The 72,089-nt window shown below is 42.9% G+C and overlaps 1 long non-coding RNA gene across 1 annotated transcript; it reads right to left on the reverse strand.

Annotated features, from left to right (window-relative positions):
• Positions 1–36,508: 36,508 nt before the first annotated feature.
• Positions 36,509–37,362, reverse strand: LOC141630504 (uncharacterized). The gene is made up of 2 exons (XR_012537505.1): positions 37,172–37,362; positions 36,509–36,706 (listed from the first exon to the last, which is right to left on the reverse strand). It is a non-coding gene; the product is annotated as an uncharacterized LOC141630504 (long non-coding RNA).
• Between the last annotated feature and the right edge of the window lie 34,727 nt (positions 37,363–72,089).

Consider the following 72,089-nt stretch of genomic DNA (forward strand, 5'->3'; position numbering starts at 1 on the left):
TAAAAATGCTTTCGACCGGATCGTTTTAGATCGGTCGATTTCGTCTCAGTAAGGGTCTCGAAACGATTAGAGATGTTCGGAATCTCCACCAAGCATTTGTGGGATGCTTGGAACCCGTTCGAATCCACTTTATACCTCAGTCAAACGAAGCATAAAACAGTGTTTGACATAGGTACTAAAGATAAGGAATCGTCCCTCTTTAGCATCCTATCTCTAGAATGACTCTCGTACGCCCTGGATAAGGTCGTCCACTATCCAAAGTTTCTGAGTAAAAGATGATGGTGCGTATTGGGAAGCCCTTTAATCAGACATCTGATACGTGCATATTCTATACACTTTATCTGCGGTTTTGGCACGTATTTCCATGCATAATTGTTAGCTTAAGGCTACTATTTCTCCCGAAACGGTTTACTTTGCATTTTCTATGATTTATTGTAGGAACGAGTGGAAGTAAGCTAAATCAAGCCTAATTCGTCCTCCGGAGGCAAGTTTAAGGAAGCCAAGAAGAAGGAGAGTCGTATTCACTCACCTTGGGATGCGTGCAAAGGAGTGAAGAGTTGATTGGAAGGAACAAGAGAGCTACTGCACAGCATATTCAGTCGATCGACAATGCTGTTCAGTCGATCGACCACTGAAGCTCATCAGATGCTACTGTTCCGCATATTCAGTCGATCGACCACTCTAGCCTGTCGATCGACCAGTTTTCGGGCTGACACGTTTTTCTTCGTGTTAGACTTTTAAAAGCCCAACTTGTAATTAACTTTGATTATCTTTTTATCAGTAGAACGCATCAACTTTTAGGTTATGCCTGTTCATTCTGGAAAAACTCATTTTTTAGATCTAGCTTGAAGACGGAACCCTTTGATGTCGATACTTTGTTCTTGAATTTAATTAGTAAGCTTTTATTGCAATTCTTTCTCTTCCATATTTCTTTGCTATTTTGATTCTTGTTTTCATCAATTAATTTCAGCAATTGAATCTTTCTCTTTTGTTTTAGTTCGATTCCAATATGTCAAATTTGTTCTTTATTATTAATTTCGAAGTTAGAATAGTTATAATTATGCGTAGGTAATTTCTTTGATTGGGAACAAGGGGAGCCATGGTATTAAATTAGGATTGTTGTGTAGTATTAGTTCTTCCGTATTGGTTTAGTTATCTTTTGATAAATTTCTTTACTAGATTGAAAAATTGGTAATTTGAATTATCGCTAGATTTGGAATTTTTCTTGAGCGAAAGTGTTGATAAATTCTAGGGAATTGATAGACCGTGAGGTTATTTGAGCTTTGATCGAAAGGCTAGCTTATTTTCCCTGAGATCGTTTCGTAAGACTTTTGCTATCTTACTGACCTGATTTTTGCCATGGTGAACCGAAGTTCCCGATCCCTTTTTTTATCTTGTTGAGAATATTCATTTTTGCGATTAGCCAGTTAATCAACCAATTTCAAACCCCCCAATTAATTGTTACTTTTATAGACTGAAAAATAGCAAACAAAATCAACCTTGTCTCTCTGTGGTTCGACCCTTACTATCACTAGCTATAGTTTTAGTTTGGAATTATAAATTTAATTTTGGTACTAAACGACGGTATCAAATTTTGGCGCCGTTGCCGGGGAGACAGTGTAATTTTGTTTGCCTTATTTTAGTTTATTTTTCTTGTCTCGGGGAACTTTGGTTCCTTGAGGCCGTTGCTTACCTTTGCTTCTAGTTTTGCTTTTGCACAGTTAGAAGACAGGTTTTTTAGAGGAAGACTTGAGTACTCTCACTTTGGAAATTATGGCTACAATATATGATAATTTTCAGCCAAAGGAGCACCACCTTCCAAAGGGGCGCCAGTTACCTACCCCTACTACTGGTAATTTTGAGTTTCGTTCCTCTTATATTGATTTAGTGGAGCGAAATCAGTTCGCGGGTCTGCCAGATGAAGACCCCTTGAAGCATATGGAAACTTTCACAGACTATTGCTGTTCCATACCTATACCGGCTGGGTTAACTCAAGATGAAGTAAAGGGGTTTATGTTCTTGTACTCCTTGAAGGATTCGGCGCGAGATTGGTACCGCTACCTCGATAGGGTAGCAGCTGGAGTCACGGATTGGACATCTTTAGCATTAGCCTTCTACAAGAAGTACTTCCCACTTTCAAAGATTGATGCCTTGAAGGGTAAAACACGAGTTTTCAGCAAGGAGCCGACGAAGATTTTTGTGAACCATGGGGACGTTTCAAAAGTTTGGTCTGAGCTGTCCCTCATCATGGTTTCCAGCAATGGTATCTTTGCAACCTATTTTACAATGCTTTATATGATGATTACAAGGTCATCTTGGATGCAGCTGCTAATGGCAGGTTTCAAAACAATACCGGTCAAAGTAAAGGTTGGAACACTATCGAGGAGATGGCAATCCATAAAGCTGAGTTTGGAAGTTCACGTGGAAAGTCACGAAAGCAAAGTGAAGAAATGACTGCTGTTGTGACACTTATAACTTCCATTTCTACCCGTCTCGAGAAGCTCGAGATTTCTGAAGCTTCCAAGGAGAGAGTCGAAATTCCTGTTCAAAAATCAGATGAGATCGAGAAATTGAAAGAGGTGGTCCAACTCCTTTTGGTTTAAGTGGCGAATATGGAAGCAGTCGGGATTGAGTCCTCACGGAATTTTGTGAAACAATTGGAGAATATGGAGGCTAAGCAAGCTGCTAATTCTTCAAGCAAATGTGAAGGGCCGGTTGAGACGATCAATGCCATCAATCTCAGAAGTGGCCTTTCTTATGAAAGTCCCGACAAGCCAAAGGAAGACTCGGGAAATGACGAAGAAGCTCGTTTAAATTCTGGTGCAAAAACGAGTCCGAATGCGATGCCAGTCGATCGACCAACATTCCCGATCGATCGATCAAGTGTCGATAAAATAGTTTCTGGTCAGAAACTATTCCCACCCAGCACATCCAGTCGATCGACCAACATCCTCAGTCGATCGATTGAGACACCTGACGAAGTTAATTCTGGGCAGGAACTGTTCACGCCCAGCTTACTTGGTCGATCGACCACTCATACCCGTCGATCGACTGGAACTCCAGAGCAGGATGCAAATCAGTCAACTAGTCCGCATGATTCTTCACTCATTGATGATTTGACGGGGGTTTTAAACCTACGGAAGCCGAAGGTTACTGATCCTACGACCAGTGTTGCAGTCCCGTATCCGGAGCGTCTGAAGGCTACTAAGCTGGAGCGTAAGTTTGGTAAGTTTCTGGAGATGGTCCAGATTCTCGAGGTAACGGTTCCTTTCACTGATTTAATTACCCAGGTACCCTGTTACGCTAAATTTATGAAAGATATTTTGAATCGTAAGAGAAATTTTCGTGATGAATGTAATGTTGCGTTTGTGGAAGAATGTAATGCTCTTTCACAAGTTAATGTGCCACCTAAATTAAAGGACCCGGGTAGTTTTTCAATTCTTTGCACTATAGGTAACCACGTAATTGGAAAGGCCCTTTGTGACTTAGGGGCCAGTGTTAGTGTCATGCCGTATTCTGTTTGCGAAAGGTTAAACATTGGTAGACTCAAGCTGACCGATATTACCGTTCAAATGGCAAATAGATCGACTCAGAGACCTATAGGTGTTTTAGAGGATGTACCCGTTCGAGTGGGTAAGTTTTTTATTCCTGTCGATTTCGTTGTTTTGGACATTGCAGAGGATAGTCAGATACCTATTATTTTAGGCAGACCGTTCTTACATACATCTGGGGCTGTGATAGATGTCAAATGCGGAACCATCACCTTAGAGGTAGGGGATGACACCATTGAGTTCAGTCTTGCTCACAAGGCAACTGAACCTGCTGATGAGGATACGTGTCATTCCATTGATATTGTTGACAGGGTTGTTACATGTAATTGTAGGGAATCCTTAGCTAAGGATCCCTTAGCTGATCTAACCCATTTAGATGAGTGTGCAGGTAATACAGTGGAGAATTCTGAGGAGCCAGATGCTTTGGTTGCCTCAATGGAGACCTACGAGCTCAATGAAGAAGAAGATGAGATGCTTTTGAGCCTGGCCAACGATAACTTGGTGAAAACTTGCTACACCATTGAAGCTGATTCTGTCTATGCTGTAGAGGTAAAGGTGCCAGACCGTAAGCCACTTCCTCCTAATCTTAAGTATGTTTTTCTAGATGATACGGAGCAGTACCCAGCCATTGTTAGCTCTAAGCTTAACGATGACCAGCTGTCTGCTTTGATGTGTGTACTTAAGAAAAATAGGAAGGCTTTGGGTTATTCTTTGGATGACATTAAGGGCATAAGGCCTGATGTTTGTATGCATAGGATAGAGCTGGAAGAAGGCCACAAGCCTTACAGACAGGGTCAACGCAAGTTGAACCCAAAGATGCAGGAAGTTGTTATGGCTGAGGTGATGAAACTACTTGATGCAGGTATTATTTATACAGTTGGCAACTCCAAGTGGGTTAGCCCAGTTCAGGTAGTCCCGAAGAAAGGAGGGACTACCGTGGTTAAAAATGATAAAAATGAATTAATACCAACTCGAGTAGTGACAGGGTGGCGGATGTGCATTGATTATAGACAGTTGAATGCCGCCACCAAGAAAGACCATTTCCCCCTCCCTTTTGTTGACTAAATGACTGAAAGACTTGTTTCTAACAAATTTTTCTGTTTTCTAGACGGATATTCAGGGTTCTTTCAGATCCCTATTCATCCGGACGATCAGAGTTAGACTACTTTTACCTGTCCACAGGGTGTTTTTGCATATCGTAGAATGCCTTTCGGATTGTGTAACGCCCCTGCTACCTTTCAGAGGTGCATGATGGGGATTTTTTCTGATTATATAGAAAATATTATGGAGGTATTCATGGATGATTTCTCAGTTTATGGTGGTGACTTTGATCGTTGTTTAGCTAACCTTGATAAAGTCATGCAGCGTTGTATAGATGTTAATCTTGTTTTAAACTGGGAAAAGTGTCAGTTTATGGTCAATGAGGGAGTTGTGTTAGGGCATCTGATTTCTGATAAAGGTATACATGTTGACAAAGCAAAGGTGCAGGTGATTGAGCAATTACCTCCTCCCGTGAATGTTAAAGGAGTGAGGAGTTTCCTTGGTCACGCTGGTTTCTATAGGCGTTTCATTAAGGATTTTTCAAAAATTGCTAAACCACTTACACAATTGCTCCTTAAGGATGCTGTCTTTGAATTTACTGATGAGTGCCATGTCGCTATTAACAGGTTAAAAGGAGGCCCTAGTTTGCGCCAATCATTCAAATTACTGATTGGGACCTCCCATTTGAGATCATGTGTGATGCCGCGATTATGCGATCGGTGCGATCTGGGACAAATGAAAGAATAAAGCTTTGAATGCCATATACTATGCGAGCCGAACTCGGATGAGGCTCAAGTCAACTATTTTACCACCGGGAAAGAGTTTCTAGTCGTTGTTTTTTGCCTTAGACAAATTTCAGTCTTATTTGTTAGGTTCTAAGGTTATTGTTTACACTGACCATACAGCGTTGAAGACTCTCTTTATTAAGAAAGATGCGAAGCCGAGGATTTTGAGGTAGATACTCCTTTTGCAGGAGTTTGATTTGGAGATCAAAGATAAGAAAGGAGCCGAGAATGTGGTAGCTGACCACTTATCTCGTCTGGTGACCGAAAAAGGGAGGATTCGTTGCCTATTAATGATTCTTTTCCGATGAGAGTTTGTTAGCTATTACTACTTCAGGTCTTATCCACCTCCGTGGTTTGCTTGATTTTGCTAACTTTGCTTTGTGACAGGTAGGATACCACCCGAGCTTTCATGGCGGCGAAGAAGAAGCGGTTTGCCTATGATGCTAGACAATATTTTTGGGATGATCCTTATGTTTTCAAGGAATGCGCAGACGGTCTCATCTGGAGATGCGTACCTCAGTGGGAGGTGAAGGATATCCTAGAGGCTTGCCACTCTTACGCTTATGGTGGTCATCACGGTCCGTCCAGACCGTAGCTAAGGTACTCAATCTGGTTTCTATTGGCCAACTTTGCATGCATTGTCGCAACTTTGTTCTTTGAGTACGATGCTTGTCAAAGATCGGGAATATTTCCAAGAGACATGAGATGCCACGGTAGGCATTCTTGAGGTTGAGATTTTCGATGTCTGGGGCATTGATTATCAAGGACCTTTTCCGAGCAGTCAAGGTAATAAATATATCCTCGTAGCTGTCGATTATGTATCCAAATGGGTGGAAGCTATTGCTACCCCCCATTGCGATGCAAAGGCCGTGATTAAATTGTTTAAAAAGATCATTTTCCCTCGTTTTGGTGTCCCTCAGGTTGTCATTAGTGATGGGGGAATGCATTTTAAAGAGAAACAACTTAGTGCTTTATTGACTAAATTCGGTGTTCAACATCGTAGAGGTTTGGGGTATCATCCCCAAACTAGTGGTCAGGTTGAGGTTTCTAACAGAGAATGGAAGGAAGTCTTAGCTAAAGTTGTTTCTAAATCACGGAAAGATTGGAGTCTTAAGTTGGATGATGTCTTATGGGCTTATAGAACTGCGTTTAAAACGCCAATCGGGATGTCACCATACCGATTGATTTATGGTAAGACATGTCATTTACCTGTTGAGTTAGAGCGTAAGTCTTGGTGGGCTATTTGTGATTTGAATTTAGATCCTAACCTCTCTCGTGAGAAACGCATGACACAGCTGAATGAGCCAGAGGAATTTAGACTGCTAGCCTATGACAATACAAGGATCTACAAGGAGAAATCAAAGCGCTGGCACGACAAGAGAATCATCAAGCGCGAGTTCCATATTGGCGATAAGGTACTTCTTTTTAACGCTCGTATCCGTTTATTTCCTGGTAAGCTGAAATCCAGGTGGAACGGCCCTTATACGGTCACAAAATGTCACAAAGTTCGGATCGGTTGAATTGGAGACCTCTCTTTGGAGAAAGGTTCAAGGTTAATGGCCAATATGTGAAGCACTATCATGGATCAGATGCATATGTTGGGAAAGTCGAGGTATTGTACTTCGACCCGCTATCAGATGATGAAAAGTGAGGTAAAAAGGTCGTGCGAGACCTCTTAAACCAGCGCTAACTGGGAGGCAACCCAGGTTGTAAATTTTTGTAACTTAGGAATTTTATTTTGTCATTTCAATTAATTTGCATTTTGAGTTTTTGTTCTTTTTGTTTGTTGTTTTCTTTAATTCCCTTTAATTGGCAGTTTCTTGGTATGGGAATACGCGCACCTTTGATATTTTTTTGCAGGTATCTATTTTATGCAAAGTGCGTAGGAGGAGTGCTTGATTTTTGTGAGGAAAGGACGGGAAATTATGATGGCAAAGGAATTTCTGACGAATTAAAGCCTAAAAGCCAGCGTTTGCAGTCGATCGACCTGTCCATTTAGTCGATCGACTGACGAGAAGAGTCCAGAAGCTACTGTGCAGGTAATTTGGTCGATCGACCGAGTAAAGTGGTCGATCGACCACTCTGCGGGATCAGATTACAACTGAAAAAGGGGAGTTTTACTCATTCACTTATTCATTTTCACAAACACAAAGTTTTAAGCAAACCCTATTTCTCCCCCTCTTTTCGCGATTTCTCTGCCAATTCCACCTTAATCTCTTCCTTTCTTGCTTTAATCTTCAAGGAAATATTCAAGGTACGTCCCTAATCTCACTTCCATGCTCTATTCTCGAGTTTATTGTGGTTTTATGCGAAATTTTCGACTTATATGCTTGTGAGATGAGAAAAATCGATTTGGGAAATCGATTTTTGGGGCTGTTTTCTTGCCATCCTTATACTTTAATTGCTTATTCTACACTTTCCCCTTTAATTTTCAAGCAAATGAGCAGCTAGGATGAGTTTTAAGCCGTCTTCCCCAATTTTTTCGAAACCCTAATTTGCATTCCAGTTTTGATTTTGATTCGGGTTTCCAGAAATTGACATTGTTTGGGGATTTCTTGCTGCTAATATGTTGATTGCAGGTAACAAACAAAACAAAATGACAAAAGGAAAGGCGCCAATGCAAGAGGGACAATCGAGCCAAAGGCACATGGCGGTCACGCGGACCGCCCCTGTTGATAAAGCCACTAAGGATAGTCTACGACTATCCGCAGGTTATCTTTGCTAAACCCATTCAGCGCGCTAAATTTTCCTCCTTTGTTTCGAGTACGAAGGTCACAGCTACCCGGTTTCTCCATAAAGACACTTTGGAGAAGCTAGGCTGTTACGAGTCGGTCGTGTCCCTGCTAAATGGGACGGGTATGATGGGTCTTGTGGACATGGCTGAGTTCACATATTATATTTTGACCCTTGAATTCTTTTCGTCTTATGCTTTCGACACAAAAGTTTTCGAGGCTGATTCGACCAAACCTTGCATTTCTTTTCGTCTTTTCAATGTCAATTACTCTCTGACTCTTGCTGATTTTGCGGGTTTTCTGGGTCTTTACTTCGAGGGCAGAACCTCGGACACCTCGCATACCATCGGGCCATGTGGTCTTGTATCGGCGACACTTACGGGTCGAGGAGGACGGGCACTTCCGTCTACTTGCCCCCTCTTCGTTATTTTCTACGGCTAATGGGTAATACCATTTTTGGCCGTAAAGAGTCTAATAATGTGAATAATATTGAGCTTTCAATTTTGGCGGGCTATCTGAACGTTGAGCGTCGGACAGCCCGTATCTATAACATTGCCTACTTGACTGCCGCCCACTTTCAGACTGTAAGTGAGGGCACCTTGACCACCATTGCCTGTGGCGGATTGGTGACACGTATGTTCTACTTTTCCCTCGACAGGAGGACCCCATCGACCCTGACCTGCGTTTCATGGACCTCTCTTAAGCGAGGGGTGTCTATTGGATCGATAGACAGATGCGGTGGAAGATTGATTCTTTCATCTGTGACCGCATCCCTGTCACTGGCTACCCTCCTGTCCTGCCCCTTACCACTGTTGAGGGGGCAGCTCGGCCGCCCTTGCCTAGTTACAGGCTTCCTTTGGTGGCGGCCACTCCTACTGCTAGTACTTCGAGGAGAGCTCGTGCCTCCTCTTCACAGGCACCCTTTACCTCCACTACCACCCCTCCTGCTGGTACATCCACTTTTCTACCACCTACTCCTTTGGTTGTCCCTCCGGTCATGGACCAGAGGGCAATGTCACGTGTTTTGGGTGATTTGTGCAGGAGTTTCAACCAGCACAGGTTGGACACGGCCATAGCCCTGTATCCGGTCTACGAGGAGCTAGCTCCGGGGGGGATGCTTCCACAGGGTGACTGGGCTCACCCTTCTTACTTTGTCCCCCCTGCGAGCGGTTACCCTCAGCCTGCCAGGAGACCCCCTCCCACTACTACTGCTGGTTCCTCCGGTTCCAGGAGGGCCACTCCCGCTGCTGCTGCTGAGGAGGAGGAGAGTGACTCGGGGTCCGGAGAGGACAGTGACTCTGACTACGAGGGTGGAGATTAGATGCTGGTGACCTCCCCGTTTTTGGCTGGTTTGGGGAGGTCGTATTTTGTGAGTTATATTCCTTTCTCTTTTAGCTTCCTTTTCTTTTATTATACTTTTATTCTCCCATTTTTCTGATGGTGATTTGCTGATGAGCACAATGGGGACATTGTGCGTTTTGGTTTGGGGAGGGTATTTGCATATGCCTTTTGTTTAGCATCTGCATTTGTTTTTATTACATTTCAGTCACATGTTTAGTGCATTTCTGTTTGCATTTGTTTTTATTTTCATCCATTCAAAAAAAAAAAGAAAAAATTGAAGAATTCATAAAAAAACCAAAAATATCACGTTTACTTTTGCATATAGTTGAGTCGGATGGGAGTTATTAATGATGATTTTGCTCTATTAGTCAAATATGCCATTCCTTGCCTTTTCACAGTTGCTTAGCAAGAATTTAAAGTGATCTCTCAAATTTTGTTATGGATTCCATTTCGGGCAATTAGACTTGACTCATTACTTTTGGCAAGCTACTTATACTTTCTGAGATATAGAGCCTATAACTGGTGACATTCATGACCGGTTAATTTAGGATTTAGAGTAGTTACTCCCTTCATTTCATGTTTTGCACGTGTATGAGTTTTGATTGCTTATTGCCTATACCCATTGTGTTGTGGTCGGTATCGCATGTTTTGAGAACTATTGCATCCTCCCCTTTCTCGTTTTACCTCATTAGCTTCATATTAGCCAAAAATTGCTAGTTGCCCTTAACTACATCCCATACTTAGCCTACCATTGTGCCAAGCTAGGAAGTAGTAGAGGAATTTTTGTCAGTTTAGAAGCAGTTTTGGTTCGTTTGTAATGTTGGAGCGGGTACTTTTGAGAAGTGAAGGAGCTGTGTCATTTTGAAACAGGAAAAAAAAAATTCCAGAAAATGGAAAAAAAAAGGGAGCTGTCTTACCTGGGCAGAAGGCTCTGTTTTGTGTAAGGGTGGTCGATCGAATGCCATCACTGGTCGATCGACCACCAGTTCAGAGGTTGAAAAAAAAAAAGAAAATGAAAGAAAATAAATGGAAAAAAAAAGAAAACAAAAAAGAGTCTTGAAAATAATAAGGTCTTGGTTGAAATAAGAACACGCCTCATGTGCTTACCTCATGGTTTGGAGGCGTTTGTTTGGGTTTTTGTGTTGCCTAGTCAATAAAGGCATGGTCTTTTTGTTGAGTTGGAAGAACGGGATTCGGTTTCTAATGGTTCGTTAGGTACTAGCTTGGCTCTTACCTTCACTCTTCCATAATTGTTTTGCCCCTTCTTTCCCACTTAGCCTCACATACCCAAATCTTGCAATAGTTCGGCATGTGATAGTCCTTGACGGTGGTTATGCGTATGTACGGTGGCTAGAATCATTATTCATGCTAGTCAAGCATACATGTTTTGTCGGTCGAAGTCTAGGTGAGAGACTGTATTTTTCTTCTCTCTCTTTTACATAAAATCTTACCATTTGCTTTGCTGAGAGAAGAGTGATCCGGGAGAGTCCGATTGTATGAGTCTTGCAAGGTCGAACGCCCGACTTAATTCTATGACATGCATAAATTTGTTCACTTGATTTAAGCTTTGCAGTAGTTGACTTTGGGCATTAAACGGTTTGGCATTGACTTGTAGTTAGCTATGAAATGTACTCCTTTCCATTTAGTTTTTATACGGGTCATAGTGCTTGCTTGGGGACAAGCAAGGTTTGGTTTGGGGAGATTTGATACGTGCATATTCTATACACTTTATCTGCGGTTTTGGCACGTATTTCCATGCATAATTGTTAGCTTAAGGCTACTATTTCTCCCGAAACGGTTTACTATGCATTTTCTATGATTTATTGTAGGAACGAGTGGAAGTAAGCTAAATCAAGCCTAATTCGTCCTCCGGAGGCAAGTTTAAGGAAGCCAAGAAGAAGGAGAGTCGTATTCACTCAGCTTGGGATGCATGCAAAGGAGTGAAGAGTTGATTGGAAGGAACAAGAGAGCTACTGCACAACATATTCAGTCGATCGACAATGCTGTTCAGTCGATCGACCACTGAAGCTCATCAGATGCTACTGTTCCGCATATTCAGTTGATCGACCACTCTGGCCTGTCGATCGACCAGTTTTCGAGCTGACACGTTTTTCTTCGTGTTAGACTTTTAAAAGCCCAACTTGTAATTAACTTTGAGTATCTTTTTATCAGTAGAACGCAGCAACTTTTAGGTTATGCCTGTTCATTCTGGAAAAACTCAGTTTTTAGATCTAGCTTGAAGACGGAACCCTTTGATGTCGATACTTTGTTCTTGAATTTAATTAGTAAGCTTTTATTGCAATTCTTTCTCTTCCCTATTTCTTTGTTATTTTGATTCTTGTTTTCATCAATTAATTTCAGCAATTGAATCTTTCTCTTTTGTTTTAGTTCGATTCCAATATGTCAAATTTGTTCTTTATTATTAATTTCGAAGTTAGAATAGTTATAATTATGCGTAGGTAATTTCTTTGATTGGGAACAAGGGGAGCCATGGTATTAAATTAGGATTGTTGTGTAGTATGAGTTCTTCCGTATTGGTTTAGTTATCTTTTGATAAATTTCTTTACTAGATTGAAAAATTGGTAATTTGAATTATCGCTAGATTTGGAATTTTTCTTGAGCGAAAGTGTTGATAAATTCTAGGGAATTGATAGACCGTGAGGTTATTTGAGCTTTGATCGAAAGGCTAGCTTATTTTCCCTGAGACTGTTTCGTAAGACTTTTGCTATCTTACTGACCTGATTTTTGCCATGGTGAACCGAAGTTCCCGATCCCTTTTTTTATCTTGTTGAGAATATTCATTTTTGCAATTAGCCAGTTAATCAACCAATTTCAAACCCCCCAATTAATTGTTACTTTTATAGACTGAAAAATAGCAAACAAAATCAACCTTGTCTCTCTGTGGTTCGACCCTTACTATCACTAGCTATAGTTTTAGTTTGGAATTATAAATTTAATTTTGGTACTAAACGACGGTATCAACACCCAATCCCGCCCGCGGTAGCGGCCTCTACTGATTGATCTTGGTTGGTTGAATGCAGATGTTGATAAAACGGTTTAAATGCATGAATGCGCATCCAATAATTTAAACCTAACATGTGAGAGCTTTCTAAGTCGGTTGATTTAATCCAACTATCAAGTATAAGATGTCGAGTTGGATTAATGGTTGATTTGCATGCAAGATGGAAATTAAACATCCATTTACCGTATTAGTTTTATGGTGCATAACGTGATCCATTTGTCTTAATAAAGCATTTTGCAAACATGATTTTCGAATGAGCAAATAGTCATCTGATCCGTCCTATATCCACGCTAACCGGAGTCGGGATTGTCCTAGACTAATGCTGGAAAGGGAACATGCCGATGACAGGCGGCCATATGAGGCGCAAGCATGCCGGCGGTATAAGGGGGCCTCCCCTGGTTTTGGAAATAAGAAAGAAGGGTTCTGTTTTAGGCGCGTGTCAACTAACGGTTATATGCCGTGTTCTGACCATTTGGAAAACATTTATAAAACGTATTGAAAAATGGGTATTTGACCCGATTTGGTTTGAAAGGGTCGTTTAGACCGTATTTGTTGATTTGAAGAACGGGACTTGAATAATCGTCTTTATTTTGATGATATTCGGTGTCGGGTTCGACTTGACAAGCTTGACATGAATAATTTTGAAAATAATTATGAACTAATTGTTTTAAGTTCATTTGAATATAATTGGTCAATACTCATCATCGTACCCGAGTTAAAATCCGGCATGGTATGTGACCAAGGATGACTTTGTGTTGGTGACTACTATGTTTATTTTGGAAATGTAAAGAAATGATGAAAGGCTTTAAAATACCTCTCAAAATGTAAAGAAATGAAATAAAAGGCTTTAAAATACCTTTTAAATGTTATTAACCAAATATTATCACCGAAACACGGATTTAGCCGTCATGGTATGAGGAGCCAAGGGTGAAAAATGTTTTATGGTTAAAAACAAATAAAATAAAATAAAAAAGGTTTGAAAATATTTAAAATGGTAAAAACCGATTACAAATATGAAAATGGATTAAAGGGGAAAGACGAGAACAAACACGGTTGAGTTCTGACCTAGGCACCCCATTGAGGCGCGCGCCTATGTGCACAATAAGGGGCTTCTGCCTCAGGCTAAAACTCAGTTTTGGCTCGTGTATCCCATGTTTTGGATCGTGTTATGCATGTTTTAGCATGTTATTGTCATAAAACAAATGAAGACATGATAAAAGAAAGATTTTTGCACCCCCATACTTACATGTTTGGTTATGGCGAGAAACCGACGTAAGTGTAACAACTCGTTTGGTCGGAAAAAGACTCGGTTTAAAACCGTTTTGGTAAGTAAAAAGAGTGTTTTATTAAGATTAGTGACGGTGTAGTGGTCGAAGTGGTCGGTCAAGTGATTTAATGCACGATGACGGTACCAAACAATGTGTAAGCCTTGTATTTACGATCGGTAGGTCGTAAATACGCGTCGGATTGTGACTTAGGGAGTCGAGTCGAGAATTTTAAGGGAGAAAAGAGGGGGCGGACACTCGCGTAAGTTCTCAAATGGGGGCATTTGAGGGGTATTTATAGGAAAATGAGTGGTTGTGTGAGTTTTGAGCGACGTGGCCATCTGGGCTGCTCAAAGAGGTACGAGCCACGTCGTGGGTCTTCGAGTTGTCCTGTCACTTTCACACAAGTGCAATCATGATTTGTTCTATCCTAGGATTTGTAGTCACATGTTTCGTACTTGACCATTCATGAATCCGGGAAATCTTAGTATAGAAGGCTTTGAATGTTTTGTTTTTGGTGGTTGACTCGGTTTGACTCGTTGTTGGAGTCGGGTTTTGAATTTTTGAGTCGGTTTTCGGTCGGTGTCGGTTTTGACTCTAGTTAGTGTCATTGCGACCCCGTCGTCGTGCATTAAACACTCCAGGTACTTTTGAAAAGTTTTGAAATGTTTTATTTTCGAAATCGTTTTAAGTTTTCCGACATAAAGTTGTGCACAAACTGTCGATCAAACGCCGCGATTCCAAAACATGTTATAGTCCGATAATCATCGGGTGTTTGTTGGAGTCTCAGCAGATCATGGGTATCTACACTAAGGTCCCCAACATCCCCTTTGGGCTGGGCTATGAACCAACCGATGAAGATATCCAGGAGATGAACGTCCTACTTCGGAAGCGCAAGAAGCACGGAGTCATCCTCCGTCCCCATCATCCTTACCCTTAATGGATACTTTGTCCCCGAGGGAGAGTCTGAACTCTACCATGGCTTTCCTGAGCCGATCTATGACTCTGTGGCCAAGGCCAGGTACCCGGGTGTAGAAGTCTTCCAGGACTGCTACTTCATCCTCGACAACACCGAAGGTGCATCAACTGAGTCTAAGCCATCCTCATGCCTCGACGGACAAGCTGCCACTCTCCTCTTTGGGGAAGATAACATCAAGCACCTCGACTATGAGGACACCATCAACATCGCTCTGAAGGATAACCAATTTGACCCCACCGCCTTAATCTCTGATACTGACCCAGAGAAAGCTACACAGGGCTGGAGGAAGACCATCAAGTGGACCGATCGCCAAGGCCTCATTCTCAAGATCACAACTAGAGAAGGCCCTATGTTCAAAGGGGGAAGTGAAGAAGAATCTGAGTCTGAGCTGGAGTCAGAGTCTGTCATAGCTCCTAACACTGCTGATGGCCCAGTCAAGGTCCCCTTCCCACTGTTTTATCACAAGCATGTGGCTGATTCAAAGACTGAGTCTACTAGGGCCATCCCCACTCCCATGAAAAGTGACGACCCGGAGCCTGTTCCAGGGGCCACCTCCTCTACTGTGTCGCCTCTGACTGACCATGAGATGTCAGTCCTCTCCGAGCTTTTCGCTCGTTCAACTTAATGAACGCTAAGTTTGCTTATGACTCATCTCAATTTAACTGCAATGCAATTCTGAATGACTATAAGGAATTTGACTTGAGTGACTACCCACCTCACCTAGCCAAAGAACTTAAAAAACAGGAAACTAGAACCCCCATCATTGAGGAGACCGAACCTATTAAGGTAAGAACCGAAAACACACCTCAAGAACTTAGGATAGGGACAACCCTTGACCCCTCGGAAAGACAACAGTTCATTGACCTCCTCCATGAATACAACGACGTATTCACCTTGTCCTACAGAGATATGCCCGGGATTGACAGGGAAATTGCAGAGCACCGGATACCCATTAAGCCCGGAGCTAAACCCATAAAGAAAAAACTGCGCCGGATGCGTCCTGAATGGGCCTTGAAAATCAAAGAAGAAGTGGATAAACAGTTCAAGGCCGTTTTCATCAAAGTGTCTGAATACTCTGAATGGGTGGCCAACATCATTCCTGTACCGAAGAAAGATGGGAGAATTCGAGTTTGCGTTGACTTCGGGGATCTGAACAAGCCAAGTCCAAAGGACGACTTCCATTTTGCCACATGTTGACATTCTGGTGGACAATACTGCCGAACATGCTCTCCTATCATTCATGGACGGGTATGCTGGGTACAAACACATCAAAATGGCTGAGGAGGTATCATTCATGGACGGGTATACTGCATTCACTACATAGTGGGGTACATATTGCTACACGGTCATGCCCTTTGGCCTCATCAACGCCGGAGCTACGTATCAAAGAACCGCTACCACTCTCCTACATGATATGATGCAAAAGAAGGTAGAGGTATATGTTGATGACATGATTGTCAAGTTAAGGGAACGAGACGGCCACATCAGCGCCCTTCGGAAATTCTTCGCTCGTCTACGGAAATATAACATGAGACTAAATCCTCAGCAGTGTGCATTCGGGGTCATCTCCGGAAAACTCTTGAGACATGCCGTCAGCAAAAGAGGCATTGAGATTGATCCAACCAAAATCAAAGCCATTCAACAAATGCCACTGCCTAAGAACGAGAACGAGATTCGGGGATTTCTCGGTCAGGTTCAATACATCAGCCGCTTCATAGCCAAGCACACCATGATCTGTGAACCAATATTCAAGAAACTTCGCGCCTCCGATCACACCGATTGGGACGACGACTGTCAAAAGGCCTTCGACAGGATAAAGGAAATCCTATCCAAGGCTCCTGTCCTCATGCCACCTCAACTAGGGATTCCTTTATCCCTATGCCTGACTGTCACTGGCACAGCCATGGGAGCAATGCTAGCACAAACGGTCGACGGCGAAGAACGAGCCATCTACTACATCAGAAAAAAGTTCATTGAGTATGAGACAAGGTATAACCCAACTGGAAAAGACATGCCTTGCCCTAGTATGGTCAACAAAGAAGTTGCGGCATTACATGCTCAGCTACACGGTCCACATCTACTCCAAGATGGACCCGATCAAATACATCTTCGAAAAACCCGTACTAAACGGAAGGCTGTCTAGGTGGACACTCATGCTGTCCGAGTTTGATCTCAAGTTTGTACCCCTCAAGGTTATCAAGGGAAGGGCAGTCGCCGATTTCCTTGCAGAGAATCCCGTCAGCGAGGATCCAACGACCGACACATGATCACTTCCTGACGAAGACATCCTTTGTGCTGAGTCTGACGCATGGGACCTATACTTCGATGGTGCGTCTAATCTGAGAGGCTTCGGGGTAGTAATCCTTCTAATATTGCCGGAAGGAGAACATGTTCCGATCTCGGTCAAGCTAGACTTCGCCGTCGCCAACAATGCCACTAAATATGAAGCATGCCTCATCGGCCTACAATCAGCCATCTCACTTGGCATCAAGAAACTGAGGGTCCACGGCAACTCCTCGCTCATCATCAATCAGGTATCTGGATCATGTAAAATACGAAGTAACAGCTTAGCTCCCTACCGACAGAAAACCAATCAAGAGGCCGAGTTCTTCTGTAACACCCCCATACTCCAAGTGCCTTACCAGGACTACTCAGGTATGAAGACATCACCATCTCGGTCGCCCGAGGTATGATAATCAAATAGACAAAACGGAAACAACATTTATTATAAATAGTTTAATGATGAATACAATCCTCGAAACCAAACTGAAAGTACAATACATTATTCCAAACTATCTGTTCTCAACTGAAATATAAATAAATGCTAAACTACAAATGGAAGACTCTATCGTCATGTCGTGGCCATCCCAAATATCCCCGTACTCATCTCTATACCGCTCAATATCTGCTCACCATCCCCGAATGGATCACCGCAGTTTTACAAAACAACACCGGGTCGATACTAATCACACAATCAATATAGATAACAATAATAAGACAAACAGACAATGAATCACACACACACACACACACCACCAACTCCCATCATCTCAATCTTGATTGTCCACTGGGACCCGACACGCGATGGGGGACCGCAGCCGTTCCCACCTAAGCCCCGCTCATCGTACGAGCGATAACCCCGTCCATTAATGTGCACATCCCCTTTCGTGGCGGGTTCCACGAAGGGCGAAACTAGGGCGTGAGATCACTCCCGCAAGTGACCCCACTCAACCGAGAACGCATCTCGAGAGCCAAAGAAACCAATCACAATCACAATCACAATCACAATCACAATCATAATCGTCATGTTAAACAACTAACTACAAAGACATCACCAATATCCCATTATGGGACTAATACGAGTAGGAAATCCTACCGAAAGCACAACACGCAGACGGTATCTACAAATTGTATCAAAACGGCTCCTCTACGAATTCTCCTCCTATCATACATAACACATAAAGACTACCAATTACTTACTACTCATAAAACCCCCAAACCCTAAATTAGGGTTTGACCAAACCTAGCAAAACATTATAAAAATTATCTTTGGAAGCTTACCCTCGACGCAAGGAATCCAACGACGCGAACTACGATACAAACTGACCGTCTGAACTCCGGGAATTGTCAAGAACGCGATTAGGAAGAAGAAGTCGTTGCTTTCTCTCTTAAACAGGTTTTAGGTTTTGTAAAAAGTGATTTAGAATAAAGACGAATATGTTTAAATACCTTAATCGCGTAATTAACAAAACCCGAAAAACCCCGATAAACCTGACACTCGATCGAGTACCCAAGGTACTCGATCGAGTACCTTACTCGATCGAGTGCCCCACTACTCGATCGAGTGCCCAACAGGTCAGAAACTATTTATCTTCGCAACTTGCCCTTACTCGACAGAGTAAGGGCTACTCGATAGAGTACCCCCCAAGACATAAATACGGAGTATTACAGTCTTCCCTCCTTAAAAAGAACTTCGTCCCCGAAGTTCAACCCACTACTAAAACAAAGGTACTCCAAAACATTCCCGACTCATAGTCACAACAAAACAACATAAGACATGACACTAAACCCAACTTATCCCGACAAACATACCGACGCGACGTACAAAAAGGTGCATAGAACTCTTAAAAACTGCTCGCGATCATCTCCTACCCCCCTAAAAGAAACAAGGTTACGTCCCCGTAACCACACATACCTGATCAAAAAGAAAGGGGTAACGCTCCTTCATGATATCCTCTGCCTCCCATGTAGCTTCCTCGGTCTCGTGGTTAGACCAAAGGATCTTAAGCAAAACTGTCTCACCACTCCTGGTCTTTCTAACCTTTCGGTCTAGGATCTGCTTAGGTACCTCAAGATATGATAAAGACTCATCCATCTCTAAGGTCTCTGCCTCCAACACATGTGACGGGTCACTCACATACTTCCGCAGCTGCGATACATGAAACACATTATGTACTCTCTCCAACGCAGCCGGTAAAGCCAAACGATAAGCAACTTCCCCAACTCGCTCTAAGATCTCATAAGGCCCTATAAAATTCTGACTTAGCTTGCCTTTCTTCCCAAATCTCATAACTCCGCGCATAGGAGACACTTTCAGAAGAACCTTGTCCCCAACCTGAAACTCTATATCCCGACGATGTAGATCTGCATAACTCTTTTGTCGATCCTGGGCTGCTCTCATCCGTTCCCTGATCATCTTAATCTGTTCCACCATCTCATGTACCATCTCTGGTCCTATAACCACTGCCTCAGCACTATCGTCCCAACAGATTGGACTCCTACATCTCCTCCCATACAAAGCCTCAAACGGTGCCATACCTATACTTTGGTGTGATAGCATTGTTGTAAGAAAACTCTATCAAGTCCAACCTCTCGCTCCCGCCTACCACCAAAATCCATCACACAAGCTCGCAACATATCCTCAAGAGTCTTGATTGTTCTCTCGGTCTGCCCATCCGTCGCAGGATGAAATGCTTTACTCATCTTCAAAGTCAATTTCCCAACGATTCCCGCAACTCCTTCCAAAACCTCGATATAAACCTCGCATCTCTGTCGACACTATGTCCTTAGGGACTCCATGTAACTTCAAAGACGTTCTTTCGATAGGCCATAGCCGATTGTGCCTTAGTCCATGTATCTTTCATTGGAACAAAGTGAGTGACTTGGTCGACGATCTACTATCACCCAAATCATATTGTTACCTTGTTGACTCTTTGGCAAACCCACAATGAAATCCATGGAAATGGATTCCCACTTCCACTCCGGCACCTCCAAAGACTGAACCTTACCTTGTGGTCTTCTCTGTTCCCCTTTTACTCTCTGGCATGTCAAACAACGGGATACAAACTCATTTGTCTCTTTCTTCATCCCAGGCCACCAAAACGTTTTCTTCAAATCTTTGTAAAGCTTGTCTCCACCCGGATGAACTGAATATGGTGTGCAATGCGCTTCTATCATGATTGTCTTTTTCAACTCCTCGTCATTAGGAACACACCACCTACCATCAAACCTCAAACTACCATCTCGTATGAATGGAAAAGCGGGACACTTTGTCCCTTTCTCTACCCTGACTCTCCACTCCACTATCTTAGGATCCAAAGCCTCGCTTATCCCGAATGTCATCATAAAACTCCATATGTCTTTGTCATATCACCCATGGCATCTCCTTTCTGCATCATATGTATCCCAAAGCTCGCTACCTCATCTCTCAGCCTCATCAAAGATAGAGCTGTACACAAAGAATGTACACTCTTCCTACTCAAAGCATCAGCTACAACATTGGCCTTCCCTTCATGGTAGATTATTTCCATGTCATAGTCGCCAATCAACTCCATCCACCTCCTCTGTCTCATGTTCAACTCCTTCTGCGTGAAGATGTACTTGAGACTCTTGTGATCAGAAAATACCTTAAAGATTGCTCCATAAAGGTAATGTGTCCAAATCTTGAGAGCAAACACCACTTCACCCAACTCCAGATCATGAGTAGGGTAGTTCTCCTCATAAGGCTTCAACTGCCTAGAAGCATAGGCAATCACTTTACCATTCTGCATCAACACACACCCCAACCCATTCTTCGAGGCATCCGTATAAACCTCGAAATTCTCGCTCCCTTCAGGCAATGCGAGGACAGGGGCTGTGGTCAAATGCTCCTTTAATGTTTGGAACGCCGTCTCACAACTCTCATCCCAACGAAACCTGTTCTCTTTCCTCATCAACGCTGTCATCGGTCTAGCTATCTTGGAGAAATCTTTCATGAACCGTCTGTAGTATCCAGCTAAACCCAAGAAACTTCTCACCTCAGCAACATTCTTTGGTGCTTCCCACTTTGTCACTGCCTCAATCTTTGCCGGATCCACGGCTACCCCATCTTTAGAGATTACATGCCCCAGAAAGGCAACTTTCTCCAACCAGAACTCACACTTGGACAGCTTAGCATACAACTCATGATCCCTCAAAGTTTGCAACACGATCCTCAGATGCTCCTCATGCTCCTCCTTAGTCTTAGAGTAGACTAAGATATCATCGATAAACACCACCACGAACTGGTCCAAGAACTGTCTGAAGATCCTATTCATCAGATCCATAAACACTGCCGGCGCATTAGACAACCCAAACGGCATCACCACATACTCATAATGGCCATACCTCGACGTGAAAGCTGTCTTCGGTATGTCCACATCTCTAATCTTCACCTGATGGTACCCCGACCTCAAATCAATCTTAGAGAAGACTGTTGCACCACTCAACTGATCAAACAGGTCATCTATCCTTGGCAAAGGATACTTTTTCTTTATCGTCACACGGTTCAACTCTCTGTAATCTATTCACAGCCTCAAACTCCCATCTTTCTTCTTCACGAAAAGAACTGGTGCTCCCCAAGGCGATACACTTGGTCTAATGTATCCCTTCTCTATCAAATCATCCAACTGCTTCCTAAGCTCCTCCATCTCCTTAGGACCCATACGATACGGTGCCTTAGAGATTGGCCCCGTCCCTGGCTTCAACTCAACGGTGAAATCTATCTCCCTCTTCGGTGGCAACCCGGAATCTCCTCGGAAAAACATCTCGCAAACTCTCCCACCACTGGTATCTCGTCAATCTATAGGGCTCTCTATCCGGTCATCTCTCACATGGCACAAAATCGGAGGACATCCCTTCCTCGGATACGACTTCAAGGTGACAGCTGCAATCAACTTAACTTTGGGTTTGACTAGAAACCCACGGTAAGACACACTAACACCCTTAGGGCCTCTTAGGGACACTTTCTTTTGATGACAATCTATCTTAGCTTTATACTTTCCTAACCAATCCATCCCAACTATCATCTCAAAACCATTAAAAGGAAACTCTAGCAAGTCTACAGGGAAATCGACTTGCCCAACTATCAAGGATACATCTCTAAACAACCTCGCACACGATACAGACTCTCCCGAAGGTATGAAAACTTGTTCCCTAACGCACTCATATACTCTCAAACCCAACTGTTTTACATGACTCGAAGACACAAACGATTGAGAAGCCCCCGAATCAAACAGAACAAACGTAGGAACACCATTAACAAGAAATGTACGGTGATAACGTGCGCATCTTCCTCACCGCCTTCTTGTCCATCATGAACAACTTGCCATCGGTCTTCGCCCGCCTCCCGGACAAGATCTTGGGCGATGCGGTCGGCTTAGCACCCGACCCTTGATTGTTGTTGTTGTTGTTCGCCGGTGTCTTCGATAAGAATTACCGCCGTTGCGGTTGCCTCCACTCTGTAGCTCGACCTCCCGGTTTGGCCATGATCCCGCCGGTCTCATTTGCTCGCGAAGCTCGCGCAGTCTCCGGAAAGATCCCGGTGCACTTGTGCACTCATGTCTCTTGTGGCCTACGCCACCACAACCAAAGCAGTCACTCCCCAGCTATTGCTCACACTCCCACGGCCTCTCCCAAAGGAAGTTCCAAAGACTAAACCCGACCCGGAAGAAAACCCCTTAGATTGATTGTGGTTGCCTTTCTTGAAATTAGATTGGCCACCACCCTCGCTCTCGACTTCCTCTTCTCTCCACCCCTCCTCTCCCGAGCCATCTCCACTAGCCTCTCGGCTCTCCCGGCCTCTCATATGCTTCCTTTACATCGCAAGGACTCCCACGGGTAACTTATCCATAATTTTCGTGGTTAGCCCTCTCTCAAACCTCAAAGCCGATTCTCCTCACTCAAACCCATATCCTCAAATATCTAGATTTCTCATTGAACTCGCTGTAGTACTCGGCCACGTACATCTCAAAGCGGTCATCTTAAACTTGTCGAACTCCTCTCTCAACTTACTCCTCACATGTTCTGGCACGAACTCCTTCCTCACCGCCCTACGAAACTCCTCCCAAGGTATAGCAGGTAACCCCTGGTTGGTATATATCTCCTTGGCACTCACTTTCACTAAGTCCCACCACTTGCCAGCTGCCTCCCTCAGATAAAATGCAGCCTGATCCACTCTCATCTCAACAGGACAACGAACTAAATCTAGTATGTTCTCCATCTCCCTCAGCCAACTATCTAGAAGATTAGGCTCCTCAACCCCCTTATACTCCTTCGGATTAAACCTCGCAATATAGAGGCTGACTTTAGCATGGTCAACCTCCTTCTCCTTACTCTTATCCTTGTCCTCATTCACTCTCTTCGGGGTCTCGGTAAGAGTGTCCCGGTGCTCTAACATCTTGACGATGTCGTCCGTAGTCATAAGCTCAGCTCTCGCATACAAGGCATTTCTCTTGGGCGGCATCTTGAAGCTATACAAGAAAGGGATAAACATAAACACACGTACTAGACCTCAAAACACGAACACGCGTTGCCCAGCACCTACTCGATCGAGTATCCAAACCCACTCGATCGAGTAACGGGCTACTCGATCGAGTGCCCCCATGTACTCGATCGAGTACCCAAACTCCAGAACCAAACAGACCTTCTGATCTCTAACCCACTCGATCGAGTATCTAGGCTACTCGATCGAGTGACCCCCTACTCGATCGAGTACCCCTAGTTACTCGATCGAGTGCCCCAAAACGCGATTCTGGACTCAAAATCGTCAAAAACCTACCCGATCGAGTCAGCCTCACTCGCTCAAGTACCACCCATACGTAATAGGTACCCGCATATTACGTCATATACTAACATGCTAACCTTATAAATCACATTATATCATATCAATCATGCTATTAATTGCCACGTTGTAAACATTCCATCATGCTATCATTTCATTAACAATATCTATATATATATAACATCACTTTTCTTTCATCTCATCAACTTCCAATTCGAACATACGACCATCAACACATTCCATCTGTGGACAAGGCCCTCGGGAACTGCGTCCGAGGGATCCACACCCGGCATAATCGACTCGAGGTTCTTTCGAATCGAATTAAGACAAATTAGAGTCGCCACCAAGTTTTTTGGGAACTTGGAACCGTTCAAGTCAACTTTACACCTTTCATCGAAAAGCATAAAGCCAATCGACTACGAGTGATTAAAGATAAAGACTTGTACCCTATATCACTCGATTTGAATGACTCTCGTAATCCAATGGTATTTAGACGGATCCACAAACCATAGATCTTGAGTAAGGGGTGAGGGTACGTGTTGGGAAGCCCATAAGGACACCCAACCCCGCCCGTCAATAACGGCCTCTACTAAGTCAAGTGTCGGATTTCAAACAAGGTCATAGCTACTGCGATGTATGATATGCAAACGTTGTTTTAACCCTATCATGTGACAACAATTTCTATGTCGTTTTAGATGCAACTAAACTAACTTTGTCAAAGTTGTAATTTAGCATGTGGGTTGATTAATCTAACAACATACAAACAAAGCAAACAAGGCTTAAGGGGGAATGGGGGAGCCGTTGGGATCTACCTATTACAAACCAGGCATTTTATGCCGACACAACAACAAATTAAAGATACAACTCGATCTAAATACAATTTCTACATACAAAACAATACACGACAACACACACGGCCGTTTGGCCTTAAAAACCGTGCACATGAGGGGTGGCCCACGGCTCACATGACCCACGGCCTTGGGTCACTCCTCGTAATGCGTGCTCGCGCTTAATCTCATCGAATTAGACATAGGGTTACGCACCAAAGCATGCATTAGCATAAACCAGGCCATGTTGCTTTAGACAACACGCGGTTTACTACGCTCCTACAAGCATTGGGAACAACCGTCTAACCAAACAAGACCAAAGTTTTTAGAAAAGGTTTTGACTCAATAAAAGTAAAACAAACTTGAAAGATTACAACTCGATAAACAAACTGTAAATTACAAGCTACGAAACAACAAAGAACAAATGATAAACAAAGAAAGAGAAACGAAATAAGAAAGCCAAAACACACGGCCAAATCACGGCCCAAGACGAGGCCAACCTAGTTCCTAAGTTAGATTCATTGGTTAGATCGAATGATTGCGAAAAGGGATAGGAAACAAGTTAGAAAACGAGTTAAAAACGATGTTGATTGATGGTCGCATGAGGGTGCATTCTACACGGCCTAAAGGGTCTAATTAGGTCAAATTCGCTAATTAATTTAACTCATCGAGTGTCAATAAGAAGGTGCTAATCACGCACTCTTATACTAGCGAGAAATTAGGTGAAAGAGAGAGATGCATTCAATTATTTACAGAATCGTCGATTGATTTTATAACTTACGTCGAAGCCACCTATCGTGTCTAATTAGATTATTAAATTAATTTAATGTTATCTAAATACGTCATAGGTTAACAATCAGAGGTTAAACTAACATGCAACGGGTCCTAGGGTCCATCGATTTGGCGAAAACAAAAGGGGGTCGAAAACGAAGAACAAAGTTAGATAATTGCTTTATTTATGCCCTACTTTGAACACGAGGATATGTAAATGAGACGGGGGTGTACGACCGACAGATGTAGCGGTTTCTTTTCCCATCTCAAGTCAACGCGGGTGTTCATAGTGGTACTTTAACTCATACTCGGACTAACTAGTTTCATCGTTAATTTAAAACAATCGATAAACAAGCGAAAAAACAAACAAAAAACAAGCTATAAAAAAGCATAAAAAAACGAAATAAAAAAGGAAAGAGAAGGGGATTTGATGCACCCTCAACCTACATGTATCGTTGACACCGTCTTGGGTCGTAATCGAAGGTAGATTTTATCTCGAGAGGCCGTCGTCGACGAAGAACAAAGCACACGCGCGTTTTGGAAAGTTTCTGGACAGCGATTTTAAAACAGTGATATCTCCCTCGTTTCACGACGAAAATTCGATTTAAAAGATGTTTTGGAAACTAGAAAGAGAGGAGAACAGGAATCTTAAAGCAACCCCTGCTCGTTTTGGGTTATTGGGCACGAAAAACGAGCACAAACAGAACTGGACAGACAAGAAGAAACCGCGAAAACAGTGTTATTTCACTCTGTTTTTTCGAGGGATTTCGTGTACTCTCAAGGGCAATTTGGCTCGTAACTCTTTGTCTAATGTGTAGATGGATGTTATGTGGTTAATTAGGAACAAGAAACTCGAATTTTTATGGTGATTTGATGGAGGAACGAAAGGGTTTTCGAAGGAGACACACAAACAGTTTCAGTTTGTGTGTCGGTTTTGTTTAGGGTTTTTGGAGGATGTTTAGGGTTTGTTTATGAGGTTTAAAGCTTCTATGTGATGGTAGGATGTATGGAGAACTTAGAGGAATGAATGTATGGTGAAGGGGTGGTATTTATAAGGGTTTAAAATAGGTTAAAAGAGAGGAGAAGGCAGTCGGGCTCAATCCCGTATGGCTGCTGTCCATGGGTTTTTGTGAGGGTTTGAGGGGGGTTTTCTTGGTGATTAAGCTAGGATAATATGGGTAGGATACTAGGGTATGGGTTAAGGTTAATGGGTACGGGTTTTGGTAGTGTTTGGAGCGGGTTTGGGCTCGCGAATTGGTCGCCCAATGTGGGGCCGCATTGGTTGCGGGCTGCTTGTGAGGGGTTTGGGACGAGAATTTGGGCCATGGTATGGGGGTTCGAACAAGGGTGGATGGGTATTGGTCTAGGTGGGTTAGCATACTCGAGATTCGTGCCAATTCGTAAAAGAAACGGGCTCAAAAATCGAGCTAAAATCGAGCTCAAAAACAAGTGTTCAAAACGAGTTTTCTTCGTTTTTCAAATCGATTTTTCAAATCAAATAAACCATTAAAATAAATGACTTTTCAAATCAAAATACTCATAAAATGATTTTTCAAATCAATTATTTATTTTATTTTCAATAAAATAAACTTGGAAAAATAAATTCAAAATAAGATAAATTAAATTGAAATTACTTTAAAAAACAAACTTTAATTTAAATATCATTTAAATTAATAGAATGAACTCACTAAAAAAAACATTAATTTAAATATCATTTAAATTAATAAAATACTTCATCGACGACGCCCATTCTACATCGTAAAACGAGCTCCAAATAATGACAGTGACAACTAAAGAATACATGTGTCCTATCATCATCGGGTGTTTGTCGGGTTCTCTATAAATTCCAATATCGACGGATACGGGTATCTACAGAGCCCCCACTTTGACTGAGGCTTGGACAAGGCGAAAGTCAAAGTACACCCCAGGTCCCTCTCGACCTGAGGATTCTTCGGGTCGTTTATAGTCCATTAGACTTGCGTGTATAAGCTCGCTTGACCATAAGAAGAGATCATACCCGAAACCTCGTTGAGGATTGACTCTTGCTTCATTGTGTCGAATTATCATCGTCGGTCATCGACCCATAAATTGCATAAATGGTGGGTTGAGCCTTATCCTTAGGCGCCTACGTATCCGTTTCGACGGAATCAAACCAGCGTCGTAGTTTGGCCACTCGACACATGCCCAAAGTTTATCATCGGTGGCATTTGTCCAAAATTCATCATCTCACGACATTTGCCCAAAATTTATCATCTGCTGGCACTTGTCCGAATGGGACGGGACTTTCCAAGGAGGTTGCCGCCGCTTTCATCATTAGCTTTCAGCTACGGAATTCTTCCATTTCATACTCTTGTATTGAATTGAATTCTGAGTGGATGTCATCCATTTCGTCTTGATAATGGTCTCTGAAGCCAACGGCTTCAGAGCCCCCAGTTTGCAATGGCTCTAAAGTCGAAGACTTTAGAGCCCCCAGTTGAAGCATATCCTGCTATATTTGAAACATAGAAAATGTACAAGCAATAATTATCACATAAGCACATTTGGATCATCGATCTTAAAATTGGATCATTTAAAAGATTGGGTCATCGACCTGAAAATTGAATTTGAAAATTTTGAATAATTGGGTCATCGACCCGAATTTTGAATTTGACATCACTTGGAATGTTGGGTCATCGACCCGAAATTTGAGTTTGAAAGACTGGGTCATCGACCCGAAATTTGAACATGTTGAAAATTTTGAATAATTGGGCTATCGACCCAAATTTTGAATTTGAAATGAATTACTTGGATGTTGGGTCGTCGACCCAAAATTTGATTTTGAACTTTGAGATTTGAACCTTGACTTGAAATGTACCACTACATGGATCATCTATCCCATAATTCGCAAAAAGTTTTTGAAATTTCGGAATTCTGAAATCTTTGGCATTTTGAAATCGAACCTTGACGGGTGAGCAGGAAATACGACTCAGACACTCTGTATGACCCGTAAACAGACGTGGGCGTAGCCCGCTACCGTAAAACAAAAAAGGAAAATAAAACCGTAAGTGTGCACGGGTTTTAATTCGATTATTGACTTGTTAGGGGTAGAAATGTAAATTGGCCGTTCTGGCGCCAAAAGATGGCAAATGGGAATCACAAGGTCATCGAACTTGGGACGGAGGTATCGTATGGCATGGGCGTGCTCCCGAGGGCACATGGGAATCAAGATCACTTGACATTGACAAGGTGGATTAAACTCACGGAGCAACAACGTTGGCTTCGCCCAGACACTAAACACGGACTCATTTTATGAAAGCACTTAGACATCACACATCACTCTTGTTGGGAACATCCTGTCACTCTTCTCCTCGCCTTCTTTCTTTTCAGCGGGTTTTCATCATTTCTTGCCACCGCCTTCTTTCTTTTCAGCGGGCTTTTATTATTTTTCTTCCACGCCTTCTTTCTTTTCAGCGGGTTTTCATATTTTCTGTTCCCAACACAAACCCACATCTATGTGACTCAGCATCTTTGCCTAAACCGTTAGATAAAGCTCATTCTGAGACTTGATACTATTCATCCGAACCTATATCCTTATCCTAGCCTACATCGAGTGCTAAGACCGACTCAAACAAAGGTGGCTTCATTTGGACTTGGTTAGGACCTGTAAGAAACCGACAAGATGACAACTTGGATGATGGGTGGATTGAATCCCTTATTCTGAAGGACTGCCTACGTATTCGCGTGGAGCGAAATCAAATCCGACGTAGTTCGATCCTGGTGCATAAACATGGCATTTTGATTGTGTGTACACACTCGAAGGTTTCACCTAAGGTATCACGTCGTATCCCATTCTAGCTTGTAAGGTACTGTTAAATCCCGTGTTTGGGGTTAGGTGTAAAAGGCTTGGATCTTTTGGGATGTGGAGCTTGGTAATAACAAGTTTGAATGGTTAACCATCATTCTGAAGGTTTGTTTTGTGGTGCTAAGGCCAAGGGCTATGGCTGCTGATGTGGTTGGAATGGGTGTCTCTGGTTTGATGAACCACGAGTACAAATGGGTTGGAAAATGATGTGGGTTCAAATTTCCATGTCTGGACCCTAAAGGCTAGGTATAACAACACAAACGGAATGATTCTCAAAATTCCCGACTATCCCCTTGTAACTGTCTCAGGAAGGACTTAGGGGTAAAGAGGTTACTACTTAAGCTTTTGGGCTTCGCCCATTGAACTTCAACAATGGGTACTTGACTTGACTTCTGACTTCCGTAACTTCGACATTCAACCAAAAAGCATTCCGCAATAACTTCAACATCTTTTTTCCTTTTTTTCTTTTTCTTTCATCTTTTTTCATTTTTCTTTTTTTTCATTTTTTTTCATTTTTCCAATTTTTCTCTTTTTCTCATTTTTTTTTATTCTTTTTCATCTTTTTTCTCTTTGAAAATGATCTTCTATTCATTCTCTTAGTCATAAATGGATACACCTTGAAAACTGGGCTTCGCCAACTAATTTGGGTAAGAACTAACAATTCTTTGTTAGAACGGGTTGATATCTTCTCTCTTCGAGATGGGATGATTTTGTTGGGGAAAGGCTTGTCTTCCGTCATCGATAGGGGAAACAAGGAGCTAGTTCGGGTTCGTCATAGAATCATCTAAAAGTTTGTCATAAGCACTGGTTCTGATGGAGGTTTTCTACCGCCAGACATGGAATAGGTAAAGGAATCAAACACGGGATCCTAGTGTACCTTACATTTTGAAACAGGATATATTTCTACCCCAGGGATTCCTTTGAGTGTGTTGTGCATTTTATCATGTTTCGGAATGATTGAGGATTGGAAACAAGACATATTTGGAAACGAAACTGCAACTTTTTTATTGGAAAGGCAAATGCTTAACAGACTCGAAGGAACGATTCCTAGGACACACCCTAGGTCATCGTGGAATAAACGACTCAACTTCAAGAAAAGAAAGTCCTAGACTCGACTCGACTAAGATAAGAAAACAGATCCCGACTCATAATTTTCAAATCTGGTCATGAGCTTTCCCTTGTTGAGCTGTCAACTTAGATGCTTGGCTCTGGTCCTTGATCCCTTTGATGGTCTGCCTCCATCCCGAGGTAATCCTCTGAGGATCTACGCCAGTGATGAAGGTTGGTGAATCGAATTATCTTTTATTAACTTCGTTAATGAGAGGAGTACATTCTAGAGCAAGATTCCCGACTTGAATTTCATTCTTCGGGTTTGGCAAGAATTCAAAGCAATCCACAAATATCTTCCCGATAAACACCCCTTTCAAGTGACATGGGCGTATAAGATGGGAATAATCGACATTGTCTTCGACAGAAACAAAGTTGGAGTGATCGCCAAATGGATTGGTGATGTTATTGGGTTTAACAGTTGGGATTGGGAGTGTTCCATTCTCAATCATGTCTTGGATTTCATGCTTCAGTCGATAGCACCTTTCGAATCATGGCCTTTCCCTTGATGAAAGGCACGGTAGGCATTTGGTTTATACCATTTACCTTGTTGATCAGCGGGAGGGTCCGGAATTGGACCAATAGGCTTCAGCTTTCCTTGGGCTATGAGCCTTTGGAGAGCGTATGTATAAGTGCATCCGATATCGGTGAATGCCCTTGGTGTTTGGCGCTGCGGATTCTTCGATTTCCCTTCTAAGAGATTGATGGCTTCATCAATATGGGCCGTTGCTGGGGCTTTGCCCTTAGACGATGAGGCCCCTTGGTACCCTTTCGGCTTTTCAACTCCTGCCATTCGGACGTCATCTTCTACCTTTATCCCAATTCTTATCAATTCTTTGAAAGAACCGAAATTCTGGTATTTCAGAGCATTGCGGTAAACAGGTCGTAGATTCTTTACGAACTTATCTACCATTTCGACTTCATCACGCTTCTTGGCTAGTTTCACGCTTTCAGCGCGCCATCTCGCGAGGAATTCAGTAAAGCCCTCTTTCTCCTTTTGTGTCATAACCTCCAAAGTTCTTATGTTGGTTTGAATCTCAACATTATCAGCATAGTGCTTACAGAACTCCACCGTAATATCTTTGAAAGTGGGGAAGTTCTTGAGGTCAAGATTGTAGAACCACGCCTTCGGGTGTTCTCCCAGAGATTGGGCGAAAATTTCAGAGAGCATATCAGCAGGTACTCCCTTTAGTGCTAAGTACCCTTTATAGGCCTTAACATGGTGAACTGGATCTTCGGTGCCCTTGAACTTTGGGATGTCCGTGAGTACCATGTTCGTGGGCAACTTATCCTGAACTGGGGCATAGGCCCTAGCATTCTCATAGTGAATGTTCTTCCCCTGGGAGAGTTTCAAACGGTCTTCGATGAACTTGAACTGCTTCTCCAGATCAGTCAGAGGTGAGGGGGAATCTTCACCCAACTTAGATTCGATTGCATCCATTCGGGTCATCATGAGGTTCACGGCCTCAGTAAGCTTGTTAACAGCATCTTCCATTGCTTGACGTCGGGTTTTTGGCGGCCTTTCTACAAGAAAACCCCGTACTGAGTCAATATTTAAAGTAAGAGCCCCTGCACACTTAAGGACACGACCCCAACTTGACTCAAACAGAGACTCGACGTGAGATTGATTAACCAAAAGGTTCGACTCACGGTTTGATTTAGACATTGGTTCATTTTAGACTCGACAAAACGACATGACTCAAACTGTCATAACTCGATTCTAAACTGGACTTGGTGTGACTAAACCCGTGATTGGGCTAACATAGCCCATGGGTTCGAGTGAAACGTCCTAAAGGGCCTAGCTTGGACGTTTTTTGTGGACTATTCTAGACCAAAAGGTCGACCAACATGACTCGAAGCCCAAGAGGTGAGCTTGGGTGACCCAACTAGGTCGTGTTCTAGACTCTTAGAACAAAACAAACCCGGCCTAACACGGCCATGACCCGGACACGACTCGACGCATTTCATGCTTGGTTGAGGTTCGGGAAACATTTTGGATTGATTTTGAAAAATGAAGGATTGATTTGAAAATGAGATTTGAAATGGGCAAGATGCCGGCTATATAAAAGCTCATTTTGGGCCGAAATTTCTAGTCCTATTTGGGCAGCGTTCCGCGTTTTTAAAACCATGCTATTTTGAAAATAAGTTGTTCAAAAGTTCGGTTTTGAAAAGGACATGGGAATTTTCGGAAAAAAGACTTGGGAAAACAAATTGCACATTGTCATTCTCATGTTATAAGGATGTATGCTCCTAGACATCTCTAAGTCTCGGCAAGTCTTCTACAAGAAGGTCTATGCCCTCCATCCTTTTGCGGTCTTATAGAGCAAGGTGTCTTAAGGTAAAGTACCTAGAAGATCGTACCCACTCCCAAGAACCACGCGAGGCGAAGTGGAAGCGAGCAATGTGCAGCTTCCTGGCATAGTGGGACGTCGCCCCCCACGCATCACGAAGAAACGCTGGGACGGCCCGGCAAGTCCTTAAGGGTTTATGCATGAATCGTAGCACTATGAGTAATGTTTTACTTTCCAACACTTTCTTTTCAAGTTTCACCTCGGAGGAAAAGACCCTAGAAACACAAAGTGTAACTAGTCCTCTTTTCCCCCAGTAGTCGCCAAATCGTGGACAAGGCCCTCGGGAACTGCGTCCGAGGGATCCACACCCGCATAATCGACTCGAGGTTCTTTCGAATCGAATTAAGACAAATTAGAGTCGCCACCAAGTTTTTGGGAACTTGGAACCGTTCAAGTCAACTTTACACCTTTCATCGAAAAGCATAAAGCCAATCGACTACGAGTGATTAAAGATAAAGACTTGTACCCTATATCACTCGATTTGAATGACTCTCGTAATCCAATGGTATTTAGACGGATCCACAAACCATAGATCTTGAGTAAGGGGTGAGGGTACGTGTTGGGAAGCCCATAAGGACACCCAACCCCGCCCGTCAATAACGGCCTCTACTAAGTCAAGTGTCGGATTTCAAACAAGGTCATAGCTACTGCGATGTATGATATGCAAACGTTGTTTTAACCCTATCATGTGACAACAATTTCTATGTCGTTTTAGATGCAACTAAACTAACTTTGTCAAAGTTGTAATTTAGCATGTGGGTTGATTAATCTAACAACATACAAACAAAGCAAACAAGGCTTAAGGGGGAATGGGGGAGCCGTTGGGATCTACCTATTACAAACCAGGCATTTTATGCCGACACAACAACAAATTAAAGATACAACTCGATCTAAATACAATTTCTACATACAAAACAATACACGACAACACACACGGCCGTTTGGCCTTAAAAACCGTGCACATGAGGGGTGGCCCACGGCTCACATGACCCACGGCCTTGGGTCACTCCTCGTAATGCGTGCTCGCGCTTAATCTCATCGAATTAGACATAGGGTTACGCACCAAAGCATGCATTAGCATAAACCGGGCCATGTTGCTTTAGACAACACGCGGTTTACTACGCTCCTACAAGCATTGGGAACAACCGTCTAACCAAACAAGACCAAAGTTTTTAGAAAAGGTTTTGACTCAATAAAAGTAAAACAAACTTGAAAGATTACAACTCGATAAACAAACTGTAAATTACAAGCTACGAAACAACAAAGAACAAATGATAAACAAAGAAAGAGAAACGAAATAAGAAAGCCAAAACACACGGCCAAATCACGGCCCAAGACGAGGCCAACCTAGTTCCTAAGTTAGATTCATTGGTTAGATCGAATGATTGCGAAAAGGGATAGGAAACAAGTTAGAAAACGAGTTAAAAACGATGTTGATTGATGGTCGCATGAGGGTGCATTCTACACGGCCTAAAGGGTCTAATTAGGTCAAATTCGCTAATTAATTTAACTCATCGAGTGTCAATAAGAAGGTGCTAATCACGCACTCTTATACTAGCGAGAAATTAGGTGAAAGAGAGAGATGCATTCAATTATTTACAGAATCGTCGATTGATTTTATAACTTACGTCGAAGCCACCTATCGTGTCTAATTAGATTATTAAATTAATTTAATGTTATCTAAATACGTCATAGGTTAACAATCAGAGGTTAAACTAACATGCAACGGGTCCTAGGGTCCATCGATTTGGCCGAAACAAAAGGGGGTCGAAAACGAAGAACAAAGTTAGATAATTGCTTTATTTATGCCCTACTTTGAACACGAGGATATGTAAATGAGACGGGGGTGTACGACCGACAGATGTAGCGGTTTCTTTTCCCATCTCAAGTCAACGCGGGTGTTCATAGTGGTACTTTAACTCATACTCGGACTAACTAGTTTCATCGTTAATTTAAAACAATCGATAAACAAGCGAAAAAACAAACAAAAAACAAGCTATAAAAAAGCATAAAAAAACGAAATAAAAAAGGAAAGAGAAGGGGATTTGATGCACCCTCAACCTACATGTATCGTTGACACCGTCTTGGGTCGTAATCGAAGGTAGATTTTATCTCGAGAGGCCGTCGTCGACGAAGAACAAAGCACACGCGCGTTTTGGAAAGTTTCTGGACAGCGATTTTAAAACAGTGATATCTCCCTCGTTTCACGACGAAAATTCGATTTAAAAGATGTTTTGGAAACTAGAAAGAGAGGAGAACAGGAATCTTAAAGCAACCCCTGCTCGTTTTGGGTTATTGGGCACGAAAAACGAGCACAAACAGAACTGGACAGACAAGAAGAAACCGCGAAAACAGAGTGTTATTTCACTCTGTTTTTCGAGGGATTTCGTGTACTCTCAAGGGCAATTTGGCTCGTAACTCTTTGTCTAATGTGTAGATGGATGTTATGTGGTTAAATAGGAACAAGAAACTCGAATTTTTATGGTGATTTGATGGAGGAACGAAAGGGTTTTCGAAGGAGACACACAAACAGTTTCAGTTTGTGTGTCGGTTTTGTTTAGGGTTTTTGGAGGATGTTTAGGGTTTGTTTCTGAGGTTTAAAGCTTCTATGTGATGGTAGGATGTATGGAGAACTTAGAGGAATGAATGTATGGTGAAGGGGTGGTATTTATAAGGGTTTAAAATAGGTTAAAAGAGAGGAGAAGGCAGTCGGGCTCAATCCCGTATGGCTGCTGTCCATGGGTTTTTGTGAGGGTTTGAGGGGGGTTTTCTTGGTGATTAAGCTAGGATAATATGGGTAGGATACTAGGGTATGGGTTAAGGTTAATGGGTACGGGTTTTGGTAGTGTTTGGAGCGGGTTTGGGCTCGCGAATTGGCTGCTAGAACAGGGGGGGCTGCATTGGTTGCGGGCTGTTTGTGAGGGGTTTGGGACGAGAATTTGGGCCGTGGTATGGGGGGTTCGAACAAGGGTGGATAGGTATTGGTCTAGGTGGGTTAGCATACTCGAGATTCGTGCCAATTCGTAAAAGAAACGGGCTCAAAAATCGAGCTAAAATCGAGCTCAAAAACAAGTGTTCAAAACGAGTTTTCTTCGTTTTTCAAATCGATTTTTCAAATCAAATAAACCATTAAAATAAATGACTTTTCAAATCAAAATACTCATAAAATGATTTTTCAAATCAATTATTTATTTTATTTTCAATAAAATAAACTTGGAAAAATAAATTCAAAATAAGATAAATTAAATTGAAATTACTTTAAAAAACAAACTTTAATTTAAATATCATTTAAATTAATAGAATGAACTCACTAAAAAAAACATTAATTTAAATATCATTTAAATTAATAAAATACTTCATCGACGACGCCCATTCTACATCGTAAAACGAGCTCCAAATAATGACAGTGACAACTAAAGAATACATGTGTCCTATCATCATCGGGTGTTTGTCGGGTTCTCTATAAATTCCAATATCGACGGATACGGGTATCTACACCATCACATTGTTACGCAAGTTACTAAGCACACACATGACTCAACACACACAATCCCCCATGTGACCGGTTCAAAGTTGTAGGGCGACCCCTTGCGACTTTAGGACGTCTCCCAAGCCTTTGCACTAGCTCCTACGACTTTTACCCCGGGTTCATTTTAATTGACTCCCTGTGTTCATTAAGTTCATTGGTTACAGGTTTCAGGATCGTCGCTCTGATACCATTTGTAACACCCCCATACTCCAAGTGCCTTACCAGGACCACTCAGGTATGAAGACATCACCATCTCGGTCGCCCGAGGTATGATAATCAAATAGACAAAACGGAAACAACATTTATTATAAATAGTTTAATGATGAATACAATCCTCGAAACCAAACTGAAAGTACAATACATTATTCCAAACTATCTGTTCTCAACTGAAATATAAATAAATGCTAAACTACAGCGGAAGACTCTATCGTCATGTCGTGGCCATCCCAGCTATCCCCGTACTCATCTCTATACCTGCTCAATATCTGCTCACCATCCCCGAATGGATCACCGCAGGTTTTACAAAACAACACCGGGTCGATTACTAATCACACAATCAATATAGATAACAATAATAAGACAAACAGACAAATGAACCGTCACACACACACACACACCACCAACTCCCATCATCTCAATCTTGACCGTCCACCGGACCCACCGCCAGGGGGACCGCAGCCGTTCCCACCTAAGCCCCGCTCATCGTACGAGCGATAACCCTGTCCATTAATGTGCACATCCCCTTTCGTGGCGGGTTCCACGAAGGGCGAAACTAGGGCGTGAGATCACTCCCGCAAGTGACCCCACTCAGCCGAGAACGCATCTCGAGAGCCAAAGAAACCAATCACAATCACAATCACAATCACAATCATAATCATCATGTTAAACAACTAACTACAGCACATCACCAATATCCCATTATGGGACTAATACTGAGTAGGAAATCCTACCTGGAAAGCACAACACGCAGACGGTATCTACAGCTGTATCAAAACGGCTCCTCTACGAATTCTCCTCCTATCATACATAACACATAAAGACTACCAATTACTTACTACTCATAAAACCCCCAAACCCTAAATTAGGGTTTGACCAAACCTAGCAAAACATTATAAAAATTATGCTAGAAGCTTACCCTCGACGCAAGGAATCCAACGACGCGAACTACGATGCAAACCGACCGTCCGAACTCCGGGAATTGTCAAGAACGCGATTAGGAAGAAGAACTCGTTGCTTTCTCTCTTAAACAGGTTTTAGGTTTTGTAAAAAGTGATTTAGAATAAAGACGAATATGTTTAAATACCTTAATCGCGTAATTAACAAAACCCGAGAAAAACCCCGATAAACCTGGACACTCGATCGAGTACCCAAGGTACTCGATCGAGTATTTCTCTACTCGATCGAGTGCCCCAGCTACTCGATCGAGTGCCCAACAGGTCAGAAACTATTTATCTTCGCAACTTGCCCTTACTCGACAGAGTAAGGGCTACTCGATAGAGTACCCCCCAAGACATAAATACGGAGTATTACATCTTCGACCAAGTCGACAACTTCCACTTGCCACGAGAGGAAAATCAATTTTCTGACGCCCTAGCCAAACTTGTCGCGCTCGTCAACATACCCGACGACATGACATCAATGCCCTTATGTGTCGAGAGAATGAGCAAGCCAGCTCACATCTGTGCCATCAACAACGACGAGGAAAGCCATGCCGAACCTTGGTACCAAGCCATCCTCAACTACAAAACCAAAAACGAATTCCCTCCTAACTCTGATCAAAGAGGACAAAGAGTCATCCGTTTACTTGCATGACAATTCATGATGAACCAACATCAACTATACAAAAGAACACCTCAAGGAATCCTCCTCCTTTGCATTGACCATCACAAAGACAAAAAGTCATGGGAGAGGTCCACGACGGAGAATGTGGCCCTCTCATGAGCGCAATGATGCTTACCCATAAAATCATGCGGCTAGGCTACTATTGGACCACCATGGAAGCCGATTGTCGTAACTACGTTAAACATTGCCACATTTGCCAAATCTTCACCAACATACAACACATACCACCATCCCTTTTATACACCATGACATCACCCTGGCCTTTCTCCACCTGGGGCATCGACATCAACAGGAAAGTCAACCCGATAGGCACTTAGGGGCATTGCTTCGTCCTCGTCGCCATCAACTACTTCACCAAATGGGTGGAAGCACAGTCATATGCAGTCTTAACCACTAAAAAAGCGGCCAAGTTCATCCAAAAAAACATCATCTGCCGATATGGGGTACCCCATGAAATCATCAGCGATCTAGGTTCTCACTTCCGGGCCGAAACTCAGGCCTTGCTGGACAAATACAAGATCAAACGACATCGATTATCCCCCTACCGTCCCCAAACCAACGGAGCGGTAGAGGTAGCTAACAAAACTCTTGTCACCATTATCAAGAAAATGCAAGACAACTACCGCGATTGGCCGAGCAAACTCCCATTCGCACTCTGGGGATACCGAACCTCCATTCGAACACCGACAGGCGCCACACCCTTCTACTTAGCATACGGTTTGGAGGCAGTTCAACCGGTAGAGTTAGAGGTCCCTTCTCTACGCATCCTACAAGAGAGTCAAGTCCCTGAGGCAAAATGGACCCATCGAAGGTACGAACAACTCACTCTTCTAGACGAACGGCGGCTCAACGCCTTGCACAACGTCCAGCTATACCAATGACGTATTCAACGACCATTCAACAAGAAGGTTAAACCCAGGAATATCCAGGAAGGCGACTTGGTCCTCAAGTCGGTTCGAGCACCGTTAGCCGTCGATCCGAGGGGGAAATTTAAACCCAACTGGGTCGGTCCATACCTGGTCAAGAAAATACTTTCCGGGGGCGCAGTGAGAATAAGTGACCTAGACGGGGAGGATTTTACAAATCCGACCAACCTAGACCAACTCAAGAAATACTACCCTTGAACCATAGCAACCGACAACCTAACCCTAGTTTTACAACTAGCGAGCACCTTAACCCTTTTCAAGTCAAGTTCCTCAACGCGTTCTGATTTGAAATTGCATGTTTTATCGAGTCTAAGTTGCGGCACCTTGCCCGTTTCGAATGTCCTTTGATCTGTCAAAGGCAACATCCATTTGCACTTGAAAAAAATCCATGAACTACGACCATGGTTTGATTTCACCTCTTCATGTGGATACGTAGACAGTCTCTCTTATACATGAGGGATACAACAACAAAACCCAAACAAATTTACAAAATATTTCGAACTACGATCACGGTTTGATTTCGCCTCTTTAGGTGGATACGTAGGCAGTCCTTTCTTACACAAGAAGGATACAACCATCCCCATAATAAAAAAAAAACATCCGCATCAAAAAAAAAGAAAAGGAAAAAGATTCCCTTTTCCACAAAAAAACGAAAGAAGCCTTTCTCCCTTCCTACAAAAATCCCACCTCCTAAGTGCAAATGTTTAGGACAATTCAAACCGAATTGCCTTTACAAAATGGATGGAAGAAACGAGCGTTTACAATTTTTTGACACAAGCAATCCTCTTATTTAATTAATAATGGGAGGGATTACAATTTTAACAGCAAATAAAGCTCGACGAGTCTACAACTTGTCAAAGCTAAGGTGTCGACTAAAACACCTCACATAATAAAACTAGCACAAAACACACAAAACATAGCTAGTACAACATAATAAAAACCTCACAACACTAATAAAACATAATAATAAAGTGGGTAATTGAGGTCTTCACTCTTCCATTCTACCCTTGCCTTTTCCCTCGGGGTACATCTTTCCCTTGTTCTTCTTGTTAGCCCGCCTAGCATGGATTTCCTCCTCGGAACGGATCCTCAATGGACCTACAACGGCAACGGCCTCCAGTCTATTGCAAGACCTCATGTTCGGCCCAAAATGAGCCCATGCATGGCCCACTACATTTTTGGGACCCGAGCTTCTCTTCTTTGGTGGTCTCATCACATCCGGGCTAGCTCCATCAACAAAATCCTCAAAGAAGGCACGGTTGGCCTTGCCGACCCCTCTATACTTCAAGTCAACAACCTCGTCCTCACGAGATTTGGACATTTCCTTGTTTTCGTGTTTTACAAAATCCGACACGGTTTCCATGACGCAGCTTTAAACATACGAATTTTTCTCTCTTTTTTAAAAAGGGGGAAGGGCTAGTCGCCCCGATCCGTGACGGATCGTTTCCATATCAGTCGAAATTCCGAAAAAAGTTTCGCTTTTTCGCAATTTTCCAGCAAAAATAAAAATTGAAAATTGATAACACATCAGTTTTCCTCAAAAATTCAAGCACTCACAAATCCGAATCTCGATCTCAAAAAATCAAATCAAATACACTCGCAAAAATCTTTTCTAAAATTCACCCCTGGCGGTTTGAGTTTGAATTTTTCGAGTCACAAATCAATTTCAACAATTTCAATGCAATTTAATTCAAGACACGAGTTAATTGCTCAATTTTCAAATCAATTCCTTTTGGAGTCCAAACGTGACGACTTATCGCGGAATTTTCAAAATATCTTTTCAAATATCAAAATTCAATTTTTAACTTCGTGTCATCACGGTTAAATTTTGCTGCCAATCAAAGTGCTTTTTACGTGTTTGCGTTTATACATATATGCTACCTGTTGCCTATTTTCTACACTAACGATGCAAGAACTAGTGCAAAGCAAAAAGGGGAATTGACAGCCGACAGCGCTCCTCCGAAACACAACACAAAAAAGCCAAAAATCACAAAATGAACCACAATACAAAAACACATATATACAAACCGCCTCACGCAAAATGTAAATATGTACAAACAAGAGTCCAAGACACGGACAAGCTACTACGACTACTCAGCGCCTCCCGTCGGACCAGTCCCGGTCTCATGAGGAGTCGCGGGCAAGGCAGACACCACCATCTTCTCAGACTCCTTCTCCGGAGAACTCTCCAGCGTCTCGTGCTCCATCTCGACATGAAGCTCCTCCGCAGCAGCCAACTGAGCCTTGAGAGAGGCAATCTCCGCATCTCGGCTCCGCAGCACATTCTCACGACGCCTCGACTCCTGGTCTCGACAGGTGATCCTCAACCCTTAGGCCTCGATCGTCAACCTGCCTGTGTCCAACTCAGCACGGACCTGAGCAAGCTCCGCCGGATCCACAGTACCCTACAAGACACAATACAGGTCGTCAAGATTTAAAAACGTGACATGCAACACAAAATACACAAAAACAACACAAAAAAAGTACCTGAGAATGTCGAGCCTCCCTCGCAGCCAGGTCACCGGCAAGTGCCCTCCAGCGGTTAGCCATCCGCCACAAAGCCTGGTGACTAGCGGTCGTCACCTACAGCCAAGAAGGTCCTTCAGTAAAATGCAAGGCAAAACGTAAATGAGCAAAAATGTTCAGGTCAAGAACTCACCCTTAGAACGACAAACCTCCACTCCATGCCAACGCCGGTCACCTCAGTAACCGCAGGCTCTGGTATGTGCAGCTGTAGCTCCTCGCCACCCGACCCTTGAAAGGTGGTCTCCGCTTGGAAAACTGGGGGCTGAGTCCTCATTAGCATGTCGACTCCCTGCAATTTGGGCCCACATCAAAGGTAACAAACCCTCCTATCAAAGAGGCAATGAAAACGAAAGAATAGAGGAAAACATACCTTGATCGGGTACCAAGCAAGCCTCGACAACCGGAAGGTGTCGTAGTCGACCTCCCGCAGCAACAACTCCTCACCTCCCTGACCATGAAGGTGCTCCTCAACCTCATCGGGAGTCGACTCCTGGAACAACACCCTAGGCAGGTCGACAGGTACCACGAAAGTCTCAGTAAAGCACTGACGAGCTAAACGCTCACCCAGGTACCAAACTGGCTCGATCGCCGTCTCCAGGTACAAACGCTGGGAACTGTGAGGCCGCAAACGCTCCTTGACAGCGATCGACACCTCTGTGTAGTGCTCCCAAGGCCACCCGACAAACTGGATTCAAGACAAACCTACTCAACCGACTGGGGACTTCCTAAGCTACCTAGTCATCCTATCTCTATCTACTTCTATAAAGAAGGAGTAAGGAATAGCAACTTACGTCATCAACTCGAAGGGCGTTCACACAATGCCTACAGTCCTCGTAAGTCGGCTTGGTCGACTTCTTCCGAGCCACCGTCCAAGCCCCCACAGCAGGGTAAGTCGAAGAGACACCACCCGTAGTCCCCGGACGCAGAGGGACGAAGTAAGCGTACAACCAAGCCTGTAACCAAACACAGCAGACATAAATCAGCCAGTCTTTCCAAAGAATTGCCAAAATCAAAATCAAACTCAAAACTACAAAAAACGCTCGTACCTTCAAGATGAGGCCGGGACCAACCAAAGCAGGGGCACTACCATCCCCCATTGCCTCCAGACGCACCGCTGCCTGCATATACCGGGTAAAACTCGCCAAGGCCGACGTAAAAGTGTCAAGGTCAGTGAGGAGAGGAAGTACCTTGGTCGACAAGCGCTCACCCTTATCACCAAAGTACGTGGCACCCAAGAAGTACCACAACCACAACCGCGTGTCCTACGCGTCAACTCTAGCCTCAGCCTCCGGACTCACCAACGGCGCCGGAGCGTAGCCCACTACTCTCCCTCTCAAGTGGTCTCTCACATACGGGCTAAGGCAAAACATTACCGATCAGATGAGTAACCGCAGGAGAAGACACCCTCTCCGGTGTCTCTGTGAACTCGACAGGCGTCTCGCCACAAGGGAGGCCGGATATCATAGCAAAATCCTATAAGGTCACGTCGACCTCCCCGAACTCCATGTGGAACGACGATGTCATATCCCAGTACCGATCCAACATGGCACATATCTGACACAGTTTTGACCTAATCGAAGACCTGTGAATGTCTCGCCAAGCAGCCACCAATGGCCCAAAAGTCGACCTCTCTATCAACGCCCTCGTTCCGGCTCGGATAATGATAAGTGCATATTTTATACATTTTAACCCCTTATATTAGTTTGATTTTACATATCATTTAGCACTTATCAAAGTGTTTTTAAGCTAATATTGTGTTTCTAGTGCAATTGTGTGTTCAAGTGTGTTTTGTAGGAAAATGAGCTAAATGAGCTAAAATACTATAAAATGTGTCAACACTAGAAGCAAGGCTATAAAAGGGGTCGTAACATTTCCGTTTTTCAAAAAAAAAAATATTAAAAAACAAAGTCAACGGTCAACCCCGAACGGGGTTGACCACCCCGATCGGGGTCGTGACTTTCTTCCTTATTACGCGTTTTAATAAAAGACGGGATATGCTAATCTTTTCCTTATGCTTCAAAAGCGAAGGTCGGTACTCCTTCTCTCTATTTTTCTTCATTTCTCAACCAAATCACCTCCAAAAACCTCTATTAGCATCAAGGACCTCGTACCAACCGAATTTTGACCCATTTTTTGAAGAGATGCTAAGTGGAGGAATCCCCCAATGTTTATGCTAGCTTGGGGGAGGTTCGCTAGTCTAGTAAGTTTTCTTTGTTTTGCATTTTAGTTTATTTCTCGCAACCCATTAAATATGACCTCTTGTGTTTCTTGTTTATGTACTTTGCACCATTTTTATGATTTAGTTGGGTAATTTGATTGTTGGCTCAATGTTGTGTTTAGCTTGGGGGGATATTGCATTTGCATATTAGTTAGTTTGCATTTAGTTAGTATAGATTTAGTGAGAATTTTTTGAAAAATTTGTGTTGTTTTTGCTCTAATTCTTTTGCGTGTCCTACTTATGCCTCTTTGTTTATCCCATGTTTAGCTTGATAGCTTTTGATTCACTATGTTTGACGGGATATTGCATGCATGGGGATGTCTTGACATAGTAGGTGGAAGATGGATTTTAGACCAAGTAAGCTTGATCTTGACTTTTGGCGAGCCACAAGATGGTAAGGTAGAGCTTCCTTAGGCCGGTGCATCCATACCCGGTCTCACTTAGATGAGTGGTAGGTCTCCTTATGGTGTGTGTTGCATCAAAACGCACAAGTATGGTCTTTAATTCATCTCTTTAAGCATTACTTTCATTTTACTGTGCATTTTTGAAGCCAAATTCACATTGGTAAATTTGCCAATTTTCTAGCCCCCTTTCACATATTCTTATTCCCTAGCTACATTAAAAATAGCCTACCCTTGTTAAAGCTAGTAGCTATGTCTTTTGGTGATGGGATGCTCAAAATTGGGACGTTCTTTAAAATTTATGTCATTGTGAACTTGTTTGTCGGATGTCATTATTTTCCGGTTGTGCTATGAACGAAAGAATTGGAGTTGAAGAAAAAGAAAAAGAAAAAGAAAAAAGAGGATGAGAAAAAAATGAAAAAAAAAGAGGATGAGAAAAAAAAGAAAAGAAAAAAAAAAGAAAAGAAAAGATTTGTTTGATGAAGTTGATGTTAATAATAAGTGGTAGAAGAAGAAGAAGAAGTTAAGATTTCTCATATGGTTAATTATATATTTTGGAGAAATTCTTAAGGTTTGTAACGTAAGAAATCATTTGTCTTCTAGTTGGGTTATTTAGGGTTGGAATGAGCATTTTCACGTGGTTTTGTTGCTAGCTTAACATTAGCTCTACATATCCATAATCATTTGTCCCCCTTATGTCCCCATATCACAATAAAGTCTTCTTCTAACCCTTTGGCTTCATTATTTGCTTGCATTTGATTGTTTTGGCTTATGATTTGACTGATTACCATATTAGATTGCGGACACTCTCATGAGTCGAGGATAGTTGAGTGATTATTCAAGAGTTATGAGTGGATCGTGAGAGTCCGAAAGTCAAAAGATCATGCAAGAGCCGAAAAGTTTACTTAAAGTCATTCATACTATGCCGCCATGTAAATCTCATCCATGATTTTGCTTATCCTTATGCCCATGTTGTTTCGGGATTTGAATCAATTACTTGTTAGCTACTTGGGATTTGCTATGTTTGGATGATCTTGCTTGGGGACAAGCAAGAGTTTAGCTTGGGGGAGTTTGATAAGTGCATATTTTATACATTTTAACCCCTTATATTAGTTTGATTTTACATATCATTTAGCACTTATCAAAGTGTTTTTAAGCTAATATTGTGTTTCTAGTGCAATTGTGTGTTCAAGTGTGTTTTGTAGAAAAATGAGCTAAATGAGCTAAAGTACTATAAAATGTGTTAACACTAGAAGCAAGGCTAAGTATGAGAGCAAGATTGGACTAAGTGTTTGAATGGCATGGACTTGCATGAGCAAATGTGGTGGATTAATTTGAGAAATGCACAACACAAGTCAAGAAATGAGCCCAAGTATAAAATCAAGTGTTAAAGCCCAAGTAGAAGAAGATGGGAGAATGCCTTGGATGCTCATCTTAAGATGCTCTTTGGATGCTAATTTTGCAATTAAGAAGGTGTTGATGGCCAGAATGAGATTCTCTAGGCAATTACTCAAGTAATTAAGAGAGAATATTTGGGGTTGACCCCTTGTATTTGCTCTAAGTTTCACCCCTTATTTCCTATATAAAGGGTGTAGACTTCAACATCTAGACACCACCTTTCTTACACATATTTTTCCATCTAAATTCTCTCTAAATTTTAGTAGTTAGTTTAGGTTAGCTCTTAGTTTAGTTTAGTTTAGATTTATTTTATGTTATAAACATTTCCATTCAAGTTATATTCTCAAGTTACATTTCAAGATTATTTCTATTAAGCATTGTTCTTCAATTCCTAGTTTCATTTCCATTTCCATTTCAAGGTAATTCTTTCCTATTTTCATTATGTTTATCATTTCAATTATCATTAGTTTAATTTACATTTACATTATGTTAGAGTAGTTTCTTTTGTCTAGGGAATGAAGGGAGCCATGCATAAAAAGTATTTGTAAAATGTTAAATTAGGAAGATATAATATTGTCTAATTGTTTCTATCATATGTTTGCACCTTATGTTTAATCTTTGTTTAAAGGCCTTATTCATTGATTAAGTTTGTTTATTTGTTCTAAAGTCGAGAGGCACGAAATTGAATTAGACTAAGCATGTGTAGTAGGATGACCTAGTCATGGACGAGAGTTTCTCTAGGACCCGGCCTATGGTTGACACTAATATCGTAAGGTGGGTGTCTCTAAGCCTAAACAATTAACATTTTATCAACTCCTATGTTTAATTTGAGCATTTACATAATTTGCATGTGTGATCCGACCTCCCTAGACATTTTATTTATTATTGTTTTATCACTTCAACCCAATCAATGAATCGATAATCTACCAAGGTAAAATTCAATCTATGACAATTAATTAATAACTCCCGTCTCCTTTGGGTTCGACCCCTAAGTACTACTTCATTTGTTGTCTAGGGTATAAATATTATCTTTGCATAGGTGTGTGATAGCCTATCATAGAACGTCCTAGAAACCCAGACAGGTAGTGAAACCTGAGAAAGTTCTCATGGTGCCAATCTCCTGAAATCAAAAACAAACAACGTCAGAACACCTATTCAGGTCTGACACTTCAAAAACAACGAAGATTCCATGAAATAGTATAACTTACCAAGCCCTCGTGCGCGCGGTAGGAGATGTGCCTGTCCAGTCGAAGCAACAACTGGCTACCATCGAAACCCTCGGCCCAAGCAGGTGCCACCCGCAGGTTCAACCCCCGCGGGGCTGTAACCCGTCTAACGTCCCAACCTGCGACATGGGCGTCGTCCTCAACCGTCTCCACCCTCCGTCTCTTCTGAACCCGAGACTCAACATGACGGATAGGAGGCATCTCGACGACCCTAACGACGTTCTATCGTCCGTCTGGTCGGCCGAGGAGCCTTCCTCCTCCTAGTAACCCTCCTCCTAGAGGTACCAGCCTCAGACCCTGTTTGAGCTCTCTAAACGTGAGCAGCCTCAACAACAGGCTCCTCCCGAGCCCCAACGGCTCCCTCAGCACCAGCTGCCCCAACAACAGGCCCCTCACGGACCTCAGCGGCCCCCTCGGCCCTAACAGTCTCCTCGGGGGGTCCCTCCTCCTCAGAGGCATCCTGCACTGTCACGACAGGTGCACTGGCCGGAGTACTAACAGGCCATGTCCCAAACAGCTCCTCAAAAGTCGCAGCAAGGGACCCAGCAGGTCCCGAACACTCTCTTGCAATCAAAGAACGTCAGCCGAAATTTCAGCATTACGACGGCGTAAAATGGACAAATCCAAAAAAAACCTGCAAAGCAGAACAAGGGCAATCCTGCCCAAACCCAACCAAACAAAAACAATTTACATAAAAACGCACCAAAAGAACGACTCGCCCTTCTTTTCAAGCAAAAGACGAGTCAAATCAACAACATACAAAAATGGCATCTCAAGACGCGCACAAGGTCCACCAACAAACCAAAATATATTCCCAATACAATGGGGTATTTTTATACGGCTCAAAAAGGCAATTCCTACGCCAATTTGCGCACAAACAGGTCAAAATTTCAAAATACGACCACAACAAGGCAACGTGATTTTATCACGCCTCAAAGCGACCCAAACTACCAATGAGGTCCATTTCAAGGCAAACTGACTCAATTAAAGCCCGAACAGGCGCTTATTTTGTCAGACATAAGACCACAAACGGCAAAAATTCCAATTTTGCCCACAATACCCTACAAAGGTCCACAATGGCAAATACGGTGTTTCCCCACTACAATGCAACTTAGTGGGACCCACTACCCAAGCAAATAAACTTGGCGTTGTGAAATGAGACGGTTTCTTCGCCTCACTCACGTTTTTCGAGCATAGGGAACGCAAACGGGGACCAAAATGCAAACTAAAAGCACACTTATACTCCTAAATAGGTTTATAACCTAATGCAATCATCAATTTCACTCGAAATGGGCTCAATCAAAAATGCCCAAATCGATTCTCAAGGGTAAACATTTCGCCCTAATTTAATCTATCAAAAAGATCAACAAATTCAAATGGATTCAAAAGGAAATACGTACCTTGAGATGACATGTTGATAATGGCATGAATGGGAGCAAGCAAGAAGACCAACAATGGCGATTTTCAACGGGTTTTCGAGTTTGTGTGAGGAAGACGAAGAATGAATGACGAGCAAGCCATTCTCGCGTCTTTTACAGGAAAATAGGGAAGCCCCCTTACCTCGCCAAGTTGCTCGCGCCTCAATGGGATGCTCCCTGCTCTATTGTAGCGGAATTTTGGGCTTTGGTCCAATTTCCCATCAAACTTCAAATTTTCAATGACAACATTAAGGACCGTCATTTTTCAAATACAAAAACAAATAGTGAAATCAAAATTCCCTATTTTCCTTCAAAATTTCAAACAAACGGCGATTAAAACCGCCATTTTGCAAATACAAAAATAATAGTGAAAATTCAAATTCACTATTTCTTCAAATTTCAAACGACGGCAATTAAAACCATCATTTTCAAAAATGATAGTGAAAAATTCAAATTCACTATTTCTCCAAATTTCAAATGACGGCAATTAAAACCGTCATTTTCAAAATAATAGTGAAAATTCAAAATTCACTATTTCTTTTACATGTCAACGGCGGCAACATAAACCGTCACTTCAAACGTGATAGCGAAAATTCAAAATTCGCTATTTCCTCCAAAATTCAAACAAACGGCGAATTAAACCGCCACTTCAAAAAAGAGTAGTGAAGATTCAAAATTCACTATTTCTTCAAATGTCAACAGGGGGCTTCCTCGCGGAACCCGCTTATTTCAAAAACAATAATAGTGAAAGTCAAAATTCACTATTTCCACGGCGGCATCAAGAGTTTGCTATCTCTAAAACAAGCCCATCCAACGCGGCTATTCTCACGGTCTATCAACCAATCGCTCCATGGCTGGCGAGCCTTACAACGCATCACGGCTGGCGAGCCCTCCTCATATACGCCCCATGGCTGGCGAGCCTTACAACGCATCGCGGCTGGCGAGCCCCCTCCTCATATACGCACCATGGCTGCGAGCCTTACAACGCACCGCTGCTTGCGAGCCCTCCTCATATACGCACCATGGTTGGCGAGCCTTACAACGCACCGCGGCTGGCGAGCCCTCCTCATTTACGCACCATGGCTGGCGAGCCTTACTACGCATCGCGGCTGGCGAGCCCTCCTCATATACGCACCATGGCCGGCGAGCCTTACCACGCACCGCGGCTGGCGAGCCCTCCTCATATCCGCAGCACGGCTGGTGAGCCTTTGTCCCCAAGCAAGATAAAACCCAAGGACGTATCCCGAAGATGCCTCGAGTGCGACTTCTTATCAACCTGGCGAGCCTTTATCCGCAAACACGCAAGGACATATCCGAAGATGCCTCAGGTATGACTCCTTCCTATGGCTGGCGAGCCTTTGTACGTAGTCTAACAGACTTTAAATGACCCGCGCGGATAGTCGACAGACTCTAAATTGTTCCCGACGACAGGTCCTTGGCTCGTACCATCGAGTCGCCTTGGCGTCGCCCTTCCCGACAGCAGGTCCTTGGCCTGAATCCTTTCGAGCCGCCTAAACGTCGCTTGGTTCTCCAGGTTATAAACTTTGATTGACCAGGGGGCTCTACTTTGAATTTTGCCATGTCCAAGCCTCAGTCAAAGTGAGGGCTCTGTAGATACCCAGTATCTGCTGAGACTCTAACAAACACCCGATGATTATCGGACTACAACATGCTTTGGAATCGCAGCGTTTGATCGACAGTTCGTGTACAACTTTACATCGGAAAAATTAAAACGATTTTAAAAATAAAACTTTTTAAAAGTACCTGGAGTGTTTAATGCATGATGACGGGGTCTCAATGACACTAACTAGAGTCAAAACCGACACCGGACCAAAAACCGACTCAAAATTCAAATCTCGACTCCAACAACGAGTCAAACCGAGTCAAACACAAAAAACAAACCATTCAAATGCTTCCATGTTAAGATTTCCCGGATTCATGTATGGTCAAGTACCAAACATGTGCATACAAATCCTAGGATAGAACAAATCATGATTGCATTTGTGTGATAGTGACAAGACACCTCGAAGACGTGCTACATTGCTCGCGCCTCTTTGAGCAGCCCAGGTGGCCACGTCGCTCAAAACTCACAAAACCACTCATTTTCCTATAAATACCCCTCAAATGCCTCCATTTGAGAACTTACGCGAGTGTCCGCCCCCTCTTTCCTCCCTTAAAATTCTCGACTCGACTTCCTACGTCACAATCCGACGCATATTTGCGACCTACCGATCGTAAATACAAGCCTTACATATTGTTTGGTACCGTCATCATGCATTAAATAACTTGACCGACCACTACACCATCACTAAACTTAACAAAACACTCTTTTTACTTACTAAAACAGTTTTAAATCGAGTCTTTTCCGACCAAACGAGTTGATACACTTACGTCGGTTTCTCGCCATAAACCAGGCATGTAAGTATGAGGGTGTAAAAATCCTTCTTTTATCATGTCTTTACTGGTTTCATGACTACAATATGCTAAATCATGCATAACACGATCCAAATATAGGTTAGACGAGCCAAATTAAAACTGTGTTTTGGCCTGAGACAGAAGCCCCTTGTTATGCACAGAGGCTCGCGCCTCAATGGGGTGCCCAGGTCAGACTCAACCGTGTTTGTTCTCGTCTTTCCTCTATTTTTCATTTTCATATTTGTAATCGGTTTTTACCATTTCAAGTATTTCCAAACCCATTTTATTTTCTTTTACAAGTTTTAACCATAAAGCATTTTTCACCCTTGATTCTTAATACCATGACGGTTTAATCCGTGTTTCGGTCATAATATTTGGTTAATTACATTTAAGAGGTATTTTAAAGCCTTTTATTTCATTTCTTTACATTTTGGAAGGTATTTTAAAGCCTTTCATCATTTCTTTACATTTCCAAAATAAATGTATTAGTCACCAACACAAAGTCATCCTTGGTTCTACATACCATGTCGGATTTTAACCCGAGTACGATGATGAGTATCGAACAATTATATTCAAATGAACTTAAAACAATTAGTTCATAATTACTTTCAAAACTATTCATGCCAAGCTTATAAAGTCGAACCCGACATCGAATATCATCAAAACAATGATGATTATTCAAGTCTCGTTCCTCAAATCGACACAAATACGACCTAAACGGTCCTTTCAAACCAAAACGGGTCCAAATACCCATTTTTAATACGTTTTATATACGTTTTTCAATGGTCAGAATGCGTCTTATACCGTTGACTGACCCGCACCTAAACAGGCCATTTTGTTTTCCTATTTTCAAACAAGGGGAGACCCCCTTACATCGCCAATAGGCTCGCACCTCATCTGGCTGCCTGGTGCAGGGTCTGTTCCCTTTCCAGCATTAGTCTAGGACGATCCCGACTCTGGCTAACCTGGATATAGGACGGACCAGACGACTAACTTGCTCATTTAAAAACCGTATTTGCAAAACGTCTTATTAAGACAAATGGATCACGTTATGCACCATAAACCTAATTTGGTAAATGGATGTTTAATTTCCGTTTTGAATGCAAATCAACCATAAATCCAACTCGACATCTTATACTTGATACTTGGATTAAATCAACCGACTTAGAAAGCTCTCACATGTTAGGTTTAAATTATTGGATGCGCAATCATGCATTTAAACCGTTTTATCAACTTTTGCATTCAACCAACCAAGATCGATCAGTAGAGGCCGCTACCATGGGCGGGATTGGGTGTCTGATTAAAGGGCTTCCCAATACGTACCTTTACCTCTTACTCAGAAAATTTGGATTGTGGACGACCTTATGCAGGGCGTACGAGAGTCATTCTAGAGATAGGATGCTAAAGAGGGACGATTCCTTATCTTTAGTACCAACGTCAAACACTGCTTTGGGTTTCGTTTGACCGAGGTATAAAGTGGATTCGAACGGGTTCCAAGCATCCCAAAAATGCTTGGTGGTGACTCCGAACATCTCTAATCATTTCGAGACCCTTACCGAGACGAAACCGACCGATCTAAAACGATCCGGTCGAAGGCATTTTTACGCCGCAGAGCGTGGCTTTCAAAAGACCGCTATACGTCCGACAGATCGGCTCAGATTGTAGGTGGACCCATGTCCATAACCCGATTGTCACCCCTACCTAGCACTACTAATTTGGCCGATATTGTTAATATTGCTCTTGTTTGAGACTCTTGTGTGTTTTAGCATTTTTAGACTCATCCTAAGAAGGATCCTCTATATAGTTTAACACAAGAATTTCAGAGAGACGATCTCTCAATAGCATTATTGAGAGTCCTCTCACATGATGAGTGTGAGGAAGTTATTAATTTTCTTTTTTTTTCAGTTATGTCTCCCACTAATTTAGTGGGAAACGGTCTTTTATGAGACCTACTGATAGTTTAGTTGGTCGTCATCTTATGAATAGATGTATTAGATAAATAGTGAAGGCGAAATAAAAAGGTTCATACTTAATCGTTAGTTGGTTACTTTGGATATAATGCACCAAACTTTTCCTAATATTGTTATCTTGCCTAGAAAGTTTTTCATTATTTACCTTAGTGAACAAGATTGCATTTTTATTACTATTGTGTCATCAATCTTATCAAAATCTCTCCTTTTATGTCAACCTATTTGTTTTCATATATATATATATATATATATATATATATATATATATATATATATATATATATATATATATATATGGACAAATGAGGGCCAGGGGGGGGCGCTTGGGAGGAAAAGAGAAACAAGCGTTTGCATTTTTGTATGGACTCGCCACCAATTTTTATGGGAAATTGGAACCGTTCGAATACCTCGTGCCATGTCAAGACACAAAGTAGAGACATGAACACTAAGCAATCGTTACCCTTAGCATTTTATGTCTAGAATGACTCTCGTGGATGCCAATGAACACGGGTGTTCACAGATAGCTGGAGTAAGGGGTGAGGGTACGTATTAGGAAGCTCTTTTGATCGAACACCTAATCCCGCCCGCCTCGATAGCGGCCTCTACTAATGATTAGGGAAGTTATTCATACTCGATATATCGTCGATTGTATGCATGCAATGCAACATCCAAGTTTTAATCCTAGCATGTGAAGATTTAACTAGGTCGATAGACAATTAATTTAACATGCAATTTGGTCGAAGTAGGATTTAATGTTCAATTACATGTGAAGACATACAAGTGATAAAAGAAATACAATAATTATAAATTACAATAATGAAAATTACATTAATTACAACGGAATAGGCGATTTATGTCGAAAATACCTTTAAAACGGATAATTTGATAAAAAGGATAAAAGAAAGAAATAAATTAACGAACAGGAATTAGCGTGATATTACGGTTAATAGTCGGTTAATATGTAAACTAATTAAACTAGGTCAAGGCAACAATGGAGTTCAGGGACAGAACTCAGCCAAGAACAGGCGCAGCAGAGCTGCGTCCTTTGGAATAGGCGCAGCAGACGCTGCGTCTGTTCCTTGGCTCAGTTCTGGCTGTGAAGCCGTAATTGCAAGCCGTTAATGCTAATTGATGATTTTAAAGATCGATTGAATTATTTACTCGGATGAAAGTGATTAGCAGGTTATTTAACATATGAATGGGTCATAAAATCAATAAAATATGAGTGAGACGGAATTGAACGAATTAACACAAGATGGAATAATGACAGAAGTGAAAAATATTAACAAACTAAACAAATTAATTCGATTGATTAAGTTAGATATGATGTTTTAATGACGAATATGCGATGAACATGTGAATAAACAGATGTAAACTATATCAAAGACGAATTCCAGAAACTCAATATTGATGAATTGAATCTCTATAACCTGGAATTGAATTTAATGACGAAAACCCGCAAATATGAGATTATAAGGGATTTAAGTCAGATTTGAATAATAAAAACATATTAATGATGATGATTAATATAATACATGTGAATTATATGCTATCATGACGAAGGATAAACGAAACAAACAAAAGGATTTTGACGAATAACAGAGGACGAACGAAGAAGAAAGGAAGCAGGAACTGCGGTAGCCTCACGAAGAGGCGCAGCAGGAGCTGCGCTCCTTCGAAGAGGCGCAGCAGTTGCTGCGTGCTTTCTCGAAGGTTATCTACTGGAAATCCGTAAAAAGAGATTTTAAAGCATGGTTTTAGAAATCGGGTTTAATGGTATTTTCGACATAAATCTTACAATTGATGGTACAAAAAGGTAAATAAAATAAATAAAAGAGAGATTTACACCCTCAGACTTACATGTTGACGAAACGAGAAGGACTAAGATATCGATTAGTGATGCTCGACGCGAATGCAAAGAAAGTGCCCTCGTAAGAGGAAAACGATTAAGTTAATTAAGTTGATTGATTGTGTAGTTGGTCAAATTGGTCGGTCATGCAAACGGGGAGGCTGGTACTCAGAAGGATCCGAGCTTACGTGGTCGAAAGTTCAAGCACGTAGACGCCGAAAAGTAAGAACAAAGTCTAGAATGCAAAGGGAGAAGAGAAGGGCGGACACTCGCGTGAGAAATATGAGGAGCGAAGGCTCCTATTTATACTAATCACGTGAAGGAACTAGGGTTTCGGAGAGTCTTTGGAAGTGAATCTCGGAAAGATATGAAAAAGATACGAGAAATATGCAGAAAAGGGCCTGGGAAGAGGCGCAGCGTACTTGTGTCTCTTGGAAGAGGCGCAAAGACTGGCTGCGTCTGTTCCCAAGTGGTTTCCTCCTGCAGAAGAAAGATCTTCGTGTTTGAGTTATGGTAGGACGGAAATAATTCGGTTTTCCTTAATATCTTATGCGAATATTACGGAAAATTGCTTACTAAAAGATAAAATTTATGAAATATGGAATAGAAATATCCGGAACATTCCAGAACATTCTGACTCGGGATTTAGCGGTTATCAGAAAATGGAGACGGTTTTAGGCCCGGACTCCGAATGTACTCTAATTACTGTCAAAACGACCGTATCGGGGCGTAGATGACAACTAAGAGGTAGACATTAATATTTGAGCAATCACTTGACGATAATCTTACGAATTGTCAGAAATCGTTTCGCGTATCAAACGTGCGGCCCAATCATCACCGGGTGTTTTGCGGGAGGTGCAGAAATGAGGTATCTACAGAGCCCCCACTTTGACTGAGGCTTGGACAAGGCGAAAGTCAAAGTATAGCCATCAGGTCAATCGAAGATTACAACCTGACGACTATGGCGACGCGAGGCGGCTCAAGGGGTCTGAACCAAGGACCTGTCGTCGGGAACATTTTAGAGTCTGTCGACTATCGGGGAGAGTCGTTTAAATTCCATTAGACTACGTAAGGAGGCTCGCTAGCCATAAGAAGAGACCATACCTGAGACTTCTTCTCGAGATGCTTCCGGGGGTGCGTAGGAGCTAAGGTTAAGCGTAGGAGCTAAGGGTGAGACATAAAGGATATATTGGTGCTAGGGTGTGGGACCCTAAAGGAAAGCATCGGCGGGAATGAGGCCTAAAGTAAGTTCAAGTTAAGGGTAACTAAAGCTTGGGTATAGGAACTCTATTGGTTTGGGAATTTGAAGGCTTATGAACCTAAAAGGATTGGGATCCTATAGTTAAAAAATCCTAATTTCGAGTTTACGAACCTAAGAAAGAAGGCTTTGGTTTGGGAAATTCTGGAGAACGACACCTTTGTCGCACCCCGCGGGGAAACAAGAAATATTGCGATTAGCAGGACACAGGCGGGAACTACTGAGGGAAAACTGCTTTGGGTAGTCTTTGGGAAATAATTGCGAGTAGCAGGACACATGCGGGAACTGCTGAGAGGAAATCTGCTTAGGTAGATCGTCAATCCTTACGTCTTGAGAGAGACAGTACGTTCGCTTACTCTCGCTAGAGACACGATTGGGAATTTATTCTTCTTGTCATGAGAGGGAAAGTATATCCGCTTACTCTCACTGGAGAGATAATGAAGGTGTGTCGAATTCTGTGAAGGAATGAATGCTCGTTGCGACAAGCAAAAGGTCTTGGACGGGATAAATAATACGCAACAGTCTGCTGCGGGCTTGGAAATGCGGGCCGGAATGAAAGAAAATCGTCAAACGGACCAAAAGAATGAAAATAGCATCGGGGAAGAGGCGCACCAAAGATTGGCCCACGAATAACGAATTCATAACGAATTTTTGAAAATCCGTATGGAGGGAACAAAAGGAAGAGGCGCAGCAAGAGCTGCGTCTCTTGGAAGAGGCGCAGCGCCTGCTGCGTCTATTCCCCAAATTGATTTTTCTGCGTAAAAACGCGAAAATCAGGAGGCTTTGTATTCATTTGCTCGAAACGTAAATCACACATTTCTCTCTCAAATCTTCACCATTTCCGCCAAGGTTTATTCAAAAGCTTGAATTAATCATGACTAATCGAGGTATGTGTCTCAATCTTGCGTAAATCATCCACATTCGTCCGATTTTGAGCCGAAAAATCTAGGGTTTACGACCCATTTGATCGAAAATTTGGGGCTTTTCCCCCAAATGAATTTGCCTTGTCAAATTGACACTAGAAATGGATAGTATGTAATATTAGGAACATAACCATGTATTTGTTTCGAATTTTCATCAAGTTTTGAGCCTTCGAGTGAAATTTGAGACGGTTTTACAGCTGAACCGTAAATCGCTTCGAAAGTACACTTAGGAATGCCCATTTGCGGTGGAACTTGATATTTGGGATCCTTGAATGATGGGTAAACTTTCTACCATCTCGGAATTTTGGTTCGTAACGGCTTTTTCAGGATACTTTTCTAGGGCATAATCGCCACTATAACGAAATGCTGCCGAAATTTCGACTCGAACCCGGAACTAGGCTTCGAATTAGGTTTGACTTGACCCAATTTATCACATGAGTGATCGGGTAAGTGGGAATATGGCCAAGCATGGCGAAAAAGGAGCGGTTTCAAGGCTTCCGAAGGCTCGAAAATCCCTTAACCAAGGCTTGTCGTCATGTGACGCGGCCTAAATTTTCTTTAATGTTGCAGGTGATGAGGCTTCTACTTCTGGGAGAGCTCCCATGGAGATTGACACTGCTACTGTCGAGGAGGCTTTAGAGCAGGCCTTCACTGCTGCGGTGATGGCTGCTGGGGACGAGGCTCACGAGGAGGAGGCCGTCGAGGAGGAGGAGGCCCCGAGACGGGCCAACGTTGGACGAGGAGGTCGTCAGCTGAGAAGAGCTCCTGCGTGGGCTGAGACTTGGGAGAGCAGGCACCTGGTGTGGGCTGCAGAGGGTCACCTGTCCTACAGGACGGTGAAGAGTTTGGTAAATAGGAATTCACTGCTCATTACTCATCCCCTTTCATTCTTTTGTCCAAATTTCTTTCAAATTTCATTCAAAACTAAAGATAGCTTTGTTTCAAATCACAATAGGAGGCCGGGAACATCAGGTCGTTCTCGGGTTACACGACAGCGATGGAGCACTACGAGCGGCTTTCGGCGGAGGAGAGGGCCATGATCGAGCGTGGAGCGTTCGGTCCTTTGGTGCAGATCTGGAGGGATATCGCGAAGAGGAAGTTGCGGGCAAACCTTAGCCTGGTCCGTGCTTTCTTGGACCGATTCTGGGATACGACTTCCATATTTCACATGCCTTTTGGTGAGGTGGGAGTCACTTTGGAGGATTACGGCATGATTTCTGGTCTGCCGTGCGGGACCGAGGAGGTGGTGTGGCCGGAGACTGCCATGATGGCGGACTCGGCCGAGGCGAGGAGATTGATCGGCTGGAACTTGTCGCCGAAGGTCATTCTGATGCCGGTTTGATACCCGCCCTCCTACGTTCGAGACTACTTTGCGGGGAAGACCCCGGCGCCGGTGACGATTGACGGGAGGGAGACGGCTCCTCCTCCATGTACAGGTGAGCGAGGGCCTGTCGTGGCTCGTGGTTTCTGTCTTCGATTTACCTCGGAGACAAGGGCGAGAGGTCACGACGAAGCTTCTTCCCTTCCTTTCGACCCGAGTTCCCTAGGACGTTGGGACTGGTCACTTTCTGGTTTTGCGGTCCTCATCTGCTTCATGATGGCCATGGTTCATCCGGAGTTGATGGAGAAGGGGACTTCTCCTGGTGCTGTCGGACCTGGACTACTGTTGGAGGTATGAATCTGCCTTTAGACCAAAGTAAATTCCTTTTCTTTATCAAATCACGAAATATCGTCATTGATTATTTTGCTTTGCAGGCGTGGGTGTACTCCTACTTCCCGAGCCTCGCGCCCAAGAAGACGGAGCCGCTGGAGAGGGCCTATCCCGTGGTGAGGGATTGGGTGATGTGCCGGACGAAGAGCAAGCGTTCTTCTCACAACGTCTACCGGCGGGACGTGAACGCTCTTCAGCTGAGTAGCTTGAGTATCCCACCTATATTTGCTCGTGCTTCTTATATTTTCTTTTAATTGATCGTAGGAATGATCCTTTTTTCTTGTCTCAGTGAGTGCCCCGACCTTGGGCGGAGTACGCTGGAGCGCCTCCTTTTGTGGCTGAGGTCCTTCGACCTAGGAGCTCGGGCCGACTGCTGTTGAGGACGTCGATGGGTCCTGTGTGGTACTTGGCGCGCGCTGGCTCGTCGGTGCTCGCGGGACGTGTTGACGGTTCCTATCGATCCTCCCAGACGATGTTTAGGAGCCTTCGAGGCCGAGAGGGAGGCGGACTTGACGGTGCCAGTGGCGACGCCCTTCTTCTTCCTGGCGAGGACTACTCGGCGTTCCTTTACGGGAAGTTGGCGTACTGGCCGGTAGTGGTGAGTATCTTTTATTTTTCCTTTTGATTTGATTTTTGAGAATCATGATGAAAGATCATCGATTGATGAGAACCATTTGTCTTTGTAGGAGGTCGAGGCAGCGGGCATCGAGCCCCCAGAGTACCCCGAGACCCTCGAGTACACTGACGCGACCGGGAGGACGACGATCTCCGATCTGCGTGACTTTGACGTAGCTGTGACGGATGCTGGCCTGGATGACTGGCAACATTTGATTCGGAGGGTGAGCCTCTAACTTGTATAACTTTTGTGTAAGAACACATTTGATTGAGTTTGTTCAAGTGTTGAGAATTTCTTTTTGAAAATGCAGGTTGCGCCGTCTCAGTTTGTGGCGTTGTGGAGGGTGGCCAACCGGCTGCGAGCTACTGCCGTCGAGGCACTTGTCGGTGGTCGAGGTCGTCAGGTATGAACCTTACGCCTATCCTTTATGATTTTTTTTTTACTTTCTGATTTTGATTGAAACGATTGACATGAGCCAAATTTTTTATTTACAGGGTGACCGCGAGCTGGAGCGAGAGTTGGCCCAGTCCCAGGAGGAGACGGCTCGCTTGTTGAGGGAGCTCGACGTTCGGGAAGCCGAGAATGCCGCTCTTGCGGCAAGAGTTGCAGAGTTGGAGGGCGCCCAACAGTAGTTTTGTGTAGCTTTCGTCGTATTTTGCACATTTGTACATTGATTTTGAACATTTTTTGGACTTTGTTTGGGGCTCGAACCTCCAGTTTGTTGTACATTTCCTTCGTTTGGTATATATACGATGGCCTGATTGCCTTTGCTGCTGGATTGTGTTGCTTGTACCTGCAGGTTAATTTCGAACAGGTTTGGTAGATGCTGGTTTGCGCCGTCATGCAAAGCATACATTTGTATATACATATGGCCTTAATTAGCGCAAAATGAGAGACTCGAAAGAATGCAAAAAATGCAAAAAATTGCCGAAAATGACCGGACGGTAGGGAGGGTTACCCCCTAAAAAAAAAGGGAATTTATAAGTTAGAAATGTAGAAATGAAGATAGAAATTAATATATACATGTTGAGATTCGTTAAAATAAACGAATTAAAATGAAATTTATTTCCTAAAAATGAAAATGAAATTTATTTCCTAAAAATGAAAATGAAATTTATTTCTTAAAAAGAAAATGTGCACATGTGGTAAAAATGGCGAAAATGTCGATGTCGCCTCGAAATGCGTGCCCGCGAAATTTAGGAAACTTGAAACATGGTAATCTTCCCGTATTTACCAAAATAATAACCCGTAGGAATAGGAAATTATTCGTCATGGAATTAGGAAAGATCCAACGCGGAAAATCACGGAAGTGAAGGCCGAGGAAAAGGCGCAACATGAGTCGTCCCTTTGAAGAGGCGCAATGGTGTCTTGCTTTGTTCTCAAAGTGTTCTATTCTGACGGATTTTTGGAAACAGCAATTAGTATAAATAGAAACGTCGATTGAGCTTTTATTCACACAAATCTTCCGTCTCTTCTTCGTCTAAATACATAAAATTCTCAAATAAATTCTTCATCATGAATACTTTGAAGATCCGCTTGAAGGAATGGACCAACGAGTTTTCAAATATGGAGAAGCATGATATGGGCTCTTATAATTTTGGATCGTTATTGTGTTTGAAACTCATCAAGGTTGTGAAACCGTTCTTGGATGCTTGCCTTGACTACTGGGACCCGAACTACCACGTTTTTGTGTTCCCTGGAGGTGATATTTGCCCCTTTCCTGAAGAAATTGCTGCTATTGGTGGATGGGACCCCGAACATTTGCCTGCCCTTCCTTCTACTTCTCAAGGGTACAAAAGCAAATTTAGAGATTTGCTCGGATTGACTAGACTTGAGGTGGACCGTCTAGTTACCTCAAAAGGTGTGAAAATGTTGGACTTCATAGATCGATTCATCAACAGGGCCGACCCCACCGTTTCTCATGTTGCTAGGCGGAGGGCATTTGGCTTTTGCTTGTTACATGTGTATGTCTTCCAAGGGCATGTTGATGAAGACTTGAGAGGTGATCCCCGTCTTTTGGGCCTCGTTGAGCAGATGAAGCTGCGTAGGAGCCCAGCTTGCTTACGCTTAGGAGAGATTATTTTGGGCTTGGATAATAGGAAATCCAACCGCGATATGCCGTTCTTGGGGAGTCCCGTCATTTTGCAGGTAAAAGACACCTTAATTAGGTAGGTTTGGCTTATGGAGCGGCTCCGATTGATCGAGCCCCCAGTTCATGCGCTTTCCTATCATGCCCGTTCGATTGCGATGAGGACGAGGTTGTACATGGTGGACTTCACCCGGGTCTGTGATTATTGGAAGAACAAGCTGAAGAGTGGTGATGGTCCCTTGATTAGGTGGGACGTACCGTGGTGGCACCTCAAGTCCGTCACTGGAGTGTCTTCTTTGGATCCCACTAGGTCCGTGCGCATTCCTGGATTGGAGTTTATGGTGTGCATCTTCCCGGAGAGGCTGATGAGACAAGTTGGGCTGAAACAGACGATCCCGAGGCTTGATACCGTCCCGCAGGCTGCTGTGGCGCTCACTACGGAAGCCGAAGAGAGTGGGCCATTAAATGGGCCCAAAGAAACATGTGGTTCTTGAATTTCTCCGCCAATGCTCTATGGGTGTCGGATTCTTATCTGAGATGGCGAAAGGCCACTACTCCGGGAGAGCGCGAGAAGCTGAGGAAGCGCGAGCATGTTGACTACAAGGTGCGCGAGGTAGAGAAAGAGAAAGAGAAGCATCTGACGGAGGGAGAAGAGGAGGTCGGGTTTCAAGTCGTTCATCCTTCGAAGAAACCAAAGGCTACTCCTGTCGTGGAAATGGTGATTGGAAAGAATGGAAAAGCTAGGCCTCGAGAAAGACCGTTGGTGATTAGGTCTGAAGTGGCACAAGAGCGTCCAGCTCGAGGTCGTGACAAGAAATATGACAAGAATGACAATGGCAAGGGGAAAATGGAGGGATAGCCCGAATCTCTTTATTATTATTTGATTATTATTATTATTGTTGTTGTAATAAAAAGGTGGGATTTTTAGAATCCTAGCCTATTCTATTTTATTATGTAGCGTATTATTATTATTAGAAAATGAATGAAATAATAAGGTTAAGTGGTTATGAAACCGTTGTGATTTTCTATTTATTATTCTTGTCGAATTTCAAATGCGATGCAAATGTCTTTCTATTTACATTTTAGATATATAATGGGTTGAATCCCGTGAAGGATTGCCTACGTATTCACTTAAAAAGCGAAATCAAACCCTTGCGAGTAGTTCGAGTAAATGTAAAAGAATAATTATTCTAAGCAAGAGCTTGTAATGAACTTAGAAAAGAAGCATGAGCTTTTGCTTACTCTGAAGGTGCGAATTTAGTTTATTTGATGATATGAGGATGACGAATTTGTCAAAATGCAAGAGCATAGTGACATTAGCTTATTTCAGCTTGGCCAGGGGCCGTTTATTTAGTGCCACAAGAGCGACACGTGGGGTTACGCGAGGCGCGTTTTCATTCCTATTTTAGGCATAGTATCGTTTTAGTTGCTCAAGGTTTGTTGGGTTTGAAAACTCATTCCCATCTAGGTCTGTGATCCTAACCGCACCCCCTGGGAGTATGGATTTGACTAGAAATGGTCCGGCCCAATTAGGTTTGAATTTTCCCGTGGGTCCTATTGTAAAAGAGCTCTAACCGATTTAAGCACTAAATCTCCTTCTTTGATGTTTCTTGGCCTAACCCTTTTGTTGAAAGCTCGTTTGATACGAGCTTGATATGTTTGGACATTATGTAAGGCGCGTAGTCTACGTTCATCCAGGAGGATGAGCTCTTCTTATCTATCCCTCTTCCAATCGGCTTTCGGGATTTGACTTTCTAGCAAAATATGCAAGGATGGTATTTCTAGCTCGACTGGTTGTACAGCTTCCATGCCGTAGGTCAAATAGAAAGGAGTAGCCCCAGTGGGCGTCCTGACAGATGTACGATACCCCCATAAAGCAAAGGGTATCTTGCTTGGCCAATCTCTATAGTTGTCAATCATTTTCTTGAGGATTGTGACAACATTCTTGTTTGTCGCCTCTACCGCGCCGTTAGTCTGTGGTCTATAGGGCGAAGAGTGGTGATGCTTAATCTTGTATTTGGCTAGCAATTGCTCGGTTTCAGCTTGGAAATGTGATCCGTTATCGCTAATGATCTCATGTGGGCAACCATACCGACAGATGATGTTGTTTTGTATGAATTTTGCCACATTTTTAGCCGTAAGACCAGTGTAGGAAGCCGCTTCTACCCATTTGGTAAAATAGTCTATTGCTACTAGAATAAAATAGTGACCTCATGTTCCGGTTGGGGTTATCTTCCCGATTATGACAATTCCCCATGCAGAAAATGGCCAAGGGGATGTCATTGTATAGAGCAATGAAGGAGGGACATGTTGTACATTCCCGAAGATTTGGCAGTTGTGGCAATGTCTTACGTATTTGATGCAATAGGATTCCATTGTGGTCCAATAATATCCCAAACGTGTGATTTTCTTTGCCATCATGGGCCCACTCATGTGAGGACCGCATTCTCCGTCGTGGACTTCTTGCATCACGTTTCGTGCCTGTGAATGATCGAGGCAACGTAAGACTACACCAAGAGGTGTTCTTTTGTATAATTCTCCCTGCATGAGAATGTATTGGGAAGCTAGTAGGCGTATAGCACGTTGTCCCCTCTTGTCTATATCTGGTGGATATGTACCATTAAGCTTAAAATTCAGGATTGCTTGGAACCAGGGTTCCTGCGCGATTTCCTCCTCTTCATCGGTGATTTGGTGGACATAAGCCGGCTCTGACCGTCGTTCGATGCACAAAGGCATTTCCACCATGTGATCTGGCATATTGATCAATGATGCAAGTTTTGCAAGAGCGTCTGCAAATTGATTTTCCTCCCGAGGTAGGTGTAGGTAGGTTACGTGATCAAAGAATTGAGCGACTTGGTCTATTCTAGCTTGATAAGGTGCGAGGCTTTCGCTTCGGATTTTCCAAGATCCTGTAACTTGGTTAATGATTAGTGATGAATCCCCATGTACTCGGAGGTTTTTAATGCCCAAGCTCACTGCCGCTTGTAGTCAAGCTTCGTATTCTGCAGCATTGTTTGTCACCTCAAAGTCGAGTTTGACAGCAATTGGTGTGTGCTCGCCTTCAGGAGAAATGAGCAACACTCCTATTCCGAATCCTCTTAAGTTTGATGCTCCATCAAAGTATAGGTCCCAGAAGTCTACATCAGTTTGGAGTATACCCTCGTCCGGAAATGACCAAGTATCTATTGTTTGTGTGTCATCGATAGGATTTTCTGCGAAGAATTCGGCGACGGCGCGACCTTTTATAACTTTCAGTGGCACATATTTGAGGTTGATTTCTGAGAGCATCAAGGTCCATCTTGCTAGACGTCCGTTGAGGACGGGTTTCTCGAAGAGGTATTTGACTGGATCCATTTTGGAGTATATTTTGATGGAGTAGCTAAGCATGTAATGGCGTAGCTTCTTCGTTGCCCACACAAGAGCGAGGCATGTCTTTTCGAGTTGTGAGTATTTGCACTCGTATTCCAAGAACTTCTTACTAAGATAGTAGATAGCTCTTTCTTCACTTCCTACGGTTTGAGCCAGCATGGCACCCATGGTTTGTTTCGATTCTTCGTGAGATATAAACCAAGAGGTTGATCTCGTTCTGGTGGCATGAGCACTGGTGGTTTAGCCAATATCTCCTTGATCCGGTCGAATGCCTTTTGACAATCGTCCTCCCACATGGTGTGGTCTGTTTTCTTGAGTTTCTTGAAGATAGGCTCACAAATCATTGTAAGTTTCGATATGAATCGACTTATATATTGCACCTTTCCTAGGAATCTTCTGACTTCTTTTTCTGTTTGAGGTTGTGGAATTTCGATCAGAACTTTGATTTTGGAAGGATCTATTTCTATACCTCTTTGACTAACGACGTATCCCAGGAGTTTGCCAGATGTTACCCCGAATGTGCATTTCTGAGGATTGAGTCTCATGTTGTACTTTCGTAGCCTTGCGAAGAACTTGCGAAGGTTCGCAATATGCCTTTCTCTTTCCTTGGATTTGACAATCATGTCGTCTACATATACCTCAACTTCTTTGTGCATCATGTCATGTAAGAGTGTAGTTGCGGTGCGTTGATATGTAGCTCCGGCGTTGATCAATCTGAACGGCATTACCGTATAGCAGTAGGTTCCCCATTGGGTGACGAATGCGGTTTTATGCATATCTTCCATGGGCATCTTGATTTGGTTATAACCCGCATACCCATCCATGAAGGATAGTAATGCGTGGTCCGCAGTATTGTCTACCAATATGTCGATGTGAGGTAGAGGGAAGTCATCTTTTGGACTTGCTTTGTTTAAGTCCCTAAAGTCAACACAAACGCGGATTCTCCCATCCTTCTTGGGTACGGGTACTATGTTAGATACCCAAATCGAATACTCGAAACTTTGATGAACCCGGCTTTGAATTGCTTGTCAACTTCTTCCTTAATCTTTAGAGCCCATTCCGTTCTCATTCGTCGAAGCTTCTGTTTCACAGGTTTGAAACCTGGCTTAATCGGAATCCTATGTTCAGCGATATCCCTGTCGATCCCTGGCATATCTTTGTAGGACCAAGAGAAAACGTCTTTGAATTCATTTAGGAGGTCTATGAAATCGGCCCTTTCGGTAGAGCTCAAGGTAGTCCCTATCCTAAGTTCTTGGGGTTCTAGTTCGGTTCCTACGTTGATGGGTTCGGTGTCCTCTATTACTGCTCCCCCTTCCCCTTCCTGTAGTATTTCTTTGGCTATGTAGGGAGGTATTTAGATTGAGTCTGGGTCTTGGTCATCCTCGGTATCATCGTAAAACAGCACTGCACTCAAGATAACACAAAGAGTAAGCAGAACCTGATTTATTCATATTAAAATTTGAGTAAAGTTGAAATAAAGAAGCCAACTGATCCATGGTCAGTGGCGGCAAAGGGACAGTGGTTGGGGCATTTCCCGAACTACTGTGACTACTCGAGACTAAGCTAGGAGAAACGAAAGGAGTGGGGATGACGACAGGAGTAGACTCTCTAATGACTTCTCTAGACTCCGATTCGAACTCATCGTCTTCTGGTTCTCCTTTGAACATCTCTCCTTCTCCAGTGGTGAGCTTGAAGAGTCTTCCTTGATTGTTGGTCCATTTGATAGATTTTCTCCATCCTTTTTGCTGTTTCGCGTCGGTTTTTGTGATCAACGCGGTGGGGTTGAAGCGATCGTCTTGAAGTATCATGGTAATGATCTCATCCTGCGTAGCCCTAATGAATCGATCTTCTCCATACAATAGGCTAACAGCTTGTTCGTCTAGGCAAGGTGCTTGACGGGTTTTGACGGTAGGAACCGTTTCTGGAGGAATGAAGTAGCAATCGTGAAAGATCTCGATTCCGGCTAAATTCCTCTCAAGATAATGCCAAGGTTCGGGAAATCCGTGAAAGAGTTCTAGACTTCCTTCTTGAACAAAGTACCCATTTAAAGTAGGGAGATAGGGCCCCATTTGGACTCCTATGTGCTTGCGGTTTTGGACTTGGGCGAGTATTTCGAGAACGTCCTCTTTTGTGGGTTTGTACCCTAGTCCAAGTGGTATCCTTGTTGAGTTGCCTTCCTTGTATGGTGCGAAGGTATTCTTCCGAATAGGGTTCAAAGGCATTCCAGGGAAGTATCCCTCGGTTTTAAGTATGTGGTTGACCACCAGGTTGGAGTAGGGATTATAGTATAAGGGTGCCAACTCACTTTCTATGACACTTACACTTTGGAAGCCCCCAAGTTCGTATATAGGATCTGCAAGGACTTGATTGTTCGATTGTTTTTCGATTATTGCCTTGATGGGTGACGAAGTGATCGTCACTACTTTGCCATTTAGTGGGATCTTGATCTTTTGATGAAGGGTGGATGTTACCGCTTTGGAAGTGTGAATCCATGGCCTTCCCAAAAGTATGTTGAAGGAAGCCTCGATGTCCACTATTTGGAAGTTAACCTTTCGTTCAATTAGCCCTGTGGCTATGGTTAAGTTAGCAAGTCCTACTACTTTTCGTCGTGTACCGTCATATGCACGCACACCTTGATTGGTAGGGGTCCAATCCGACTCTTTCATGCCTAGCTTGTATGCCGTTTTGAGGGGTATGACGTTGACCGCGGAGCTATCATCCACCAAGGTCATTGGCATATTGTTCTTTAGACAAATGACAGTGATGTATAGAGCAAGGTTGTGACTAGCGCCAAAAGGTGGCAAATCTTCGTCCGAGAAAGTAATGGGATTACTTATCTTCGGTGATTCTTGGAAGACCAAGTTGACTACATCTTCAGGAGTGGAGTTATGTGCTACATTTAGCTGGCCAGAGCTTGCAGTAAAGCTTGGCGATGTGGGAATGAGCTTGCTATTAATTGCCAGACTGAAAGATCAGCCTTTGTTTTCTGTAATTGCTTGAGCAAATGATCAGTGGAGTCATCTTCGTTGTCACTTGGTGCGACAACGTTGGTTGGACCGTTTTGAGTAGTGTTTTGATATGGACGACCCGAACGAGTAAGGTGGTCCACATCTTGGTCTTCACCATTTTGGACTATTTCCTTGACTAGGGAGTTTTCAATGAGATACTCGTCCTCATCATCATCGGCCCAAACCCCATTGATTGCAGCTAGTTCCCTCATTCTCATGATATCATCTTCTAGTCGTATGATTTGATCGACTAGTTTATCAACCACGGTGATTATTTCTTGCATAGTGGCATTTTGAGAGAAGATTAGTGGCACATGTTCTTCGGGTATTGCGTTGGGATTGCGTAAAGTTGTTACCATGTTTTCTAGTTCCCAAACTTGTCTATCCACACTCCTTGCCCATGTGATGAAGTCGGAAATGGTAGGGGAGATAGTAGAGTAGAGCCCTTCATTCTCGATTGCATGAATTTCATTTTCGATGGGAGAAATGAGGTGTGAGCAATCTAAGGTAGATTCATCACTTGTGATCACTAGAACTCCAAGAGGATTCTGAGTGTTGTTGGGCTTACCTCCCGGTGGTATTGGAAGTCGACCATCTTCAATCATGTCTTGAAGCACGTTTTTCAACTTGTAGCATTTTTCTGTGTCGTGCCCCTTGCCCCTATGGTATTCACAGTACGAATTCTCGTCCCAAAACTTGGACTTCCTTTCGGGTTCGGGAGTAGGTCCAATGGGTTGGAGTTTACCTTGCTTCATTAACCTTTTTAGAGCGTTGGAGTAAGTGTCCCCAAGGTTTGTGAATTTCCTTGGTGGGGTAGTTTTCTTGGATGGTTCGAGAAGGTTAACTTCATCGGTCTTGCTAGTAGAGCCGTATGAACGACTTGTGGACCCTTGATATCCTCGACCTACCGTTTTGGACAAGAGTCCTTTACGGATGTCATCTTCAATCCTTGTCCCTAGTACGGTCAAGTCCTTGAAAGTCTTGATGTTTTGGTATCTCAAATGATTGGCATAGATGGGCTTGAGATTATCCACAAACTTCTCCACAAGAGTAGCCTCATCCGGGCGTTCAACTAGTTGAGTGCTAGTCTTCCTCCACCTACTTAGGAAGTCGGTGAATCCTTCTTTGTCATTTTGGGTAAGAACCTCTATAGTACGCATGTTGACTTGGATCTCGGCATTATCCGCATATTGCTTGGAGAACTCGATTGCGGCATCTTCCCAAGTAGCGACCTTCTTATGATCTAAAGAGTAGAACCATTGCCTCGGGATGGTATCAAGAGATGAAGGAAAGATCCTTAAGAACATCTCGGGTTTGATGCCTTTGATAGACATGTAATCCTTGAAGGCACGAATGTGGTTCAAACGGTTCTCGTGTCGCTTGAACTTAGGGATATCCGTCATACTAAAGTTAGTTGGCAATTTGGAATTGACGGCCTCATACTTGCGATTGTTCTCCGTATAAATGTCATCACCCTTAAGGTACATCAATTGCTCCTCTAGGTATTGGAGTCTTTTCTCAGCTACAGTCATCCCTATGAGAGGATTCTCATCCCTAGATTCATCATCGGAGTTACGTAGTACTTCATTTTCATGAGGAGGCAACCTTCCCTCTACGGCATAGATACGGCCTTCGATGAGCTCAAGGCGGTCATAGGTTTGTTCTTGGGTAGCTTGCATTTGGGCTAACGCGGCTAGGATTCGATCATTACCATTTTGACGTTGGTTGAAGTTCGTTTCATCACTTGATCCGGGCATCTTGAAAACTGGATAAGAGATCGGCGACGAATCAAAACACGATCGACCATTCTAACATGCTTGCTAAAAGAAGAAAAGTTTTGACTCGTGAAGTTGGTGTGTGCCACTTGTGTTGAGTGAGTTTTGAAGAAAGACAAGGTCTTTGAAAATGTGTGTCCTAGTCAACTATAGTGTAGTTGTAGGAGTAGACTCGAAGTGAGGTTTTGAAATGGGCTTGTGGCCCGAATTTTGACACGACAAATGGACAGAGTTTTGACCGGATTTTGCGCTAATTAAAAGCCCACTTCGAAATTTTTACTTGAAAATGGGTTTTGATTTTTTTTGAAAAATCGTCATGGTTTTGTTTAGAAATGGTGATCATGTAAGGTATACACATTTATACAAGCATTATAACGGGATGCTGAGTGCATTTAAAAAAGGTTTTGGTTTAAAGGGTGGGTTGCCATACCGAACCATCAAACCCGAAGTCTGTGGAGAGGCTCGTGCCAAACAAGAGTAAGGCCGATTCCTAGTCCATTTCCTCAAGTAGTGAAGGCCCTTGATACAAACAAGAGTAAGCATCATGGTATGGATGACGTCAATCGCTATCCATCCTTAGGCCCAAATAAGAATTAGGACCGTTTAGACGGGACGATTGGTCGAATGGGTTGGGTTGGGCCTAGGAAGGCCGAATAAAACGGTCTAGGAAGACCGAGTTATGAAAACCGACAATTGTCTCGTACAAAGTATTCCCTAACCTTGTTCAAGTTTCACCCTTGGCTACACGTAAGTGTATTATCCCCAGCGGAGTCGCCAAACTGTGGACAGCGGGCCGCCCACGGGGGCGCTTGGGAGGAAAAGAGAAACAAGCGTTTGCATTTTTGTATGGAGTCGCCACCAATTTTTATGGGAAATTGGAACCGTTCGAATACCTCGTGCCATGTCAAGACACAAAGTAGAGACATGAACACTAAGCAATCGTTACCCTTAGCATTCTATGTCTAGAATGACTCTCGTGGATGCCAATGAACACGGGTGTTCACAGATATCTGGAGTAAGGGGTGAGAGTACGTATTAGGAAGCTCTTTTGATCGAACACCTAATCCCGCCCGCCTGGATAACGGCCTCTACTAATGATTAGGAAAGTTATTCGTACTCGATATATCGTCGATTGTATGCATGCAATGCAACATCCAAGTTTTAATCCTAGCATGTGAAGATTTAACTAGGTCGGTAGACAATTAATTTAACATGCAATTGGGTCGAAGTAGGATTTAATGTTCAATTACATGTGAAGACATACAAGTGATAAAAGAAATACAATAATTATAAATTACAATAATGAAAATTACATTAATTACAACGGAATAGGCGATTTATGTCGAAAATACCTTTAAAACGGATAATTTGATAAAAAGGATAAAAGAAATAAATAAATTAACGAACAGGAATTAGCGTGATATTACGGTTAATAGTCGGTTAATATGTAAACTAATTAAACTAGGTCAAGGCAACAACGGAGTTCAGGGACAGAACTCAGCCAAGAACAGGCGCAGCAGAGCTGCGTCCTTTGGAATAGGCGCAGCAGACGCTGCGTCTGTTCCTCGGCTCAGTTCTGGCTGTGAAGCCGTAATTGCAAGCCGTTAATGCTAATTGATGATTTTAAAGATCGATTGAATTATTTACTCGGATGAAAGTGATTAGCAGGTTATTTAACATATGAATGGGTCATAAAATCAATAAAATATGAGTGAGACGGAATTGAACGAATTAACACAAGATGGAATAATGACAGAAGTGAAAAATATTAAAAAACTAAACAAATTAATTCGATTGATTAAGTTAGATATGATGGTTTAATGACGAATATGCGATGAACATGTGAATAAACAGATGTAAACTATATCAAAGACGAATTCCAGAAACTCAATATTGATGAATTGAATCTCTATAACCTGGAATTGAATTTAATGACGAAAACCCGCAAATATGAGATTATAAGGGATTTAAGTCGGATTTGAATAATAAAAACATATTAATGATGATGATTAATATAATACATGTGAATTATATGCTATCATGACGAAGGATAAACGAAACAAACAAAAGGATTTTGACGAATAACAGAGGACGAACGAAGAAGAAAGGAAGCAGGAACTGCGGCAGCCTCACGAAGAGGCGCAGCAGGAGCTGCGCTCCTTCGAAGAGGCGCAGCAGTTGCTGCGTCCTTTCTCGAAGGTTATCTACTGGAAATCCGTAAAAAGAGATTTTAAAGCATGGTTTTAGAAATCGGTTTTAATGGTATTTTCGACATAAATCTTACAATTGATGGTACAAAAAGGTAAATAAAATAAATAAAAGAGAGATTTACACCCTCAGACTTACATGTTGACGAAACGAGAAGGACTAAGATATCGATTAGTGATGCTCGACGCGAATGCAAAGAAAGTGCCCTCGTAAGAGGAAAACGATTAAGTTAATTAAGTTGATTGATTGTGTAGTTGGTCAAATTGGTCGGTCATGCAAACGGGGAGGCTGGTACTCAGAAGGATCCGAGCTTACGTGGTCGAAATTTCAAGCACGTAGACGCCGAAAAGTAAGAACAAAGTCTAGAATGCAAAGGGAGAAGAGAAGGGCGGACACTCGCGTGAGAAATATGAGGAGCGAAGGCTCCTATTTATACTAATCATGTGAAGGAACTAGGGTTTCGGAGAGTCTTTGGAAGTGAATCTCGGAAAGATATGAAAAAGATACGAGAAATATGCAGAAAAGGGCCTGGGAAGAGGCGCAGCAGCCACTGCGTCTCTTGGAAGAGGCACAGCACCTGCTGCGTCTGTTCCCAAGTGGTTTCCTCCTGCAGAAGAAAGATCTCCGTGTTTGAGTTATGGTAGGACGGAAATAATTCGGTTTTCCTTAATATCTTATGCGAATATTATGGGAAATTGCTTACTAAAAGATAAAATTTATTA

The sequence above is a fragment of the Silene latifolia genome, chromosome 2 (assembly GCF_048544455.1).
Source record: "Silene latifolia isolate original U9 population chromosome 2, ASM4854445v1, whole genome shotgun sequence".
Classification (NCBI taxonomy): Eukaryota; Viridiplantae; Streptophyta; class Magnoliopsida; order Caryophyllales; family Caryophyllaceae; genus Silene; species Silene latifolia.